The following is a 60948-nucleotide window of genomic DNA, read 5'->3' as shown; positions in this document are numbered from 1 at the left end:
TTGCCTAGTGTGGTTATTTTGCTACTTTTCATGTTTACATCATTTATTTATTCAGCATTTTATTTAAGAGAAGACTTTATCTCTCTCTCTCTCTCTCTCTCTCTCTCTCAAACACACAGATTTGTTTTTTCCCCAGAAACTAAAGCAAAAATGAGCATAGGGTTCATAATTACAGTCTCATCTGTAGTCTAATGTTAAAGGTTAAAGACAAAAAGATGTTCAAGCAGGGTCCTGTACCCCTTTCTGCAATTTTTTGTATTGTGTTCCGTTTTATCCATAATCATCAGGCCTTTCAAGACCTAATGTGGGTGTATTAGAACAAGTAATATACTACAAGATGCTCCAGGACTACAGTACTTGGTTGCTCACATTACTCTATTATTTATTTTAGTGTGTATTATTAGGTGTCATAGTTGTATCATTTCTATCACTTCCCTAAACAGCCATACAATTGCTTATAAGCCCAGCAAACAACAACATGAAAATCCAATACTTACAAAACATTATTTCTAGAAACCAGTGTTTGTAGCATAAACATTGGCATTCTGTCCAGGTATTACATTTAGTTGCACTTGTACTTAATACAATCTTGTATATGTTCTAGGTTTGGTGAACTTATCGAATAGATATGGGGTCAGTCTCACCCAGTATTGTTGCGAATTCATGCCACAAATATGCACACATTTAAGCATCTTTAAAATGCTTTCCTAGATCTAGAAACTAGCACAAGGTTAATTAAACAAAAAAGTTGACATTTGCTAGGGTCAATACTTGGTATTACCACCTCTGCCTGCAGTTACAGCTACAGGTCTTCTGAGTTCGGGATCCTGATACATTTACCCATTCATCTTGGTAAAACCGGCTTGTTCAAAGTTTGGGATAGCTCTGTGGCCTTCATGATGCTTCTTCTTTAGGAATATTCTCTAAAAAGCTCTGGGGCAATCCAGGAACAGGTGTATTTATATTGAGTTCATGTGACACTATAACAGCGCATCTACTGACTGCAGTCAACTAATTATGTGACCTCTGATGGTAACTGGTTGCACCAAAACTAATTTAGGAATTTCACAGCACTAGAGGTCAATACTTATAAAATTTAGGGTTAGTTGTACCATTGATGGTACCACCCCAGTGACAAGGAAACATATACTTTGGTATCCTTATTTCTGAGAGTGTATTGAATATCCTTTTAACATACTTACTTTTGTTTGACTTCATAGCATACTATTGTAGAAGAGCATTGATGTGAGCTCAGTGTAATCTATCCGGTGTCTCCCAATAGAGGATGGGTTCCATTTTGAGTCTGGTTTCTCAAGGTTTCTTCCTCATATTGTCTCAGGGAGTTCATTACTGATCTAAAGCGACATCCCGATTTCTGAAAGCTGCTTTGTGACGAAATCTATTCTTAAAAGTGCTATACAAACACAACTGAATAGAATAATCTTGCAGTGACACAAGCATTTATGTGATGTTGGGTGGGGATCCCATGATCACATTTAAATTTTCACATTCATTGGGGGCAGAATTAAACCTAATTAAATGTTTCCCACAATCCCTAATATGAATCGAGGTGAAATTTGGCAGAATGCATTAATGTGCTAATCTGTACTTGTATTTCTTATAATGAATTGGTTACTGAAAAAGCATGGTCACCATCAGCCAATCAGATTTCAAAAAGCATTTCACAGGGTTAGCACTGAGCTACCATCACAAAACTTACTGTATGTTTGTCTATGGTCTTTTTATTGTTCTATTTAACAACTGGGCACTGAGGGCACTATTTGCAGAAAGTGCTTGGACCCCCACAGATTGCCATTTGTGGTTATATTTTTTATTGCGTTCCTACAGGAATTTGCCATGTTTGACTGGTCACTTGAATTAAATTGCTTTAATCCAAACCTTAGTACTCAAAAACATGCTTCTCTATAAATAATATCAAAGTGGACTTAGGGTGTTCAGGAATAAAAGAAGCTCTATGGCTCAAAAGCTCAAATGTCAGAATTTTAAAATATACATTTATAAGTACAGTAAATCTATACTAAAGGGGTCTGTTGAATTGATTTTAAACTCTGGGGGCAAATATTTTGGGTACATGTTTCCATGAAAATGTTAAAGACAGACAAGCTAAAAGACAAGAAGCAGAAGAAGATGCAATGGTATTTATCTGTTTCCATTGAATTTTATTGGCTCTTTTACCAAATGCCGATGGCTGTATGTTTTTTCATGACAGCAGAATCTTTAGGAGCCTACTGGAGGCCAGAGCTTCTCAACTGAGCAACATCGAAATATTAAAATAGATATGTAGAAAGGCACATGTTTTGTCGAAATACAATCTTGGCATGCATTGGCTTAAAAATAATATTAATAAAACAGGAGCAATTAATAATAAAAAAACAACAACATGGTGGTAAACTGTCAAAAGCTTTGACCTTATAAAGCGCCTGTTCCTCTGAGAGCAGGACTCACAGTATAAACATTCCTCCTTCTCCTCCTCTTGGAAAATAAATGACAAAAAAAAAAATAAAAAAATCCCTACACCACCATTGGCACAGGACACAGGCTCTGTAATACATCACTTACACTCATAAATACTCGCTCGCTGAGAAACAGCAACAATGTCAATGACTGTTTGGTCCGACATACAGTAGCAGTGTGCTCAAGTACAGTGTTGATCTAAGCTTGTCCTGAGAGAAAGAGAAAGAGAGACACACACATACAGAGAGAGAGAGAGAGAGAGAGAGAGAGAGAGAGAGAGAGAGAGAGAGAGAGAAGTCCCAGTCCTCAACAGCGTAGCACTAGTAGCCATGCAGGAGAGGAGCTTCAGGTTTTGGCACGTTTGCATCTCTGTTGTGTCTAACAATGCAAGCGCTGTCCTGATTTTGCCGAGTGGCAGGAGTCACTGGTTAAAAGAGGGTGGAGCATACGTTAAAACTAATTAGCGTACTTGATCATGTGACGTCACTACTTCCTTTCTTCAGCATGACATAACCTAGCATACCAGTCTTGTTCAAATGTACAGCACAAACTGTGGACTGTGCAGCTTCCTCTAATGGCCCCGCCCCTTCTGCTACGTACAGCAGGCAGCAACTGTGAAAAGTGCTTCCACTCCACCTTCTCGCACAGAGGCACTAAACTAAAATTTGCAAAGGTCCAGTTACATATTATTCGATCCTTACAAAGCAACTAACATGACTGATTAACCACAACTTATGCTTGACCATTAGCGACTAATTTATTAGCTAGTAAATAAGACCATTTGAAGTGGTTATGTTAAAATAGTGCCACAGTCTATGAACACACGAAACATTTGTTAGTCTGTTACATTAGTCTGTTTTGAATTTTTGTTGCAGGGAGACTAACCGCATACTTCTCTGTCCAATCAGGATTGTAAACAATGTTGTCACATCACTAATCAGTCAGAGAGGGTAAACAAAATGAAAAATCTCTGAAAGTCAGTGAAAACTCTCCCATTTTTGAGCTTATGTCTCTAGCCCTATAGCTTGTCTCTGGTTTGATGAGCTGCCTTCAGCTAAATGATTTACATAAATGCTTGTGATTGGATAAACCGCAATAGAGGATTTGATACAGAAGCCGAGCTGGTTCATGTTTAGAAAATTGGGTCGCTGAACTACTTTTTTCCCCCTACATTTCAGCGTTTTCAGCTGATGATCCCTGATCTAGCACACCCTCCAGGTATTAACAGTACACTACACTTTGCTGAATTTTCCAGTGTAAACACTGTGCTTTCACTTCAAGCATGCAAAGCACACAATTTGCTAATACAACAGTTTACCTAACAAGCTTGCAAACCTGACTGCTGGCTTTAATTATGCAACATATTACCTAATGTTATCTAACTTGGCTGGCTTCCATCAGAAAGCTACAACTAGAGAAATAACTTTAAAGGAGCAGTTTGCCATTTTATAGCCCCCTGCTAACAAAGGGAAGTTAAAGGAGCAGTCTGTAATTTTAGAGCCCTTTAATAGAGGTAACATTAAAGGAGCGGTTTGTGATTTTTTTTTAGAGCCCTCTGCTGTCTGTGAGAAAAACTGCAATGATAACATTAGATGATAAGCCTATCTATTCCCTCAACCTGAGCCAAAACTCCTCTGCTTTTTTTTTTTTTTAAATGGAAAGCTTTGAGCAGTGGTGTTCAACCTGGGGGCGGAGCTGACAGCAAAATGTAAACAGAAACTTAAAGCAAACAAGCTAGCCACTGCAATAATACACATCACAGTCTTCCTAAGGTATTTTTAAACCATTATTATTATTATGCATCTAGCAGCACTTTCAAACATTACAAACTGCATCTTTAAGATTAAGTAGACAGGCAAGTGACTAGCAAAACTATCAAATATATTTCATGCTAAGTTGTAGGGTCAAGCTGAAAATGCGAAAAGAAATTCTGTCATATGATCAAGTTAGGATCTAGGTGATAAAAATGCAAACGTCGATCCAAGATTGGCCGTCACTTGGCAAAATCAGGACGTGCCTTTTTTTTGGTCGTGTCCTAAAAGCTGATGATTGGCCGTGCCCTCTGATGTCCAACACTGTCAGAGTATAAACTACAAGCTACAGTGGATACACATGGCTAAAGCGAAGAATAATATAAACTGGCAACCTTGTACTGGCTTATTTTGCGTTACGCTACAAGGTTAAAAAATAAAAATAAAAATAACGAAAACAGTGCACAAGAAAAAATGAGATCTAATTAAATATATGAAACAAAAGCACCCTGCATTTCCTCTCCATCCTGCTGTACTTCAAGTATGTACTTCAGGTAACATGTTACTTGAACCCCACGTCATAATACTGACATGAACATGCCATAAACACATCAGCACATAAGCTAATGCTGTCATAAGCTAATATTACAGTGACGGAATATTGCCATGTGTGATAAAACATATGCAAACAGTTAAAGTGGTTATTATATGACAGATATTTTGTCATATACTTGTGCTATTATAGGAAAACAATCAACGATGGTTTGGTGTGATACGGCCCAACATGAAACAAAGTTACTGTTATCACCCTGAAGTTGATTATTTTCCAATTACAGCACATCCTGAACTGTTTTGCCAAAACTACCAGTTCTTAAAATGCACTGACGTCATACGTTTTATTTATTTATAGTTACATGTAATGTTGTGGAATGTCGATAAAACCCAAGCTAGTTCCTGTTATCACTTAGCAGCTATAAACACGTGTTTCCTCACCAGCCTCTTTTTTTCTCTCTTGAAATAATAGAACAAAAAAAATGCAGCTTGTCATGTTACCAAGAAACCGCTAAGCACAAAGTCTTCTGTCCTGAGCACTCTCCCGTGATTCTTACAAAACTGCTGACACCAAAATATGTTAAATAAATTGTTCTGTAAACGAAGTCTTAAGCTAAGATTATGTGGCCATCGATATACGTCCACCATTCGGCTCCCTGTGAAGGAGTTGTGACTATAGTAACGATAACGTATTAGAGCGAACACATTAGTATTAACTTCTGATTTGCCCTAAATACTCAAAATGTGCACTAACTAGAGAGCATGTGATAGGCGATCATGCGATCCAACAATAATTACTGATAATTTTAACATGACACTGTTATATCATTAGATATACCATATAACTATGACTGGGTTTATGACTTGATCAGTCTCGTGACACTGAGTTCAAGTAATGTGTTACTGTTCTTGAGACCTGGAACGAGTGAAATCAGACCTGGCGTAAACGGAGGTCTAGAACTTCCTGATGTTTGTGTGCTGTTTAACTGAGGGTTGTGCTGCGGCTAGGTCTGTTCACCTTTGTGTGCAGGTTAATTTGGAGAACAGTAGTTTAGCCACCCAAGGGGTGAGAAAGACCACACACACACACACACACACACACACACACACAGTTGCAATGCGTTATGTCCGCGCAGAAACAGAAGAGCGTTCTTCCAGTTTATTCTGGGTAAAGAGATGGGCAGTGCTGCCACCTTGTGGTTTCAGTGAATAGTGGCGGGAGTGGCAGGCTCATCTGGAGAGCTTGCTGATGACACGAATGAGAGCAGCGTTCTCGTCTTTCAGCCTCTGGTTATCCGCACGCAGATCAACAAGAACCTGTGGAGAGAAGGCGGCCAGAGTAGGAGTGTGAGTGAGACAGAGAGAGAGAGAGAGAGAGAGAGAGAGGGATTTAATTCTTTGTTTTTAATAAAATGCCTTTTGGATAAGATCAGTCATCAAATTAACATGCATCACCTTGAGTTCATCTTCAAGCTCTGCTGCTTTCCTCTCAAGTGCTTTCTTCTCCTGTGACACCAAAACACGAAAAAAAAAACAAAAAAAACAACAACACATAATTACCATTACTTACAGATTAGCCTTTTTAAAAATCTTTCACTGTGTTCCCTTCCATGGATTCAGCCTAGCATTTCCCTAACAGTCATATAATCAGCCTTATACCACAGCACTGCTGTGTGCTCCATTCGGATTGGTCAGGAGGTGGTACAGCCCTGATAGTAGTCAGCAAGGCAAATAACAGGTTTATATTAATGCACTCATTCTAATAGGCTAGCGTTTCTATAGTAACTGCTTATCTAGTTACTTGTATGGTGGATGCTTCACATAAACAGATGTGTAGTTGTTGATATGATGAAGTTTTGGATAAACATAAACATATAATATTTTTATATATATGTATAATAATATAATATAAAAATATATATATAATAATTTTGGATAAACGTAAACACATAAACAAATGTGTAGTTGTTGATATGATGAAGTTTTTGGAAGGACTTTGTGCTTTAGAACAAAGGTAAAGCTGATCCTAGTTTTCCGACATTAGAAAGCCTTTTGGACGGAGGACTTTTTTCTCAGTAAAAAAACCAAACATGTTATTGGAAAATCATCAGCTTTGGGCTGGTGATACGGCCACGTCCACACCCTGTCATTAATTATTTTCCTATAACAGTACGCCCAAGTGTTTTATTCTTTACGAAAGCCTCTATCATTTTTATGCCTCCACCATTAGGTGGCAGGTTCTCTGTCCGTATGTCTGTCCGAGATTCTTGTTAGCGTGATATTTTCAAGAATGAATGGTTAAATGTTTTTATGGAATTATTATTGTAACCAGCAGATGAACTGGAATTTTGGAATTGATCCAAACAGGGCCAAGGACACAGCAAGGTCAAATGTCTGAAACAGTTTTTCTTCGATAGTTTCCTTCCTGTTTTAAATCTATTTTAAGGATGTGAGGCATACAAATTAATAACGAGAAGGACTATACAGCAAGTTCTGCTTGTTCTTCATGGATTCTTCTTTGATTTTCTAAGGCCTGTATCTACCGTATTTTCCAGACTCTAAATCAGTTCAGAGTGTAACCCTGTGTTCACACAGAGCTATATTTTCAAACATCACACATATGGCAGGTTTCTTGTCCTTTCCTTGTTTAAAAATTTGGGTACAAATCAGGGACCTTCTGGCTGCACTGCCATGTTACACTCAGTGTTAGATACATAGCGAAAAAAAAAATCTATATAAACTGCTTCGTCACACACATTAGTAACATCAATTTGACGTGTTTTTAGAATGACTGTACTGCCTCTAAAATAACTTCAGAGACCTCTATGGTGCAGTCAGTGCTTTATATTTCCTGTGCTGAACCCTTTGAGAGGTCTTGATCTTACTTCCTTCAAAAAGCCTGGAAATATCTGCCATCTCCACTAAGAAGTCCCTATGTGCCCTAGGTTTTGTCTTTTTGTCTGTTTGTCCATGTACTGTCAGTACAATGATGATAATTTCACACTTTTCACATCTATGGGATTTATCTTTATTCAAAGCTTCAAAGTTAGAGGCAAGATAATGGAATAGTTACCCTCTTAATAACTACTATATTAACCACTACTGTAAATACACTAACAGACAGGTATATTACAATTAGGCTAATGCAAAGGTTATAATGCATTCATTGCTTTGCTCAACACTGCAAATAAATAGAGCATAGCTTACAGGAACTTTTATCAGAGAAAAAAGGAAGTAAGTGAGAGAGTGTGATAAAAGAGAAAAGAAACAGATAATCGTATTGAAACTGTAGTGAAGCCAAAAACAGACTCACAAATCTCTCTAGTTCCAGTAGAGCAGGGCGGTCACAACCATTTTCCTGGCTCTGAGTGCAGAAACACACACAAACACACAGATATTATAGTGACGGTAAAAGAGGAATATATTGTCGTGTACTGTTGCAAGTTTACATGGTTATTTATGTAAGTGGATCTTTTAGGTGTATAACTGGTTGACAAAAAATGGTTCTTTAATCGTTCTATAGGAAACCATAATCATGAATGTGAGGCTATTTTGAACATGCAAATACACTGCAGGACACTAGGGGGTGGTAATCACTCTCAAAAAATATTTTCATGGGCGAAAGTAGTTTATTAAGATACAACTATGCTCTGTTGAATGGCTGAAACATTACTGGGATGCAAAATTTTGATGGTGTGGTTAAACTGCAAGATAGTTTGAATTTACTTATATTTAAAGGTGCATTAAAAGTGCTTCTGCTTGTTTTTATATGGACAAGGAAAGATTAGGTGCCCTAATGTAATTAAAAATATTGGTCTGCTTACTTGTTGACCGTATAAAACTATATTAGCCAACATTATCAGTTATCGATTTATTTCCCCTTTCGATTTATATATACATATATAATGCAGTGAGTGTACAGTAAAATGTAAGAAATCAAAATATTTTATAATTTCAAAAAATTTCAGTTTGTAAGATAAGACTAGCATGTAAAAAATGAATGATGGGGAAAACAACAACAAAAAAAGGCTGTTGCTGTAAAATGCTTTCTTTGCTGCCAGTGTATTATCATCTTGCACGGCTGCACACACTTGCACACACTCACACACACAGACCTGTCTGAGTCGCTCGAGCTCCACTTTGCATTCGCTGAGCTGCAGCTGTGTCTCCTGGAGCTTCTCTCTCAGTGTACTGTTCTCCTTCAACACGTCCACATACAGCTGCACAGACAGAGATGCGGAAAAAAGCAAGACATAACATTTCATTTCTTTCAACATCTTAGAAAATGTTTAAAATATACTTTAAAAAGGCAAATTAAATTGTACCTTTCTAAAATCCAGTGATAATGACGATTTTGCATCTCCTTGGTGGGTGTCACTACAGCAAAGCAACACAACAGTTAGTAAAAAGCACACTAAAAGCTGTAACTTAAAACTGTGAGACTGTGGAATAGGAAGAGACAGAAACCTTGAGGTGCCGTCTGCTCGTGTAGCCTCATGCGTATCCAAGTCCTCTGTCTGAAAAAACAAGCAGCAGTCATTTACACAGCATACTACTAAAAAAAAAAAAAAAAACGTGTTTTTTACGTCATGTATCAGACTTGAGTCAGAGATACAGAATTCAATTACAAACCCCAATTCCAGTGAAGTTGCGACGTTGTGTAAAACGTAAATAAAAACAGAATACAATGACCTGCAAATCCTTGTTGACCCATATTCAATTGAAAACACCACAAAGACAAGATATACAATGTTCAAACTGATAAACTTTATTGTCTCTTGCAAATATTCACTCATTTTGAATTTGATGCCTGCAACACGTACCAAAAGAGCTGGGACAGGGGTAGTTTCACCACTGTGTTACATCACCTTTCCTTTTAACAACACTCAATAAGCGTTTGAGGACACTAATTTTTGAAGCTTTGTAGGTAGAATTCTTTCCCATTCTTGCTTGAGGTATGACTTCAGTTGCTCACCAGGCTGGGGTCTGTTTATTTTGCGCTTCATAATGCGCCACACATTTTCAATGGGAGACAGGTCTGGACTGTCAGTGAAGCTCAGTCCCAGCTTCATTGGAATTGGGGTTTGTATATAAAAGTAGCATTTGACTAGTGGGACTGAGATAATAATAATAATAATAATAATAATAATAATAATAATAGAGATAGTAACAGAAGATGATCATATCATGTAAGCAGTGCTCTAGTGCTGATAACCCACAATGTGTTATTTTCTTAGCATATAATATGTCGTATGGCAGATGCTCCATGTAATCTAAGTGTAATAAATCGATTAAAAACATGTTGTACGTAACAAAATGTATATTTGTCGACATGGTGAAGCGTTCTTTATGGAGATGTGTTTGGAAGGAATTTCCAGTGTTAGTGTTTTCTTTAAGTTAAGTTAAGAACAGTAAGCTGTTCCTTTAAGTTTTCTGACACAAGAATGTCCTCAGGAGAGAGGATGCTGCGCAACATTAAATATAGCTATAAATGGGTCACGCTTTAATATATATAATTTTTTGCATTGAAAAAATTGCTGTGGTCTAAGAGGACGTTAGGTTCTAAGGGTGTTATGGGAAAATAATAAAACTTTGGGGTGGTAACAGTAACTCTGCTGTGTATCGAGGGCCTCTACCCCATATGCACGCACTGAATAACCTAATTACTGAGCTAAATCTGGATGTCTTTATTGCGATAATACGGTATATACGATATAAAATATCATAGTAGGCTGTTTGATTAAAAAATTCTGGTAATTGCCATTTTGAAAATAATCAGTTTAATCATGTGCCTGAAAGGCTTTCAGTGGCTCTCTGGATTTTATCTCACAATCGTCACTAGAACAAAACCTTAACAGATGAGATACCACTGCCCCAGACACTATTCTAGATGTGGTGACCAGTCCAGACTTTTCTAGAGATACTAGGTACAGGAAGAAAACTGTTATTTTTGAGCCACTTCTTTTGACATGAAATAGAGCTGTTTTTCTAGCTGTACTGCATCAGAGAGGTTACCTGCCCTTGTAGATCATTCAGTGAGAATAGGGTCATACGAGTCTTTTCCTGACCACAAACCTCATTTCCATTAAAACGTGTGCTGTCAAATCTCTGCAGATTGCAGAGCATATCAGTGATGTGTATGTGTGTGTTTTTTACTCACCTCTCCTATAAGTGTGGTGATGCCAGTGGATCGTCTCTCTCTCCTTGCTCTACGGCGATCTCTCACACCCAGTTTGGAGTCTCCCTCTGGGCTGGGGGCCTTCACAGGCTCTGTGTCTGCAGACGAGCACTCATGAATTAATGGCATGCTTAGTAATTAGCACTGCATTTCATTTAATATAGTAGGCTTAATACAGTCAGGCTCTAACATTATCTCACATCCAAAGTTTGCTGCTTTGGGCTGAAGCTGGAATCGCTTTCTTTCTGTGTCTGAAACTATGCCCTAGTTACTATATAGTGCACCATTTTCCAGGGTCTGCCATTTTGTAACAGTGTCCTAAAACACTGTGGAAAATATCTAGCGCACTCTTTCAATCCCACAATACACTGAGACAGGTGATATACCCTAGCAGCCACAAAATACCCATAATCCAGATCCCTTCATCCAGGAATTAAAGTCAGGCTCAAAAGTTGAAGCGGAATTAAGAAATTAGGCGCACAGGAGTTTATTGGGCACTCCTGAATTAAGAGAATGGAAATGAGGACACAAGACCACAGGACAATTTCTCAAAAAGATTGCTGAATCCACACCAGGTGCGTTTGACTAGTGGGGCTGAGATAATATTAACTGAAGATAAGCATTGCCTGAAGATAAAGAGGAAAAAAAAACCCTCTAGCAAGTTGCCAGTTTCTGTTTGCAAGGCCAAGCACCAGAGAGCAGCCGTTCTATTGAAATGTGAAGCCACAGCGTGCAGGGCTGTAACTGTCTGCACAGGCGTGAGAATGTACAGCTTGTATCGAATGACTTCTGCTTCTGTGCTATGCAAAAAAGCACAAGCATACTGAAACATTCTCTTGCTGCACCAATACTATTCATGTGTTTGCAGGAGTACGTCCCTCCTCCTCCTGCAAACACATGCAACATTGCTATGCAAGTTAAATTTGCCCAGATGCACAACCTTTTGACACTGTACAATAAGACGCTGCTATTAATGGATGTGATTATTTTTTGTCTGCGGCGCATTTAAAAACATTTTTAAGTGCAGATACTTGTGCCATGCTGCAAGTCTCCAGGACTGTAGCGCTTATTAATAGTCACTTACCTCTCTCCGCTGGCGTTACCGTGACAACTGGACTGACAGTCTGAAGACTGGGCTGAGGTTCAGACGTCCTATTAACGGTTCGCTCTGCCTCTTTAAGGTCAGTCAGGGTCACTCCCTGCCAATAAAAACACCAATGGAACACAATATTTACACAAATGGCAATATATAGTGTAGAATAAATACTAAAAAAAAAAAGAAGCAAAAAACAAAAAACGCAACAATGCTGAAAAAGGTTGAGTTGAAATTCTGAAATGTCTGTAGTGGCAATGAATTGAAAAGAATCCTCTGGAACCAAGGCCATTGAAAAAGTGGGTGATTTTATGATTTTGTGAATTAATACATTGGTCTAAAGTCAGTGCACTTCCAGTACCAGTCCCAAGCCTGGATAAAATTGGGGAGGGTTGTGGTAGGAAGACCATCCAGCGTAAAAACTGTGCCAAATCAAATATGTGGACGTGTGATCCACTGCGGTAGATCACAAGACATGGACACTTCCTTCAAAGTATTCAATTTGATGCTTCATCACTCACAAGCCCTAATAGTTTTAGTCAAATGTCACGGTTACACTCTCATGAGCTGAAGAAAGGAAAAACAGCAGCTGGAAATGGAAAACACTGATAATAGGTGTCCTTTACCTACTTTACTAGAATAATACCTGAGTGGAGCGTCGTGACTGGCGCATGAGACGAGAACGAGCTTTTCTCTGAGACTCTGACTCCTCATCCCGAACTGGAGCCTGGTACCTGGTGGTAGTTGATGAAGGAAGATAGACATAAATGCATCAATTCAGATATCTGGTATCAGGTAAATTATGGGTATACATCATACCAGTGTATGTCATCATGCTAATGAACAGACAACATAAACTGACAGCCATCTGAACGTATTTCATGATTAAATCAGCTGTAAATGATTATAAAGAGACCATGATGTGGTAGTTCAAAGCATGGTCAGTGTGCACAAAAGCCCATTGCTGCCAGGCAGCTGGTGTGTAGGTGGTGCTCTTACTTCTTGCCGTCAGTAGAGGGACCACTGGGGCTCTCTGGGGCTGAGTCGCCTCTTTGCAGAGTGGGAGGAACACGAGCAGTACGGCTCTCTCGCTCTTGCTCTCTCTCCTCCGCTTCCTTCTCTTCAGGGGTCTAAGGGAAAATCATACACATCCATCAGACGCCTGTGGTGTCAGTAAAAGCATATATACCATAATTAACCAGGAAATGTACTTTTGTATGACACCAACACACAGCAAAGAACACCTTGTGTAGTGAATGTAACACCTGACCTTGTCAGCAGGGCTGACCGTGGAGGTAGTGATGCTTTCTGAATCTGGACTCGACACCGTGGAAGTCTCTACACCCGAGGAAAAGATAAAAAAAATAAAATAAATAAAAAATGCTCTACTTCAGAGAATGAACTCCACACTGAATGCTCTACATGCTTACCCTGCCTTCACACTGTCAGATGACAAGTCGCTAATGTCACCCCCAGTTTGTCTCATGTGCGTTTTGCCAGTGACATGTCAGCAAAGATTAAAACCAATCACATTCTCTATCATCATGACATCACCACTAGTCTCAGGCTCAGACGCTCCGAGCATGACCTACATGCTACACTTAGCTGCTCATTATATTGGTTTGAGGTTCATGCCATCCTGCCTTTAAATAGTGGTAATGCTTTACACAAAGGTACATTAAGGTTACATTAATGTGTGTAATTGTTGATATGGTGGTTTTCTGTGAGGATATTTTATTTAGTATTTTAAGAATTCTTCAGTGCCAACACTTTGTTGCGGTCAGAGGTAAAGCTAGAACATTGCTTTCTCACACAGGAAATTTATTTTCTTATGACAGCTTGTCACACCTCGTTATTTTTATTCCTTACTAATTAGTTAACCTGAACAAACCATACACTTCAGCATAAAGTAACATTAACAAAGGAACATGTACTTCTGTACATTAATACTTTAATAATTAATTTATGCTTTTTCTAAGTAATGAATGTAGCAATACTTCAGTTCATGACATGATTTAATCGAGGCTGATGCTTGTAGCAATTGTGCTGGGGATGTAAACTGAGCTTTACCGGGACTGCTCTCTCTCTCCTCATTTAGCTCCAGGCCTCCAGAGACTCCTCGCTCCTTTGACTGATCCTGCACGCTCATCTTTTCTCGGCTGCTCATCCTACACACCGAGCTCCTGACAGAGACAACGACAGAGGGAGAGAAAGACCCGTGAATAAAAAGAATATACTGCAATTCAAACAGATACAAATAAACAGCTAATACAGTGTGAGGCGGCTTTCCAACCTGCGTATTTTGGCAGCGTTGCCGTTTGCAGACGCTTGTGCATTCTGTTTGTCCTTAATGGCCTGTTCAGTTCGCCACTGCAAAGCAATACACACAAACCACTTGTAAAGAAAATAATGATAAGTAGCCAACAGACATCACTTCCTGCACAGATTTATTTGAATGCGAATACAGTCCAACAATTCAATCCCTGCACAGATTTATTTGAATGCGAATACAGTCCAACAACATGACACCCAGCAAAAAATACATTATATTTATTCACTTATTTATTTATTTACTTACTTTAACAGAATGTCATGAAGCGTTTTATTCCTCTTATACCACAGCCGTTTACATACTATATAGCCAAAAGTTTGCCGCTGTAGTTAGTGGGCAAAAGTTATGCACTATATAGACACATGACCATCAAATCCATATGTGGTTCTTCCCTAAACTGTTGCCACAATAGTGGAAGCACACAATTGTCTAGAATGTCTTTGTATGTTGAAGCATTAGGATTTCCTTTCACTGGAACTAATGACAATGCCCCTGTGCACAAAGCTCCATGACATGGTTTGCCAAGGTTGGTGTGGAAGAACTTAAGTGTCCTGCACAGAGCCCTGACCTCAACCCCACTGAACACATTTCGGATGAACTAGAATGCTGACTGTACACCAGACCTCCTCACCCAACATCAGCGCCCGACCTCACTAATGCTCTTGTAGCTGAATGGGCAGAAATCCCCACAGCCACGCTCCAAAATCTAGTGGAAAGCCTTCCCAGAAGAGTGGAGTTTATTATAACAGCAAAGGGGGGATTAAATCTGGAATGGGATGTTCAACAAACACACATGGGTGTTCATATGCTTTTACTCATCTAGTGTAGTTATGTTTAATCGTGTGAACAGTCTGTGAAATGAGTTCCTGTTATCACTTACATAATAACTGCTAGACAGTAGTTCCCTCACCAACCAGAGAAAGGAAGAGTCCTTTCTCACTCTAAAAGTCTTTCCTCTGACTGAATGATAAATAAACATCTCCTCACAGAAAACGTTGCTATATGAACAATGACACAATTTTTACATATGTTGATGTGGATCTGTATGTTGATCATACACATGTGTACCTGTGTAAGTTGCCAGTGTAGAAATGAACAAATTAATTAAAGAAAAACTGTGATCTGAATTAGAGCAAAACTACTGTCAGAGCTGCTGTTATAAAGTTAATCAACACCTTCTGACCAATCAGAATCGAGAATTCAATAGTGCTGTGGTATAAACTGTGTTAAAATGCATATTTGAAACATTATCTTACTAACACTGATCACTTTGTCTACTTTCAATAAAGCTGACAATGCAAGTTAAAGCCATTTATGCAAGAAACGTAGTGAGACTGGAATACATTTATATCCATTCAAGAGGCCATCAATTAAGATAATAATTATAATGGAATACATTTATATCCATTCAAGTGGCCATCAATTAAGATAATAATTATAATGGAATACATTTATATCCATTCAAGTGGCCATCAATTAAGATAATAATATAATATAATATAATATAATCCAACTATAATGATAGTTGGATTATATTATATTATATTAGTATAATAGTAGATCTAATCTATCTAATCTCATTTTTTTGTTAAAAATAATAAAAGAAATTCTGTTGCATGTCATTTCTATTTTTTTTTTAGAAATGTTCTGTGTATAGAACCATTCATCTTGCCAGTGTGTGTGTGTGTATGTGTGGGTTGTCTTACACTAGCTTGTCTCTGCAGTAAATCCTCCAGCAAGGCCTCCACACTTTCATCAGCCACGTCAAATGGAGTCTGACCCTAAAATACACAATTTACAGTAACTGCCACACTCTGAGAAACACATACAATTACTCACAAAGACATGCAGATATAAGTATTGTCATACGTATTAATATTTGTATGTGTGTATTAAACAGACACATCAACAAGTGACCCAGAATATAAGTGTATTAACATTAGGGTGTTTTGTTGAAGGGTACAAGTGGTCTGAGGAAGAAATCATATAAAATGTCACACCCTGTTAAAATTGACTAGAGCCCCAGTCTCTGCTGAAGAGAAGCCGCCCCATAGCATGATGCTGCCACCACCATGCTTCACCATGGGTATGGTGGTGTTTGGGTGATAAGGTATCTTGTTCTTGTGCCAAACATACCTTGTAGAATTATGCCCAAAACGTTCTATCTTGGTCTCATCAGACCATCACACATGTTGCTGCATGGTTTGTGGTGATTTCGATGGACTTGGATGATTTATTTATTTTTTTTTTAATTTTGTGAGAAAGGGCTTCTGTCTAGCCATCCTATCTCATAGCCCAAACGTCAAGAATACGAGAGATTGTTGTTATATGCATGGCATGACAGCTATTTGTCAGATATTTCTGCAGCTCCTTTAATGCTGCCGTAGGTCAGCATATTCAACATGAAACTAATATCTGAGCAAGGGTCGATATGACACTAATCCGACATCAGCTTTCCTTACTGCATCTTTAAAAGGTCCTGCTTTGAATTTTTGCACTGCTAGTAAAATATGTTTTAAGCTAAACGTAGAGAATGTTATAAGATGTTATAAGATCCTTGGTTGTAATTTTTTATTCCATTTATGAGTATCGCCCACGTCTGATTATGTAACGGTTTGGCTCTTAAATCAGCAAAAACAGGGCACAAACACAGGCTTTTTTTTTGCGTTGATGGAAACGCAACATTAGAGATTCTGCTATTACCAAAAATTAAGACCTGCTCTTAGCTCAGACTCTAAACATTAGAAAACAGTATTTTGTCATTTAATCCTTAGGGAGGAATAAATTTGTTATTGTTCTGATCCTGATTTATGCTTGAAATGTATTAGATAAGTGTTATTGCATCATAAAATAAAAATAAACCAATAATGTACCAGAATTCAATTGAAGACTATGCAAAAGCAACCTACTAACAGAAAGGGGGTATAGGTTCACAGGCATTACCAATGTGTATATTTTTAATACGCATGGTCTGATACACAGTAGCCACACGCGCGCACACACTCACACACACACACACACACACACAAAAACCTCTCTTCCAGTTCCCATTCAAGTGGGTGCAGCTTACAAAGTGAAGTTTTGCGTGTGTGTGTGTGTGTGTGTGGGGGTGCAGCCTGCATTAGCATTAGTGTGGTGAGCACTCTAGCACAGAAGGGCACCAACACACATCCTACACACATCCTTTCTGCTGCACAGTTGCACAAGCTACAGTGTGTTAAAGTGCTCCCTTTAGCGAAGCTGACTAATATCGGCTTTGCTCTGAGGTGGAACTGCATGTTATTGCATGTTTTTTACTGGCTTAGAGGAACATTTTAGTATCCTTTTCCGTCTGGCTGCCTCTCTGTCTCCTTCCCTCCATTCTCGCTCTACCTCCTTATCTATCTTCGGCCTGGATGCCTCGTTCCCTTTCTTACCCACTTTTCTCCCTCTCTCTGTGTATTTATCCATGTCTCTTGTCCTCCTTCTGCTGGTCCAGACTACTCCTTGTTTCTTTATAGAGCTAGTGAATTCGCAGGCTTTCTCTCTGTTTCTCTGTATTAAGCTAAGTCTGTGCCGTCATTCTCTTGTTCAGTGTACAGCTCAATCCCTTATTCTACTACTGTATAGCTGTCCTTCTCTCGTTCTATGTAGCTGTCCATCTCTCCCGGCCCTTTTTATTTTTCTGTTCTACATTTGTGTCAGTCTCATTTTGTCTATACAATGTTATTTGAATGCCTCATTCTTTCTTGCTCTCTGTTTAGCTGTCAATATCTCTCGGCCTTTTCCTTCAGCTGCTATGCTGTTCTCTCTGTACATCTTTCACCACCCTTCATTCCTTTGGCTTGTATATCTGTCAGTCTGTCTATCCATTTCTCTTAGTCTCACGCTCTATCTATAGCGCTTTATCACTCTACCCACCTCTCATTCTCTCTGTCATTTACAGAGTTTCTCAATCATAGTTTAGCGTTCGTCCTCTAATAACCCCAGTTCAGGCCTTTAAAGCTACAGTATGTAAGATTTTTATGTTACAGCTGAAATAATTGACATAATCAAGTTAAGTAGATCAAATAAAGAAAACATTCTTTAAAAAACATAGCGGTCATGAACTGCTGCAAATCCTAACAAGCCTGTAATAGTTATTTGCCCAACTTAAGCTGCAGTCACACTGAATAAAAATCAACTGGCCACTCACTTGAAAGGAAGAGGACACAATATGACCGGATTTGCTTCCGGTAGCGGTTAATTTTACACTCGCCTCAGCCGTTTACATTTTTATGACAAGTCACAAGAATTAAAAAAAAAAATTCAAAAAAGTTCAAAAAGTTCAACCTGCCACAGGCGCAGATGACACAGTTTTACTCGGCTGTTATTGAGTCAGTTCTGTGCTCTTCTGTAACTGTCTGGTTTGGGTCAGCCAGCAAATCAGACATAAGAAGACTGCAACGGACTGTTAGGACAGCAGAAAGGATCATTGGTGTGCACCTGCCCAACCTTCAGGACTTGTACAACTCCAGAGTGAAGAAATGGGCAGGTAGCATCATCACAGACCCCTCTCACCCCGGCCACAACCTGTTTGCACTTCTTCCTTCAGGCAGACATTACAGATCTCTGTGCATAAAAACAGTTTTTTCCCCCATGCCATATCCAGCTTAAACGGCTAACACAGGAATCATTACCTGTGTTCTGTAATTCATTCCTGTAATTCATCCTCCATCTCTAATTACTGCCTCTTTCTCAAGTATTATGTTAATACATACGCATATCTCTTTATTTATAGAGCTGTATATAGAGTAAATAATGCACAAATCTGTACATAAATCTTCTGTTCCGGACTCATACACATTATTATTATTATTATTATTATTATTATTATCATTATTTATTTTTTATTGTTAAGTCTTACTATTTAAATGTTTTCTTTTCTCATGTCAGATATGTATGTATGTATGTATGCATGTATGTACCAAGGAGCACCTTAAAAACCACAACAAATTCCTTGTGTGTCTGTGCACACACTTGGCGAATAAAGCTAATTCTGATTCTGAAGAATTCCCCTCCTGATTTTTTCCTTAATTTGGCCATTTGCCAATTCCCATCCTCTAGCTAGCCCTCCTCTATCACACAACAGCTACCAACCACGGAAGTGTCTTCTCCGAGACAAGGAGTCTTCTCTGAGACATGGAAGCCAGTCAACCGCTGTATAACAGGGAAGCGTAACACATCTGAAGAAGAGTGCTATCCGCCCTCTTCCGCATACATGAGCTCACAGATGCCTGTGATTGGCTAGTGTCGCACTGATTGACAGGGGAGAGAGCAATGCTATCCCGTCCACCCAGAGAACACAGACATCCTGATCTCCCGACGATAGAGTGAACACCCAGTCTTGAGAATTCTGAGCCTTTAGATTGGGGTCACTAGCCAAAAAAAGAACCCCTGCTATACTCTCTGGATGCCTAAGATTTCTTTCACAATCCTTCCTAATACTGGTTTATGCCTCTCTTTCTATCCCTCTCTCACACAAGCTCTCACCTATTGCCCCCTTCACTCTCTCTTTCATTCTTTCTATTTAATGTTCACTTATTTTCTCTCTTCAATATTTGTCTCTTCAATATTAGTCTCTCAAACTATATAGCACAAGCGCTCTCTTGTGACGTTCTATCTATTGTCTGAATACCACATTCTTTCTCTTACCATTCCCTTTCTCTATTTAGCACAATCTTTCTCTCTGTCTGTGCAGCTATTCTTCTTTCTCTTTATGTTTTTTTTTCTGTTCCTGTTTTTTATTGATTGTAATCCCCTGGCTCAATAGAAAAAAGATAGAGTCTATCTAACCCTTCTTCATTCTACTGGCCTTTATTTCTCTGTCTGTTACTATATCTAGCGCTCTTTCTCTCTCTCTCTCTCTCTCTCTCTCACTCTCTCTCACCCCATTGCTGCGGGCCTCCATGTCACACAGTTGCTCTGCGAGGAGACAACAGGCCTCGCGCTGACCCCAGTGGGCTGCAGCGTGGAGCGGAGTCCAGCCGTCCCCATCTTTAGCAGACACATCCAGGCCACACTGACACAGCAACCTGAGACAGACAGAGAAAAAATACATTAACACATTTTCAGAGGTTTTAGAAATTACTGGAAACAAGTCTAAGCAAAAGAAACATCTAAGTCTAAACAGAGTATATATATATATATATTTTTCAACACTATTGTTTTATGTACTCAAGGGTCTATGCAGTGCAGCGCAGAGGGCAAGTGATCCCGGCCTTAGCAAGATCAGCTGGACGAATGTGGCCTGTTCCACAGGAAGTCTCTTGCATGAGACAGGAAATAAACATTAGCTATTCTTAGAGAGATCAGAGAGCTGTCTGATCACGTGCCCACCAGACCATTTCAGAGACACACCACCCAAGCAGCTGAATAAGCCACACAGTATTAACACATGCAATGATGTTAAAAATAAAAGAATGTCTCCGTTAGTGTTTATTCACACGTTAGCATCACTTACTTGATGGCCTCCAGGTAGCCCTTAGCAGCCGCAACATGGAGGGGTGTGGCTCTGGTCCTGGGGTGGTGCAGATCAGCAGGTACGCCCTCTGTAAGCCAACCACGGGCATCACGCATGATCATCTCCTCCTCCAACCGCTTAGCTGCCTCCACATCCACACCTGGACATTTTACACAGAGAACTGCATGATCGATCTGACCGTGAGACAACAAGTAATGATAAGCAGATAAAAATAAATTGGTCTTCGCTAAATAAAAAAAATTATCATTGGCGAATTGCTGTGGTATAAAAGGAATAAACCATTTCAGAATGTGCTGTTATTGGAAAATAATCAACTTTGCTACAGCACCACGTCGATGATTATTTTCTGATAACAGAATCCTTGCCGATTTTTTCACCATATTTTCTCACCAATTTGGTCCCAATCAGAGAGGATGGAGCTTAACACGTGCTTCCTCCAAGACACCTGAAGCCAGCCATCTTTTCCAACTGCTGCACCTGCTGCATCACATGGCAGCGTAACACACGGAGAGGAAAGCGCTATCTACCCTCTTCCGCATACAAGAGCTCACAGATGCCCATGACTGGTTAGTGTTGCTATGATTGATTTTTAATACATGAATTTTTGCTCATTTTCATGAAAGGTGACAATAACTCTGGAGGACACTGTTTATATAAAAGTAGTGAACCAAAGACAAGACATGCTAACAAATAACAAATGAAGGAAGGCTATCATTGTATTTTCATTATACACTTGCCTAAGGAGAGATGGAAACACCATCTGTACATACAAAAGCAAAATACATATTGTAAAAAGAAACAGATATTTAAATATGCAAATTAAATATCATCCACACATCCGACCCAAGTATGAAGTCTAGGTGCTGAGCAGGAAAGTAATTTTCAAGTGGCTAGATAACAGTGCATTTACTTCTGTTTTTAGCTTGTCCGTTTGTCTATTTTTATAGATAAAGTGTAACAGAGACAGAAACCACATAAGGTGGGTGTGTGATGATTTAGACATGCAGTTTGCATGATGTTAACCTCTGAGCTATAAGCTTGCCTTCAAATGCAAAAGTAAAGAAACATACTTCAGACACTAAACATGTCTAGGCAGATTGGTCTAAGGGGAAATTTGTGTAAATGTTATTTTTGGCTGTGTGATTTTTTAAATGTGACTTTTTGGATTGAGGATTGAAAGCAACGTTACAAACAGTATCTGTAAAACTCCAGTCACAGTCCTGCAATCACACTGACTAACAAACACATAAGTATTTGTGACGGCTGGACTTTGACGTCAGTGTCACTTTACCCCATTATTCACTGCATGACTGGGTGAGTGGGAGATGAGCTATTCATGGCAAAAAGAGCTTTCTGTCTTTCTCTCTTCCCGTCCATCTCCCTCTTGGACTCACCCTGTTTCAGAGTGTGCTCCTGCAGTAGTGCCTCCATGGCTTCGTCTTCGGCGATGTCTAATGGCACATCGCCATCACAGTTCACTGAGCTCAGAGATGCGCCCTGCTGCAGCAAGTATCTAACACACACACGCACACACAGAGAGAGAAGTACAAGCCAATAAAAATATATTCATCTATTCCAGTGCCACATCTGTGCTTAATTCATGATAATTCTAGCCTAATGTGCATTTGCGCATTACAGTATAAAGCTGTATAATGGCTTAGATGATAACTTTTATTATTTACAGAAATCATTAAAATTTATCACAATTATTCATTCGATTTAAGAACAAAATACTTTCATTGCACCATATTATTTTAAATCAAAAGAAATCAGACTTGCTCATGCAGCATCACAGGGCACCTAAACACACTTGGATGAAAGTGCTATCAACCCTCTTCCACATACACGAGCTCACAGACGCCCGTGATTGGCTAATGTCGCTGTGATTGACAGAGGAGATAGAGTATGCCACCCCTCCCACCCAGACAGCCTGGCCAGCTTTTCTCACAGCCACAGATGGCTCTGGCGTTGCCAGGATTCGAAGTTGCGATCTCTGAATGATAGGGCTTTAGAAATCAGACTTTTCTTTTACATTTGTTTATTATAAGCTTGCATTCCTTCAGGTTTGTACATTGTTGAACCAGAGACAGGGATTCAAGTTAGATTCAACACTTGTTATGTTACCGAGAAATCAGAAAGCACAAAGTCCTCTGTCCTGAAGTCTTTTCCTTGGTGGCAAACTTCCCGGCTAAACGTCTCCTCACAGAAAAGTTCACTGTATCACTGAATATATGTTTTCTTAGATCCCATGATCCCATATTCAGATAAACTGAATGTTTGAATTACAGCTGGTACTACTGTCATAGCTGGGCTGTGGAAAATTAATCAACCAATCAGATTCAAGAATTCAACAATGGCCAATCAGATTCAAGAATTCAACAATGGCCAATCAGATTCAAGAATTCAACAGTGGTGTAGGATGAATACAGTTACACTCCTGAAAACGCAACACTGTTGACAAGTACACTATATAAACAGGGGAGCTTATCATTTAACAGAAATTGACATCTAACATTAGCCAAAACAATCAGCAATATTGCAGCCAGTTACGTTTACTGAGGTTCACTGAAGGAGCCAAAAATAATAATCATCATTAAAGGCCAGCAGACTCTCACTGCTATGCCACACGATATAAAATACATACTCAGCGATTTCTATGTTCCCACAGGAAGCTGCTACGTGAAGCGGGGTCCAGCCCTCGTTGTCCACCTGGTTTACGTTAGCACCTCGAGACAAGAGGAAGGCCACCACCTCAATACTGCCATCGATGCAGGCCTGAGGGACATCACACAAACTCTGTATGAGTAGCTGCGTTAAAATGAATATATCTGATTAAAGAAACAGTTTTCAGACAAAAAACATTTTTTCAGAGCTTTCCCCATAACCCAAATGTAGTCAAATTGTTGCTAAGAAATGTAGCTAACACATAATGAAATAGCTACATATCTACACACCCGGTTCCACTTCTGTAATGTCACACAGACTTAATAATCTGGTTTGTGACAAAGTGTAACTTATTGTTATTTGAAAAAAATGGACAAAACTTCACAGTATAGCTGAATGCTATGTGTAACATTATTCTGGCAGACATCTTTGACAATGGAGAGTTGGAGTGGTGCTGTGTGCCTCACTTCACTGCTAGCAACTTCTATCTTCATACGCCATCATTGCTTACAATGATGCTAACTTAGCTAGCTAGCAAACGTTATGTTAACTAAAGTCTTCTCTCCACAAACGTAAAAAAAATAATATTCATTTCTACTATTGTTTACAAAAACAGATAAAATTGTAATGTTAAGAAACCACTAGCACATAGTTTATTAGCTGGCTTTGTAGCTAGCTAGTAGGTGTTTCGCTCCTCAGCCGCTGTGTCTAATGTTTAGCTGGCTGCTTATTTTAGTTAGCTAGCTACAAAAAAAGGTATGTAGGTAAGCTTTTTAAATGCTTTTTACTCAGATTAAATTAAATGAAGCCAGGCAACAAGTTAAAATGCTGTCTTTTTCAAATGAATACAAAAACTAAACATCAAGATAATGTCCTGATTTAATTTCAGAGTAAAAAAACAAAACAAAAAACCCTCAAGAGATTTTTCAGCTCAAAATGCTAAAAAAATCCTTCCATTCCTTACTCATTCATGACAAATGGGAGAGCTCGGGAGAACAAGAAACCTTCCCAATATTCTGACCTGAATGCGTTCAGACACTGCCATTTCATTCACTACATAAAAACGGAGTTTGTTGTTTTTTCTTGTTTTTTTTCTAACCTTTGCTAACATTAGCATATAGCTATGCTCATGCTAAACATTAAACATCTATAATGGAGCTGAAGCATGAGGTGAGTTGTAACTGATATATAAACTAAAATTCCTATTTTATGACTTTATTTGTAATCTCTGGACTACATGTGCATACACTTCACTTCAGGATTTAGTCGGAGAAACCAGGGCCGTCAGAAAGTTCCCAAAATTCTGATTTGGATTTTCCACTCTGAGGTTGATGTGAAGATTTTCCCCAAGTGGTAATTATGGTTTCCCCAATATGATATGATATGATGTGAATTCAGCATTAATGTTCACTGCCTGTCGCGTACAACCAATCACGATCCGTTCTGCCCTGAGAAGATTTTTTTTTTTTTTTGGGTCAAATGTGATAAAACACCAAAAATGATCAGGAAATGAGAAACGGTTATAGAACAGAGGTAAAGCCATTCAGTGCAGGTTGGTAGTGGCACATAATGCTCAGGAACAAAATGTCACACTGATGATTCTCGCACCTGGTGCAGTGCTGTGATTCCGTCGGCGTTGGAACAGTTGACCACATCCTCTCCACAAGTTTTGTCCCCATCGCTTATAACTTGCATCTCCTTCAGCATCTGCTTCGCCTCGTCTGTGTCGCCGCTGGCGCAGATGGCCAGGAACTCCGCCGTCCTCTCAAATCGCACACGCCTCCTGACACACACACAATGACAGCTCTATTAGTTTCTCAAGGTCCTCTTTCATTTTGGTGTATTATAGTGTAGTGACGGGCAACAATCAGTGTTTTCATACCATTTTTAGCCCAAATGTAGTGAATCAGCCAAGACATTAGGAGTGAGTGATACAACAGAAATATCACATCATGATCTTTAAAGATATTTCTAAGATACAAGATATACATCACAATATTTTGGGTTGCTAATAAACTGCCAGCAAAACAGTAGGAAACAGTAAAATAGTTTAAAAAAATTGGATATATTTATTTATTGCCTACAGAAGTAAATTATTTAACACTGAATAAGAAAAAAAATTAAATATTCTACAGTTACTTTTTTAACATTTTATACGTTTAAAGATTCAGCACAAGATTTAACATTCAACTGCTTCCAATCTGAGTTAGTGTTAAAAAATAAAAGAAGTATGTGAAAAACAAGAGGGTTTGAAGATGCCTTTTGTTAATATCTACAAAAAAATCTATAAAAAAATTAAAATCCTAAAAATGAAAAAAAAAAAAAAAAAAAGCTATAAAAAGGTATCATGATAACGAAAAGGGTATTTTTGACATCATTTATTTTGATTTCATATCATCATATCGCGCATGCCCAATATTAACAATGACACTGAGAATGACAACAAAGACAAGTGTAGTTATAGTCAGTTAACTATAATTATTAGGGATGCCACTGTAAAACACAAGGTGCTGTTTTTGAACATTTTCAGATGAAATTTTTCTCTCACTAATAAGAGAAAGGGGGAAAAAAAGGATAAAGATTATGACTCAAAAAGATTAAAGAAACATACAATGAAGTTTCAAATCTAGCACTTTACAAATAGTATTAATGGTGATGATCATTAGAAAGTAATTAAACCAAACCAAACATAAAGATGTTACATCCAGTAATTAATAAAAATCTGTAGCATCATTTTTAAAAACCACAGGTTCAATCACTCTTTTGCACAGCAGCAGAAAATTGGTGAAATGCCGGCCATGTGGAGAGACAACTGATTTTTAAAAGGATTGGATTGAAATGTACTGCTGTGTTTGTACTACTTTTTTGCCAGGTTAAGAGAAACTATCCTTGAGGTGTTTTAGTTTTGGGGAACAGTAACTGATAAACTGAAGTTAAGCAATTCAGACTTCTCACATTTTTACACTAACAAACCAGTGAATACCAGCTAACATCACATGTATGGTATACTGTAGAGTGTATACCTTAAACTGTCCCCTTTTTCATACAGAATCATTGATCCTGAGTCACCTAACAATTTTACAAAAATAAAGACTGTTCATTTATTATCATTTTTTAATAAGAACATTATTTAAAATTGAAATATGCTTGGCATGTATAAGAGTTTGGATGACAGACACTTCCATTACTATATTCGCCTTTTCGCTCCAGTGCAAAATTAAAGAAGTTATTAAAATTAAATGTCACGCACTAAACATGGATTGACTGATTCACTACATTTTTGTATGTGGAAAATTGTGTAAGTTTCACTGAAACAGATGTGACAGAGAGGTATGGAGGTGAAAAGAGAAAGAGCTGGAGAAAATCACACACAATGCCAAAGGAATGTTCGTTTGATAAGGTAAAAAAAAAAAAAAAAAAAAAAAAAAGGACAGGTATCGGATTTTAGCAAGACAGACACATCCGAATCGAGTAAATCATGATGCTCTCAGTCTGGATTCAGTGGTGCCATAGTGCAAACATTTGGACCAGTTTAAATCCGGGAATCTTTAGGAATTGATAGATAGGTGTGAAAAATATTGCCCTACTGTCCTAATACTAATTTCCTTAACAAAATGTAACATTTTTATCTTTAAAGCCATGATCAGGATAGTTAAAAGCTAAGGAAATGTATAACCCGTATAGCATAAGTCCTTTAACATTCATGCCTAATGCATGGTTTTTTTTCACTTTACTATCCCTGAAACACTGAAACCATGTCATTTTCTTTTCTTTGGGTTGTTCTTTATCTTTTCTGCTGCCTAATCTTGCATTAAGAGCCTGTTAAGGCTTGCTCTGTACATTTCTGAGTAGTAGACACCCCCCCAGCCCCTTCCTTCAGCAATTCAATTTGTTGTGGTAGTTATTCCAAGTGAAAAAGCATTTTATTTGTCATAGTAGCAGTGCCTGTCCAATCACCAAAATTACCCCAGATGTCACTGGTCAACCAAAACATTGGCTGTGCTTTTCACAAACACATGCCCAAATTTCCCTATTCCAGTTTGTGGACAGCTGACCATCACACCCATACGTGGTTCTTCCCCAAACTGTTGCCGCAAAGTTGGAAGCACAGAATTATCTAGAATGTCTTTGTAGTACGCTGTAGAATTACAGTTTCCCTGCACTGGAACTAAGAGACCCAAGCATGTTCCAGCATGACAGTACCCCTGTGGACAAAGCGAGCTCCATGAAGACATGGTTTGCCAAGGTTGGAGTAGAAGAACTCGAGTGTCCTGCACTGAGAACTGACCTCAACGCTTCTGAACATCTCTGGGACGAGCTGGAACGCTGACTGTACACCAGACCTCCTTGCCCAACAGCAGTGCCTGACCTCACTAATGCTCTTGTGGCTGAATGGGCAAATCCCCACAGCCACGCTCCAAAAATCCCAAAGCCTTCCCAGAAGAGTGGAGTTTATTATAACAGCAAAAGGGAGGAGGGCTAAATCTGGAATGGGATGTTTAACAAGCACATATGGGTGTGATGGTCTGGTGTCCACGAACGTTTGCCGATTTAGTTACTTCGTTCAAACAATACCATCCATCCATGCCCTCCTGTTTCATTTAGGTCAACATGAGGTGACACACAACCAAAATTCCCTTAGTCATTCACCAATTAGTTGACATTCAGAAATTAGGGACTGGCTATAAAAACAGCTATGTGCCTGAAAGTCCCCGTATCCATTGCTGGGGCAATAATTATGAAGCTTGAACCAACCAGAGCTGTAAAGAAACCTGCCTGGAAGATTACACAAGTGTATTCTTCCCCCATGCACACCGAGGAGGATAGTTAGAGAGGCAACAATGTCTCCAAGGATGACAGTTGGTGAGAGATTTTGGCGTCAGAGTCTCCGAATCTACAATTAGTCGCCAACAAACTATTTGGAAGGCGTTCCAGAAGAAAAACTTTGCTTTCATCTTACCACAAAAGTAAGCGCATGGAGTTTGACTGGAACCAGGTTCTATGGTCATCTGAGACAAAAGTATGGTGAAGCATCTGCGATATTGTGGGGGTGTACTTCCTCCAAACGCATGACACCATAGACTTCATGAAGTACCAGAAGATTTTCAAATGAAAATATGGCTGCCTCTGGCAAGAAGTTACAACTGACTCATGGTTGGATCTTCCAGAAAATGAAATGGTTCACTGACCACAGAAACCAAATTTTGACATGGCCACACCAGTCCCCCAACCTAAACCCCATTAGGGTGAGCTGAAGAGAGAACCTAGAACTCTGGAGAGATTGTAAGATGAAGAGTGAGCTCAGATTCCTTGCTCTTTATTTGTAGATTAATAATATTTTTATTTAATGTCTTAGAAAAATTGGACATTCCAAATACCTAAAAACACTGAAAATACAGGAACATAAAAACTGTTTACATAGTTGAGTTTAATATCATTTGGCTTGACTCTTGACTGCATTAATTTGTATTCATAGCGTTACACTTCATTTGAAAGCAGAGAAATATAGGCTAAATCTGAGCTGGCTAAATGGATGTGTCTTCGATTGCTGGCTAATTTAACAGTAGCTCCGACAATAGTGCCAGCTGCAAATCACAGGTTTAGATTAATGCACTTGCATATTAATGTTATTGTTTCTACAGTAACATACTCTTTCGCAGGGACTCGTATGGAGAACACATCACAACATACATAAGTGTTTTATTCTTTACATATAATATAGTGTGCTTTGTAATGATCTGCTTGAATACTGTTTGCTATAGTTCATCACGTCACACCACAGTCAGGGTTTTAAAACACTGATCCATGGGCCTCTTGTTAATGGCTTTTGATTCGACATGGTGATGCTTCCTTTTGAAACAGGAAGTGAGGACGTGTTGAAGTGTTTGACAGATTTACAGGACAGCCAGTTGCCGTCGAGATACACCTTGACAGAAGCTTAGTGAGCTAGCTAAACATGAAGAACAGTAAAGAGTTCAATGAGAGTGTTTTGCAACGTTAACAAGGACGACATGGTAGATGAGGAGATGTTGTGTGTTTTTGGAGTAACGTCGTACATGTCTTTACCCGAGGTCGACCGTCAGTGGTGTCGATGGTGACGAAGAGCTGCAGGGTCATCACCGGGAGACATCAGACTTATCCGAGTGATAGGCTTTTAGCTTAAGAGTTAGGGTTAGTTAAATATTACGTACTCTAAAACAATATTACTTCCTCTTTCTGATGCACAGTGCATAAAGACGGAATCACGATCTCGCTCAGCCTGAGGAAGCGACACCCTGGCACTGCTAAAACACTCCTCTGAAACATGTCTGTTATATAACCACCATCCTGCACAGATTCCTCCATCTTCAAAATGAATAAAATCCAACCATTTTTTTTTCTCAACCAAAAGGAATAATGTGAGGGAAAGACACACAGCCAAAAACACACTGCCAAATCATGTTTGCTGCTGATGAGCTCCTACTGTAGAGCAAGACACACACCTCAGGGTGGGACATAAATGTTCCAGAGAGCATTTAATTGGATTAGCACAAAACTAGAACAGGTCGAGTCATCAAAAGAAATTAGTCGTTTACCAGGAAGTGATGAATGAGAATATCTCCAAAACTAATTTCTGTATTGTTTACTAGATATACTATTGTATTAATGTAATAAGTATGGGTTACAAAAAGCTTTGCGATTTCACGGCCACTGTAACAACTGAAGTAGGGAAAAGACTAGGATCAGGGTTCTCCAGGACCAGGGTTCTCCAGGACCAGTTTTGTCCAGGATTAGGGTTCTCCAGGATTAGGTTTCTCCAGGATCAGGGTTCTCCAGGACCGGTTTTGTCCAGGATTAGGGTTCTCCAGGATTAGGTTTCTCCAGGATCAGGGTTCTCCAGGACCGGTTTTGTCCAGGATTAGGTTTCTCCAGGATCAGGGTTCTCCAGGACCGGTTTTGTCCAGGATTAGGGTTCTCCAGGATTAGGTTTCTCCAGGATCAGGGTTCTCCAGGACCGGTTTTGTCCAGGATTAGGTTTCTCCAGGATCAGGGTTCTCCAGGACCGGTTTTGTCCAGGATTAGGGTTCTCCAGGATTAGGTTTCTCCAGGATCAGGGTTGGGAACCTGTCACTTAACACCTTCTATGGTGGACATGATTGACAGCTGTCCATCTTTGTCCTAACACATGCTGAATTGAGTAAATCTGAGTTTATGAGAAGTCAGATAGAGTAGATAGAGTATTATAGATGATTAAGGTATAAAACAGAAGCAGAAGAGCAAATGAAACTGTCCCTGGTCTACCTGCTGCATTGCACTGGAGCTGCTTTATGACTTCCGACTGTGATGAGTAAGAAACGCAGCTATTGAGCAACACTGAAAAGGCGTGGTTGGTTTAAATAAAAGTGAAGAAAACCTTATTATTGTTGTTTCGTTATTTAGTTAATTAAATCACCTTCGTTTGACGTGTTGCCGGTCAGGTTGGTGTCCGTCCGCGTCCTGTGCTCTGTCTCCATCTTCCCGGCCATCCTCCTCTTCATCCCGCCAGCGTCTCCGCGGCGCGGCCGGCTGCTTGTCTGTCGAGGAGCCGCTCCAGCGCTTTAACTGCTCCCGACGCTGAACCTTCGCCGCGTCGCCCATTCTCCCCACAAAAAAAAAAAAAAAAAAAAAAAAAAAAAAACCTTAAAAAATATCAAGAACAAATATTCACTCCGACACACCCTCCATTTGAGATGTTTACATGTCGCGAGCTAGCTAGCTGGCTAACTGAGCTACTTCCTTATTCAAAATTACTGGGAGGAAGTTCAAGGCTAGCGCGCGAGCTTTCTCTCCACACGAGAGCGTTTAAACTGACTTCTTAATATCAGCCTAAAAACGTCTAATGTTGGATTAACGTTAAAATAACAAGTCGAGCGGAGAAAGATTTAGGAACAACGACTCGACATCGCGCCTGTCAAACACTGTCAAAAAAAAAAAAAAAAAAAAATCAAAATATGGCGTTCTCTTCCGCGCTGCTAGGCGGCGCTCGAGACAAGCACTTCCGGTGAACTACTTCCGGTTGGTTTGACAACAGAAATTAAGCGGCGGAGAGGAAGCTAGCAGGGTTACAGCGAAAGCGAGTTCTGAGTTTGTTGTTGTTCTAAAAGAAAAAACAAACGTCAAAATGTCGGACGACAGAGCTGAGAGGTCAGATGGGAAAATGGTGAAGATGGAAATAGACTACAGCGCTACTGTAGACCAGCGACTGCCCGAGTGCGAGAAAATGGCTAAAGTGAGTTGAATGGACGGAGATGTTGCGGCTGAGTCATGATGCAGCAGCACCGCTTCTTAGCTCAGCAAGCTAGCTCACTTTCCTCACTCATTCAACACCTTCCTTATTCGGTTTATTATAAATAATATCACAAATACTTACTACACTTCAATTACCCTATATTATCCCAGTTTTATGGTGGTATCATAGTTTATGCTAACATTAATGTGCTCGAGCTAGCTAAGCCTGCTTGTTAGCAAGCCGAGTAGACTCATGTCTGTAGTGTATCAGAGCAAATAAAGCCCGAATTTCTATCTGCTGGTTCTAAAATGATAACAAATGGAGCTCATAGCCAACAAAATCAAAATATTTGCTTACTAAAAGATGAACCAAACATTGGGTGGGGTGCTGTTACAGGAAAATAATCAACCACAGGGTAGTGTGATGAAGTTTCCCAATCTATTCATTAACTACATGTCATACATTTTACCGTTTATAGCTACATTAAATGTTGTGGGACAATTTAGTTCCTGTTATCACTTACATTATAGCAGCTATAAACAGTCGGTTCCTCACCTGCCTCTTTCTTTCTGTTTCTGGAAGTTAATAAGGCCAAAACAAACAAACAAAACCCACCAGATCCTCTGTTTGGATTTTTAAACTTCTTGTTTTGCAAACAACATGCTAACAATGGAGACTCCTTCCATAAATGTTAAATAAACATTACTTACAGAAAACTTCATAATCCATATCAGTGTTTCTACATGCTTGTTAAAATAACATGTTTTAGATTCCTTTATCATGTCGAGTGTCTGACATACAAGTCCCTGTGTACGTTGTTAGTATATAATACTATACTATATTGGGACGAGCACATTAATATAAACGTGTGATTTGAAATACAACCAGAACTACTGTACTGTCAGAGCTGCTGTTAGTTATAACTCACAACAGACTGTTTCTGTTATATAAAAATAATGCACACAGTGGTGGTGTGGGGTGGTGTGATCTGGCACAACGCACAAGCACATTATTTTCGTATAACAGCACAGTTTGGAGTGTGCTATTCCACTTATACCACAGCGATTTGCCAGAAATTAGACTGTTAATTGAATTAATACTTTTTAACAGTTTATAGTTAGATTTGAATGTTGTGGAATGTCCAAGAGACAAGTTGGTTCCTGTTCTCACCTATATTATAGTTGCGATAAACTTCACCAGATGACTGTTCTCTCTCGCTATCTCTCTCTCTCTCTCTCTCTCTCTTTCTTGGGGAAAAAAAACACAGTTTTTCATTTTACCAAGAAACTGGAGAGTGTAAACTCCATTGTCCTGAAGATCTCCTGAGCTGGGAAGCTTTGACCTTTACAAAACGCAATGATACATGATACTTTGTTAAATAACGACCCGTTTTTAAAATCCGTTTATTATTAGCCTTAGATTATGTGCAGCGTCTGCCTTACAAGTCCCTGCGCATGAGCTGTAACTATAGAAACGATAATGGATTAGAATGAGCACATTAATATTAACCTATCGTTCATGCTACAGTTGGAGCTACTTTCCGAGCTGTGCTGTTATAGGAAAATAAGGCACACCTTCTGACCAATCAGATTCGAGCATTTATCTGCACTGTGGTATGAAGAAAGTTAATCAACATCATCTGACCAATCAGAATTGAGAATAATGAGAGTATATTTGCACGTTATCTGCACAAAGATATCCTCAAGCCTGCATGACACTTCTCTGAGTATCCTCGTCAAACCACACCCAGTTCTTCAGTAAAGACTTTAGTTGAGAGAGAGGTCTGTTTAGCGGGCTGCAGTGTTACCTCGGGTCAAACTGGAACAAAAAAATAACACGTGTATAAACGTTTGTAGCATGCCTAATCTTACTTGAGCTATTCTCTGTAGTTTTGTGTGCAAAAATTACTGTTACACCTCTTACTTTAACCCTCTGTGTGAACTGTTTCTGTGTGCAGGAAGGGCGGCTTCAGGAAGCCGTCGAGAGCCTTCTGTCTCTGGAGAAGCAAACCAGGACGGTCAGTCTGACTATTCTGTAATTTCATGTACATAGCAGCTGAAACCAGATTTGATTGGCTCGTCTGATTTGTGCAATCTGCAAAAATAAGCCCTTTATTTGTACACGGATTTCTTTCCAGGCTTCGGACATGGTGTCCACATCCAGGATCTTGGTGGCCATCGTGCAAATGTGTTACGAGGCAAAAGACTGGGACGCGCTCAACGAGAACATCATGCTGTTATCGAAGAGGAGGAGTCAGTTGAAGCAGGTGAGATTATCCGTGTAGTGCTCTGTGTACACATTCACAACTGCTCAAGCTCGGTTAGCCTCACCCAGGAGAATTAATGAAGCTTAATTCTTTAAATGAATTATTTATTTATTTCCTTATTGTATCTTTGTTAATAAATTTAGGCACAAATGGTATTCCATAATACAAGTGGAAAGTATATCATTGCTAAACACTGTAAACAGAAATAAAAATAAGACGCTGTTTTGTACATGCTTATCTTATAACAGTTTGTGTATCTGTTCTGAAACGAGGAAGTGATTGAGTGATCGTGGTCTCTTTGCAGGCTGTGGCCAAGATGGTGCAGGAGTGTTACAAATACGTGGATGCTGTTAGTGACCTGACTATCAAACTGAGGCTCATCGACACTCTGAGAACCGTTACAGCCGGAAAGGTCAGTTCTCCAGCCAGGCTCCAGACTTCCTACATTTAAAAATGATCTTGATCTGTAATGATCTTCTGAGAAACTCAAGCTCCCATGATCAGAATCACTGTTGATCTGATAAAAGCTGTTGGTCTCGTTCACTAGCGAATGACTCTTCTACGTGTTGTCCCGTGCAGATTTATGTAGAGATTGAGCGTGCGAGACTCACTAAGACACTGGCCAACATTAAAGAGCAGAGCGGTGAGATTAAAGAGGCTGCGTCCATTCTGCAGGAGCTGCAGGTGAGTTTTCATTCTTTTTGTCATGGTGCTCATCTTGACAGTTCTTATAATCAAGCTTTATTAGTCAAGACTTAACCTCAACCAGCCAGCCTACAATCCATATCACTCAGAGACAACTTTGTTTTATGCCAACTGGACATTATTCAGTTCAAACCTCCGATTAGACCAGTTCCAATAGTTATTGTGTATGCTTAAAATTATTGGCACTACCCCTGAGTTTTATTCAGTGGGAGGAAGCATTTGTGCTAACAAGATAAAGTTTCTGGTGTAGATTTAGATCCCTAATGATCAAACCAGGAAAAAGAACATTCCTTGAGACAACATAAGGAAGAACTCTTGAGAAGAAGTTGTTTGTGGACAAAACCATTGCTAAGTAATAATCTTTTAGCAACCTAGTAAATTATGGTAGAGGGATGATGTCATCAAATGTCACAATAATTGCCTGCTCTTTTAATGCACACATGCCTACACATCCTAAACACATCCCATCCTAATGTATCCTTATGTAACATGTATGTGTCTTCTACTTGATAACATGAAGTTCATGAAGATGGCTGGACATTAAACCTTGTGTCTTGGACAGGATATTGGCATCTTTTATATTTTATACTGAATTCTATTAGCAGCGTATTTAATTTTTTTATTTTTTTTTTTAAGTTAGTCCAAGTGAGGTGAAGTAGTAGATTATGCACACTTTTATTTATAAAAACTGTTTCTATTGACTGGAAAGTAACTTTTTACCAATATAATTATTTACACCCTATAATTGTTAATCAGTTAACCATTAACATTCCCAATTGTCAGTATTTCCTATTGTTTTTTTGTACGCACGGGTCCAAGAGTGTTGATTTAGACACAACACCTTAACATAATTTTGTTTTAGTTAGGATATGGAATAGTCGAATGATGCAACTAACAAGGAATGGAGTTCCTCTTTAAGGAAATCTCAATATAAACACTTTCCCTCGTCCTGCAGGTGGAAACGTATGGCTCCATGGAGAAGAAAGAGAAGGTGGAGTTCATCTTGGAGCAGATGAGGCTGTGCATAGCCGTTAAAGACTACATCCGCACTCAGATCATCAGCAAGAAGATCAACACCAAGTTCTTTCAGGAGGAAGGCACCGAGGTGAGAGCCGAGGTTAAACTGGCAACCAGCCTGGAGGTTTGCGCTGTTCTTGATCTTTATTAGAACACCTGCGAGGTTACAGCAAGGCGTGAAAGTGAAGAGCACGTTGAAGGTGTGATGGTAACATGCTGATAATTATTTACCTATGCATCAGAATAGATCCAGTGATCGAATGAGTTGGATTTTTTTTTTTTTTATTTAAATTCATATATTTAAAAATATTCATTTCCAGAATTTCAATCAAAAAATATTATACAGTACTCTTATTTAGGTTAATTAAATATTAGGTCACTAATTCAATACAATATCCCTGAGATTTATGAGACGATATGTCATGGCATGAGAATATTAACGAGTACTTATGTCACTTTTTTTTTCCCCCCGCATATTACACACCCAAAATAACGTTTCATCCATTTTTCTGTATGGATCAGCGGTCTCGATTTTTGGGAGCGGGTCTTGCATGTAAAGTTCTGACCAGTCAAATTCAAAATAAAGACCAATATCCGCTGGCTGTCTTGCTCACTGAAATCCTCAAACACTAAATTCATTTTGCTCGCAGTTTGTGCGCATGCAAAGTGAATCATTTCCAGTGTGTGGAATTGACTCCAAAGCTTTGTGTTTGAATCTTTGTTTGTCATTCCTGGAATCAGTATCGTCCCCCCACTCCTTCCCCAGCAACTGCGATGTGAACCGAAAGCAGCAACTTTAAGACTTGACACACAACATAAATTTTCTTAATGTTTAGGGATTATTCATAGTGAACTGATACATTATTCATAATGAACCGAATGGATCTTAATGGATTCTTAATGGATTCAGATACAGAGATGAATAGGAGGTGCATGATTCGTCAGATATTTGGGGAAATTTTTTGAAAGAAGACAATATTTTTCTACCTTCACCAAAAGTTCAACAAGTACGGTTAGAATTTTAGTATTGGCACCCCTGCTGTAGCATCAGCATCATTTTGTGAATGTGAGTACACTGAATGCTCATAGTGTTGTTAGGTTGTTATATTGTGAATATTTGAATGCCGTTTCATCCCTTAATAACCATAATGTAACATATTTATTTGTGAGTTATTAATTGCTTTCTTTTTACTGTTTTATTGCATGTAATTAACATTAAATATTGTCATTTTTTTGGAAATGTGAGTACACTGAATGCACATAGTGTTAGGTTGTCATACTGTGAATATTTGAATGCCGTTTCATCCCTTAATAACCATAATGTAATATATTTCTTTACGAGTTATTAAATACTTTCTTTATGTCCTGTCTATTGTATTTTGTTCTGAACTGTCTCATTGTGCTGTACTTAGGAGTCTAAGCTGAAGTACTACAATCTGATGATTCAAGTGGACCAGCACGAAGGCTCTTACCTCTCCATATGCAAACACTACCGGGCCATTTACGACACTCCGTGCATCCTGGAGGACAGCTCCAAGTGGCAGCAGGTAATGCATTAAAGCTGCAATCAGGAGCTCTTTCAATCGAGTAGCACTGTGTTATGCTTGGCCGGAGGTCCAATTTCATAGACCAAAACGCAACATCTAGCATAATTTAACTGAAAAGTATGACAAGATAATCATGTGGATGAATACAGACTATGGAAAATAAGCAAGGGATAAGTTTATGTAGCTTTGGTCTTCATGACAATGTGTCTGGAGATTAAACATCATGCTCATGCACTCAATAAAAATGCAGCAAGGCTTTGTCTAACGTTTTGGCTATGAGCTGTGGTGTTCTCTGATCAGCTGCATTTGGATTACACTCAATCCTATATTGCATCCTATATTTGTCATTTCTGTGCTGAATATTTTGTATGGATTAGTTTTTCCACGTAAGCCACATAATCTTTCTTTTCTAATTTGTGTTGTGCTCCAGGCCCTGAAAAGTGTGGTTCTCTACGTGGTTCTGTCTCCGTATGACAACGAACAGTCTGATCTGGTTCATCGGATCAGCTCGGACAAGAAACTGGAAGAAATTCCTAAATACAAGTATGTGAGGCATTAGAGAGCTTCTGGGAAATGAGTCTCTTTCTCAAACATGGGGACTGCAGTATCCTCAATTTAGGCCTTGAGAATGATTAGGCAATCATTTCTGACAAAGCCTGTTCTGTCTTCTAATGCTGCATTTGACTAATGCTGCCTTTTTTTCCAGGGATCTCCTGAAACAGTTCACTACCATGGAGCTGATGCGCTGGTCCTCCCTGGTGGAGGATTATGGGAAGGAGCTGCGTGAGGGTTCTCCTGACAGCCCTGCTACTGACGTCTTCACCTACACCGAGGAGGGAGAGAAGAGATGGCAGGACCTGAAAAATAGAGTGGTAGAGCATGTAAGTTGTACACGTTGTCCACTACGTCCACTAAGATGAACTCAGGCTGATTTATTTTTTTATTTTTTTTATTATAATAAGATGAACATGCCTGTACCGTATTTTCTGGACTGTGGGTGCACTGTAAGCGTTTCAGCCTAAAATCAATATAGATGTCACTTTGTAGTAAAGTATCCATTTTTCTTTATTTATATATATATATATATATATATATATATATATATATATAATATTTATTTGCACTTAATTAATAAGGAATAAAACAGTTTAGGACATGATACGACACAATGGTGTGATGCCATTGCCACAGAAGTTGATTATTTTCCAAAAACAGCATTTCCCAAAGTGTTTTATTCCTGATATACAATAACAGTTACAATCTTTATTAATCAGAGACCTGGAGGAAATAAAACATGTCTTATAATCAGGAAAATATTATACTTTTCCTCATTCCACTAGTAAATATCTGCTGTTTTTGGCCTCCTGTAGAACATAAGAATTATGGCCAAGTATTACACGAGAATCACAATGAAGAGGATGGCTGGACTTCTCGACCTTTCCATTGATGTAAGTTCTGTTTTAGATTCCGTTTTTTTCCCCCTTGACTACAGTTGAAAGATGTTGGTCTTTATGTCCAAATGTGCTGTTTATTTTTATTCATTAAAAAAAACAATGAAAGGAGAAAAAATAGTAAAAATCTGTAGTCTGAACAGATTTTTAAAAATTAAGTACAAACTTTTAACATCAGGTCAGCTGCTTATTTAGAGTTTGTAACTATTAAAAAAAAACAGTAATAAAAAAGCTCATGATATCTACCATATCTCAGAAAAGAGTATTGTGACCTTTTAGACCTATCGCCTAGCCCTAGCTTGTTCTAATACATCATTGTTTATATAGTAACAGCTAATTCGCAGATGCCATACAATAAATCTAACAACAAAAGAATTTAATAAGTGTTGTTATTTAACAATGCAACACATAACTGTTGGTATGGTGACGTTTTCTGTAAGGAGATGTTTATTTTAAATTTTTGAAGGAGTCTCCAGTGTCAGTGCTTTGTAAAAATTAGAGATAAAGCTGTAAGTTTTCCACCATGAGAGAGTCTTCAGGACAGAGAGCTTTGTGGTTTCATGACAAGCTGCAAATTTTTATTTTTTTTTTTTGAGTTCTTCAAGGGAGGGAGAAAAAAAGAGGCTGGTGAGGGAACAACTGTTTATAACAGCTCATAACATTAAATGTAACTATAAACGGATGAAAAGTAAAATGTGTTGCTCTACAGTAATAAATATTTCTTAGTGAGCATAACACCAACCCGTCATTGATTATTTTCCTAAAACAGCACAGTGTGTGTGTGTGTGTGTGGGTGTGTGTGTGTGCTTTATTAGTGTGCTTTATTCCTCATATTCTGCAGCATTTTGCCAACAGTAAGATATTTTTTTATTTTAATTAATTTTTTTTTTATTTTAATTAATAATGCATTTTGCTTTTTATTCATTCATAGCTGTTTTAGTCCTTATAAATTTAAATGAGGAGGAAAAATATATATTCCCATGCTGCACTCGCTCTTCTCCTAAAAGCCCCATAACTACTAGACTAGAGCTCAAGCGGCACTTTCCTGTTCATACGCTCTCTTTAGGAGTCTGAGGAGTTCCTGTCCAACCTGGTGGTGAACAAGACCATCTACGCCAAAGTGGACCGGCTGGCAGGCATCATCAACTTCCAGAGGCCCAAAGACCCCAACGACCTGCTGAACGACTGGTCCCACAAACTCAACTCCCTCATGTCCCTCGTCAACAAAACCACACACCTCATCGCCAAGGAGGAGATGATCCACAACCTGCAGTAGCCACGGTCTTCAGCTCGGGATCGGATTACGCAGCTGGCTCAATTGGACAGAATTTCTTTTTGCAGTAAAAAAAAAATCTGTTTAGTTAGGAACCCTTGTCAGTAAAAACGAAGACGTCAGGGCTTCATTCACACTTCTTCTGGCTGTTGTTTAATTGATATTGGCTTTGTTGTTCAGATGGTCTGGACTCGTATTCACTGTAAACGTGCTGATGTGGACACAGCAGACAAGTCTGGTCTCAGACGGTTGGTTTTCCGAGTGCAGATTAAACCAGGTTCATGGCCGTGGTACAGGAATAATGTTCAGGTTGGAAAATGGCAAAAGTCTCCATTGCTGTATACAACTGTTGCTCCATGCCTCATAACATTTTTTGAGTGTTTTGCAAAGTACACATTAAATCTTTCTTTGGAAGACAACGTTTCTTTCATTTCTTAGTAACTTAACAAAAAAGATTTCTTGTTTATATAAATGTCTTGCATATTAACATTTGTAATTAACAGTTGAATCTTCAGTGGCGTCCAATGCTTATTTTTTTAAATGAAATTCTGAACATGATCTATTTTAACTTCAGTTAGCCGTTTCCTACATTACCCAAAATGCCACTTGTCTACCCACTGCTAGTGCGATTTTGCTTCGTCTCTACATGTAGAGAGCGATGCAGCGGCGCTTTAGCTTTTCATTCTGTCCAACTCTCTCACCTCCTCATGTGTACACTCTGCTCAAACTGCTAATACCATCATGCTAATACCACCATAATACCTCGCCATCTCATAGATCACTAACCACCCGAGCCAAGTCTCTGTCGTAACTCAGCGCACCTTTGTTGCATGTGTCGTATAGCTGAATTGCATTCTGGGTCCAAAGTTTACTGTCTCCAATAATTCTATGTTTCTCATTAATATGATGTCGGACGTAAGATTATATTCCAGAAAATTTGGTATATGGTACTCTTTGTGAATTCAGAAGAAATGGTCACTAGAGGGCGCTGAAATATCAGTATTCTCTTCTCATGCACTGAAAAATGTTTAGGTTTTTGGATACCCCCGACTGCAGAACGTATGGCAAGACACTGCAGGTAAAAATCCGTTTTTCACATTTTCAGTTTTTCACAATTCAGATTTTTTTGAGTAGGTTTCATCTATAACATGTGTACACTCCTGGGTTTAAAAAAATTGGGCCAAGCCCAAAATGGGAAAATATTAAGCTTTTAATGGTCTTAATAACAAATCACTGGTCAGGAAATTAGCAAGAATTAAACAAATAGATAAAGGAAGTTAGTATGGGATAACTTTTCAGTTTGATTTCTTTAAATGTATAAGCCCATGATGGGTTGCATTAGGTGTGTGGCAGATAACCAAATAATGATAATCTTTTAAGGAAAAAAAAACATTCCAGAAGCCATTTTTGGAAAATTTTTGTACATCTAGACATGTGTTAGTTTGAACTTTACATCAAACATTTTAATCATTATCATGATTTTACCTTTGTGTACAAGAAGACTGTATAAGTGAATTTCCCTGTTTCTAGGGTTAGAGTTAGGCTTTTCCCCAAACTGCAGCAAAAGTAAAAGAGCAAATGGTGGCACACGAGGTTTCAGGAGTGTGCATTTGTTTGATTCTTGCTAATTTTCTGACCAATGATTTGTTGTTAAGACCATTAAAAGCTTAATATTAGCCATTATGGGCTTAGGAGTGTATACACTATATGACCAGACCATCACACCCATATGTGCTTGTTGAACATCCCATTCCAGATTTTGTTCCCGCTGTGTTATTATAATAAGCTCCACTCTTCTGGGAAGGCTTTCCACTAGATTTTGGAGCGTGGCTGTGGGGATTTGTGATCATTCAGCTACAAGAGCATTAGTGAGGTCGGGCACTGATGTTGGTGAGGAGGTCTGGTGTACAGTCAGCGTTCCAGTTCATCCCAAAGGTGTTCAGTGGGGTTGAGGTCAGGGCTCTGTGCAGGACACTCGAGTTCTTCCACACCAACCTTCACACACCGTGTCTTCATGGAGCTCACTTTGTGCACAGGCGCATTCTCATGCTGGAACAGATTTGGGCCTCTTAGTTCCAGAAAAGGAAATTGTAATGCTACAGTATACAAAGACATTCTATACAACTGTGTGCTTCAAACTTTCTGAGAACCACATATGTGTGTGATTGTCAGGTGTCCGTATACTTTTGGCTACATAGTGTATTAAAGCTAAAGAGAAAAATGTAAAAACAACAACAAAAAAAAACACTGCATTATCTGAAACTTCGAAGAAGGCTTTAAGCTACACCCACTTCATAGTCACATTATGTCATGCTGTATATCCCTTATGCATATATCACACTTACTAGAGTGGAAACATGAAACAACCTTAACATTGTGTTTCTCAAAATCTTTATTTTCCTTGACACATCCTTCTTTATTAACTTCCTCTGCCACTCTTTTATTCCCTCAGGTCTGCTTTTCACTTTCGCTCAAACGGTCTCCAGTGATTCTGATTCTGCTGCTTCCTACAATTCTGTGTTAAGACAAAACCTTCCACAGTAAGCGATAAAAAAAACAAAAAACAAACGTGTTTAATTCACTCTATCTGTCTTTGTGAAGAATAACACCATGTCCGAGCCCTAAGGTGCTGCTGAAACGCTTTTGAGCTCTAAGCAGCTTTTATTGCACAATTTCAGTCACACTTTTCAACCAAACTGCTTCAATAAAGCAGAAAACCTAGAATCCTTGTTCTTCTACAAGAAACAGAAATTATATACACAATATGAGAGGTTTGCCACAGATTTGCATGTAATATGCTGGTTTGGTAATTGTTGTAGCAATATTTTACCGATATTGCAGGAGGGTGACGCGTGCAAATAAACACCTCGAAGCAATCGGTAAATGTTTTATTGTGTCCTGTGATCAGCTTTTTCAATCTCACATGCTCCAGATGAGTGTTTCGGTGTGACTGGGGGAATCGTAGCATTCACAAAGGAAGATATGTAAAAACAGAAACAAAGGAACAAAAAAAATTGTAAAATAGGCAAATAATAAACTGGCAGAAAGAATAAAAAAATAATAATAATGTAGAATAGAAAACTGTGGAAAAATAGAATATACATTAATTAAAATATTCTAAAAAAAATATGAAAAATGATGTCAAAGCATAACAAGAAATCATGATGAAGAGAAATGGCAAAAGATTTCTCTTAGGTTTGTTCCTGGCTTTTTTAAAGAATGATGAGTAAGCCATTTTGAACTGCTAGGTCTTTAATTATTGAATTAATTTCGTGCCAAATGTATTGAACCTTGAACTTTTTAAGAAATGAGCAAAAATGTACAATGAGAACGAAGAAAAACATTCTGAACCTGAAAAAAATGAACTCCGTGGCAAAAAATTAGCATGTTCTTTAAATAAGCAGCATTCTTTGTTAACAGTTTTCTAAGCTTCCACTTTCGCTAATCATGGTTTATGAATCCACTGCCAGAGTTTTCCTTTACGCTTTAAAAATTTTTGTTTACGCTTTAAAAATTTTCGTTTACGCTCTGTGAGTTTATGCTTGCAGTTCTGGCATGAAGCTCTCGTGTGGGCGGGGCTTAAGAGGAATTTACTCTCATTGGTTAGTGAGATTTGGATCGACAACTCCCTGACCTCGAAGTAGCGACTTCAGTGGCGTGAATTTTGGGGAGCGTTCTGGATGCAGTTCTCTGTATAATTATAGTGTTTGTAGTGGAAATTACTTACTTAATTCCCTACTTAGTTAGTATATTAGTTCGTAATTAATATTTGAGGTTTGAGTAGTCTCATATGACTATTTTTTCTAGATGAGCTCTCAGGAGGGTCTCTACTTCCAGATCAGGGAGCTGTCAATCCAAATCTCACTAACCAATGAGAATAAATCACCCTTAAGCCCCACCCACACGAGAGGTTTGTGCCAGAGTGGCGAACCTAAACTTGCGGCGTGTAAAGGAAAACTCTGGCAGTGGATTCATAAACCATGATTAGTGAAAGCGGAAGCTTAGAAAACTGTTAACAAAGAATACTGTTTATTTGAAGACCACATAACATTTTTGCCACTGAGTTCACTGTTTTCAGTTTGAGTGTTTTTCTTTGTTTTCATTGTATATTTGTGTTCGTTTCTTGAAAAAATTAGATTCAATACTTTTGGCACAAATTTAATTCCATATTTAATCTGGATTTAAAAACATTACCTGTATAAAACCTGTCGTCCTAATATCCCCTGGGACACAAGACCAGAGTTTCGGGGTGATATCCAAGGGCAGACTTGAACCATTGTTGAGGCTCTATACATACACCAAGACATGAATCTACAAATGGTCCATGTAGAAAAAAACACAGCTGCTATAACAAAAAATAGTAGCTACTATAAGATCATGATAATGGTGTTACAGCTAATGTTCTAACCATGTTCTAATCCTTTGCAACTGTACAACAACAACAAAAAAAGCTAATCAGTTTGTCTGTGTGTGCAATAGCTGCTTGGAATGGTTGGCATTTCATAACTCATATGAGGCAAGACGTTACTGAAATCAAGCAGTTGGTAATGTTACTTTTTTTTAAACACTTTTCTGATTTGCTGCCCTTTAGTGACGGTCCCTAACATTTCACAGACACTGAAACACTCAGTATTTCTGGAGAAAATGTTTGACTAACTCCCAATCAGTTGGTTCTCCTTTTGATGTCAAATTAAAAACATGTAATTTTACAATAGTTTGCAGTGCTGTTCCTCCATTATTGACTTGAATCAAACCTCTACATAGCTTTACGACACACTCTAATATGAATTGTTAACAGACAGCATTGTGACCCATCAAACAAAAGCCATGATAGTTGGTACTCTAACAGTAGATGACAGAAGTCCAAATAAAATCAGGAATTATTTGTAGCAAAGTCTCTGGTATATGACATTATGACTATTAACTAATATTAAAAGCCCATGTGAATGCACATGCATTCCCTCCTATTCTCAAAACTTAAACAAATAATCACAAGCCAAATGACTAATGTTCAAGGTAAACAATTCAAAGCATCTATTTCAACAAATTATTGAACTTTGATGATTCAGTGGCAATTATTTCTTTGAAAATATTACTATCGCTAAGTCCAGCCCTGGAAAAACATGCTAGGAATGAACAGTAACCCTGCCTCAGCTGTGTGAAGGGTTTTCCCAGGCCGCCACACATTTTACAAGGAATATTACAACTATAATAGAGAACAATACAGTTACAATATGTTTATGTGCAGATCCATCAGCTTTATCATACACACTATAAGGAAGTGGGGGTTGTTGCTTTGTTATTACTATGTAATAACTAATCTAGTAACTTTGCTTAAAGACCCAAGCTCCAAGTCTTTTTCTCAAATGAATATTGTTAGTCTTCCCAAACAACACTAGAGAATAGATGTCCAGTTATAACCGCTACAACCAGATGTAATGCAGGATACACAAATGTTAATACTGTTTTTGTACCTTTTTCACTGACAACGTATTTAGGAACACTTTATTTGAAGGGTACCTAAATAGTACTTTTATAACACATACCTAAGCATGGCAAAAATGTTTTTATAAAGCAATGCTGGAGAATTTTTGAAAATGCGTATGTCAAAACACCAACAATGATTTTGGAGGTTTTATGCAGCTTCATCTTTACATGAAAGAGAAAACAGCCATCAATTATCATTATTAGTTTTACTGATTGAGATATTGTGTTAATGTATTTTTTTATCCATATCTTGCAAGTTATTAGGTTATTTTTTAACAACAGCACTTTGAGAAAGTTGTAGAAGGTATGCAAGAGTGTTCTAAATGTAAATTAGATTAACAGTGCAGTTCGAGGGCGTTAAAAGCTGTCATTTGGCTGGCATATGGGCTTCATTAATAAATATTGGAATGTGGCTCCAGAATCATTTTAATACAAATTCAATGCATTCAGAACTTTTTATTCAGAACGTGCAATTCCATGCACCTATAAGACGTAGATTCAATAATAAAGTATTGTCAAAAATGTCTCGATCGGCCATGTTACCTTTTTTTGAAGTGTACTTACTGTTCTTAGCCTCATTTCATTACAGATTCTTATTTATCAGAATCAGAATCATTTTATCGTCATCGCCATATACATTTACATCTAAATGTGAGGAATTACATTCAACGATATATTCAACACAGTTTACAACACACACATCACAGACAACACAACATAACACAACACATTTACCATCCTATGAAGCCCATATGCCAGCCAAATGAATGATTTTACTGCAGTAACACAATATCTCAGTCAATTCATAATTATAAATAATGGATGGTTAATAATGTTGTTTTCTCTCCTATGTAAAGACAAAGTTGTATAAAACCTCAAATAAAATATCATCATTTACATTTTGTCATAAGCCATTCATTAATTCTCCAGCATTGCTTTATAAAATATTTATATAATGCTTATGAATGTGTTATAAAGGCACTATGTAGGTACCCTAACACAAATTAACATAAATAAATATTAACACTTAATAGTTTAAAGAACATGCACAACTTAACAGGTATTAAGATAGATTAAATAAATGAAAAATAAAAAGTCTTGATTTACAGAGAGAAACAAGATAGAGGGATGAAACAGATGAAAGGCAAAGAGAGACGTCTGTGACAAACTGAATGAAATGAAGGCTAAACCGGTCACCGGAGACGATAACTGTGAAATGCAGTAGTACAGTTTATTAGGTGTAATATTTTTACTGTTATGAATAACAATTTTGTTATTGGTTTATCTACCAATTCCTAAAGTGCTAGTACATAGTCTGTAAGAACATTAAATGTACAATGGAGGGTAAATAGACTGAATGTAATAAAAGCATTATTCATGTTACATTTAAGGAAAAAAACACAACATGGCATACTTTTGATCCATTTACAGTTATTTAACATTGTGGAACGCCTGCTGAACAAGTCGTTTCCTGTTATCGCTTATGTTTTAACAGCTATAAACAGTTGTTCCCTCACCAGCCTTTCTTTTTCTGTCTCTTGAAGTCAATATGACAAAAAAATGCAGCTTGTTATGTTATTGAGAAACCTCAAAACACAACATCGTCCATCATGAAGACTTTCCAGTGCCACAAAAGTCGCAGCTTTTCCTCTAGAGATTCCTTGCAAAAACACATCTCCAAAAATAAGGATCTCTTTACAGAAAATGTCATATCAACAATTACACATATTTTTAATATGCAGCATCTGTGTAAGTCTGTTACTATAGAAACGATAACGTATTAGAAGGAGTGCATCAATATCCAAAAAACTTGTAGCTGGAACTATTGTCAGAGCTGCTGTTATAGAAAATTAATCAACACCTACTGACCAGTCAGAATCGAGTATTCAAATGTGGTATAATATGTAATTATTATATTATTATTTCTTATCAATTCCCTTTTTCTTTCTCTCATGGTTTGTGTGAGTTGTGTGAGTGCCAGGCTGAGATAAAGGCAGAAAGAGAAGCTGAAGTGAGGATAAGCTTATCACTGCTTAATAATGCATAGTGTGGAGCTGACCTCGGGGGAAACGCCTGCAATGGAAATGTGTTTGAAAATTGAAATTTGTTTGTGATCTATAGGAGAGCTGAAACACCTGCTGCTTCCCAACCATGCCACTCTTTATCTCTCTCTGTAGTTCTGTGTATCACTCAGCCTCTCTTTCTCAAGTCACTGAGAGAGCCAGGGGATTGAAATCCAGCATTAATCCAGCAGTAATGATATGAATTCTTTCCTTTGTTTCCTTTGAATTCTTTTCTTTTTTATGTTTTCTGCTTTATATAGTATAAAAGGAAATGATGGAAGACATTTTTTTTAAAAATAAAATAATAAAAAATACAAAATCAATGTGAGATATAAAGTGGGTGTAGCTTTTTCGGGATTTATTTCCGCTAGCGGAGCAAAAGTAAACAAAAACATTCGGCCATATTGTGTCCGAAATGTCACTTACTCGATATTAATTTCTTTTTTTTATAGAACTGTTGTGTAAAAGCAACATTGCACTCACAGACACGCAGTTATACTGAATATTGGCACAGTTATGATTACCTACGGCACTCGCCTTGCGCCGAATCACGACACACACACTGTCATGTTGTATTTCATGTCATATGCCGTTTTTAATTTTTAATAATAGCAACATTCATGTTAAAGTATTTTCCATGTAGCAGCAGTATGAAATCATCAGTATTTGGGCACACGCGTTGGAAAGTGTCCTGATTATTATCTCTTCCTGCTTTCAAACCAATTTTGAATGTGATTTGTCACTCATGACCTCATCTGGATGGTTGTCACCTTGGCAGGCCACGGTAAGGCCCTAATCTTTATAGACAAGCACTAAAGGTTAATCCTGCTCTTTCTGGTTGGCTGTCTTAATCATCTTGAAGAAATTGAGGACCCAACCTTGAAATTTGTATCTGCTCTGGATTCTGACATCACGATGAAACAGCAGTTTGAAGGCTGTAACAGAGGACTGCAGCCACCTGTGGCCTTGGATATTGTTTCAAGGATTTTGCAGATATTATTTGTTATTACATGATAAATCATAAAATCAGTCATTTGGGGAACACACTTGTAACTACTGTGGCTTTCATCAGAATTGCAGCCTGGTTTGTATTGTTCTCTTTTCTGCTGAGATTTGAATCTCGCACAAACAGACAGTTACTCAGCGCAGACTGTCGGCCCAAAAGAGAGCCAGTGCTGACAGATCAGAAACAAATGGAGTATCTTACTGATGCTTTATGAAATCGTCTCTCCCTATGGGGTGAATTATAAACCGATCATAACACACTGCAGGGAGAAAAAACTTTCAAAAAAAGGTCCAAGTGAAATATTGTGAATGTTAAACAATATTGAAGTTGTACAGAAGTACAGAGTTTTTTTTTTTTTTGGAAAAAAGACTGACGGAAGGAATGATGGAGATTATCAACACATGATATTCCTCCAAAGCAATGAATCTTAATTTCTTATCTGCTACAGAAATGCGATCAATCCAAGCTTTAATAAATGTCCAATGTGTTTGTTTGGTTTAAAAGAAATCACAGGGCACCATGCTCACATCACACACTCACTGGCACATAGGGGAAATTATCATAGCTAATCCACCTACTGGCATGTTTTTCAGAGGTGGAAGGAAACCAGAGAACCCACATAGAGCTTGGGATCAGAACCAGGCAGGCAGCAACACGACCACCGACACCACCAGGATGCCTCGTCTTGCTATTCATCTTTCCTAATGACAAACAAACCAGAAAAATACTATATTTTAATTGCCATCACACCCCCAATAAGGGGCCATATTTCAGCACAACCCAATGTGTGGTGTTGGGACATAACAACATCATTCAACAGACTACAACACAAAGGCATTCACTATGAGCACATTATTACTGTATGTCATTCGTAGCATCATACTCTCAATTCAATTCAATTCATTTCAATTCAATTCAATTTTACTTATAAAGTGGTTTTAACAGTGGACATTGGCACAAAGCAGCAACATAGTGAAATGAAAACCATAATTCCTGTAAAAAAAAAAATCAACTCAATTCTAAATTATGTAATATGCACTTTTAAGGTTTACATTTGACTCATCCTCATACATAAGTCTAACTATTATGTGCAATTCTCCATTCTCTACACCACTAATGACCTCTAGTCATGAGTTTTTATCAATGATTGGCTTAAAGGCAACCTTGGAGGTGTGAACTACATGCAGCTGATTTGCATAATCTGAATGGCGCACCCAGAAAATCAATTTAAGCAGGTGCGTAACCCAGCTCTGAATACTCATAACTTTCCTAACCTGCATATATTGGCATAACATTAAGACTTAAGTCAGTGACATTGAATATGGCCCTAAATGTATACTCTTAGATTTTTTGCCATTTACCAACCCATACACATATTAAATCTTTGCTCTCAGCAGTCATACAGAATCTTTGTTTTACCTGGTCTCACAGAATAGTGCAGTTTCCTAAATAAATGTTCTATATTGATATGTTTTAGATGCTTATTGGAAACGGGTTTCATTTCTTGTCAGTCGTAATCACACAGACGCAGTACATTTGCAGTTATCAGCAGGTTTGTGTTTTGAAAAGGAAATATGACCCGTACAGTATATTCGGTTTCTGTATGTACAGAAACCTGTATTATTTAGGCTCAAATACAGTCTTTATTGGGTTTTTTTTAATCTATGAATTTACATTTGTATTTGGGCATCCCATGCTTTATGGGATTTTGGGTCCATAGTGAGAAAAAAAAGGCTTGTTGTTCCCCTAAGATATGAACAGCGTCAATGTACACTGTCTTACATGAGTCAGGTACACTACATTCACTTTTCCAGGTAAATAAAGTTACAAAAGACCTTGTCATATGACCCAGGAAAAATCATTTTACCAGTGAAAGATAGAGTTTTTCTCAGAGTGCATAGCTATCATTGTTCTGCTAATCTTAAACAGACAGTCCAATCTAATATTCCTCTCATAACTAATGGCTGATGTTTTGAGTCACTTCATATATTGGATTACACAGTAATAGCTCAAAAAGCAAATTCAATCAGAGGAAGAAATCAAACATAAATAATCATGATGAACCATGACAGCTTGCTAACTGGTGGGAAATGATAACATTCATCATAATTCTAATGACTGATCAGTTGGGTCAAAGTGGGACTAAGGTAACTTTTGTGGTACAAGTAGGTGGATGTAAATTTCATCATTACATTGTTGGAATTCATTTGCAGGCTTCTGTTATTTGGTTTGTAGGCTTTTTTGTTTGAAATGGCATCAGATCACAGTGCTTTCCGGATGAGTTCTGATCTTCCCATTTACAACTTGATCTCAACTTTCCTAGGAGCCATTTAACCAAATTCACTTCCAACGTTTCAGATGTGTACAGTTGAGGTCAAAAGTTTACATCCCCCTTTCAGAATCTGCAAAATGTTTATCATTTTACCAAAATAAGAGGGATCATACAAAATGCATGTTATTGTTTATTTAGTGCTGACCTGAATAAGATATTTCACATAAAAGATGTTTACATATAGTCCACAAGAGAAAATAATAGTTGAATTTATAAAAATGACCCTGTTCAAAAGTTTACATCCCCTTGATTCTTAATACTGTGTTGTTACCTGAATGATCCACAGCTGTGTTCTTTTGTTTACTGATAGTAGTTCCTGAGTCCCTTGTTTTGTCCTGAACAGTTAAACTGCCTGCTGTTCTTCAGAAAAATCCTTCAGGTCCCACAAATTCTTTGGTTTTCCAGCATTTTATGTGTATTTGAACTCATATGCAACTATTACAGAGGGTTCAAACGCTCACAGATGCTCAAAAGAAAACTTTTTGAATTTGAAGATCAGGGCAAATTTAACTTATTTTGTCTTAACTTATTATTTTTTCCTTCTGGAGCATCAGTGAGCGTTTGAACCTTCTGTAATAGTTGCATATGAGTCCCTCAGTTGTCCTCAGTGTGAAAAGATGGATCTCAAAATCATACAGTCATTGTTGGAAAGGGTTCAAATACACAAAAAATGCTGGAAAACCAAAGAATTTGTGGGACCTGAAGGATTTTTCTGAAGAACAGCAGGCAGTTTAACTGTTCAGGACAAACAAGGGACTCAGGAACAACTATCACTAAACAAAAAAACACAGCTGTGGATCATTCAGGTAACAACACAGTATTAAGAATCAAGGGGATGTAAACTTTTGAACGGGGTCATTTTTATAAATTCAACTATTATTTTCTCTTGTGGACTATATGTAAACATCTTTTATGTGAAATATCTTATTCAGGTCAGCACTAAATAAACAATAACATGCATTTTGTATGATCCCTCTTATTTTGGCAAAATAATGAAAATTTTGCAGATTCTGAAAGGGGGATGTAAACTTTTGACCTCAACTGTACTTATTTATGTTATTGGGTGGTCTTATTAAAAGCATATTAAAAACAGTGGATAACCTCAAATAATAAAATCAATGAAAAGTGAATCTTTTGTACCCAACACTTTTTTTTTCAATGAAATTATTATGCATTTCCAAACTTGGAGGCTTGGGAGTAACTAACAAGCAAGCAATATTAATATCTCATAAGAGTGAAGACTAGAAGTAAAGGACCACAGTTAAAAGGGATAGATGCTATAAGAATGAATTTCTCAATATGCTTTCATGCTCTGTTTCAAATTGGTATCTCACTTAAAGCTGATCGTATAACCAAATTAAGTATTATATAGAGTAGGGGTCGTCATCTGGCAGACCATTCTCTGGATGCAGACCCAGCATTTAAGTATTTCAATGGCCCGAACTTAGTACTTGAATAAATACTGTAGCAGAGAAACTTCCAGTGCAGCTTCTGTAACAGATCCTCATGTTGTGGTTTATCCAATCAGCAATAATATTTAGCTGAAGGCAGCTTATTGGGCTAGAGACTAGACATTTCATAGACATTTCACAAGTCTGAAAAGATGACATGTCTTGTTCAAGAACAATGAAAATATAATACTTATAGACGAATAGACAAAGATGTGTGTGTTTATTCTCCCTGCATGAAATAAAAAATGGATGTACCTTATTAGTTCAGAGACCATGCCACTAGTCTAAAGGGTTAATGCCACTATAAATCAAAGCATAGCCACTTCAAATGGTCTTATTTATAGCCATAAATGAATCACTGATCAGTGTTTAAGCACTAAAGGTAACTCTTGTTGCCATTCAGACATGCTAGCTGCTTGCCTTAGTGGATAATCTCACCTGGATACTGTAAATTTACTGTAGACTCTTATGATTTTATAGATGCAGCAGATGCAAGTGCAGATAATGTTTATTAAGCAAGGTGCTAGCTAAACCAACGACATGACAACAAAGACAATAAATATGAATGGAGAACATACAGCTATGAGCAATACTGCGGCATACACAGCAACACATTAACACAACAACAAAGGCTTGACAATTAAACACACAGAAACCAGAACTTAAATAAGGGTGCTTATTAGGAGTAACACAGAACAGGTGCGAGTGATCAGTGGGACATGTGACATGGTCATGTGACATGCTGGGTCTGATGGGTAATGCAGTTCAGCTCCCATTTGGCACTATCATGAGACAGGCTCCTTCAGGTTTATTGTATACTGTAGACTCCTTTATTTGTCCCAGTGAAAAACTCCTTAAAGGTTCTTTGTAGAACTCTACAACTCGAAAGATAAAAACCCTTAAATAATTAGTTTCAGGACACTAATTTGAAGCATGTACATTTACATATGTTCTGCTTTAGCAATATGATCACATGATTGCAAATAATTTGTGCTGGTGCTGAGCTGGTGTATAATACATGACAGTAAAAAAAAGAATAAGCTTTCAAGATGTTGAGTATGCAAAACTACAGCCTTTTAGAGTGTGTATTGTTCACTGAATGTAATTGAAATGTTTCTTCACTGTGGATGTATAGAGTATGGTGAAAAAGGTATATGGATGCAATATTAATTGCACTAGAAATGCTTTTTCCTCACACATGTATGTTAAATATTGAATGAAAAAAGACTTAAATAATTTATTTGTAAAAGCTGAAACGAGTAGCTGACAGTACCTATCGAGGTGTTTCAATTAAAATGGTTTATTTTTAAAGGAATTGGAGCACGAATATCAGCATGCATAATGTGAAGACTTTTAATACATTTATTGTATCTTTTTTCTTTCTCTTGAAGTTAGTAAGACAAAAAAAGGAAGCTTGTCATATCCGCGATACTGTGTTGTTTGAATATATTTTTTATTGTTATGAATAACTGCTACATCCTGGTATAGAAAGCTGTTTCCTTTTAAGTAGGTGAAGAACATGCGTACACTTTGGCAGTCTGTCATCTTTGTCATGTGATCAAGTGCAAATATTCACAGAAGATATGAGGTGATGGGATATGTGACAATCATCAGCCTTGGTTCTCTGACATCATCATCGATGTGTAATGTCTCTTAGATGAAATGGATCATCAAATGATTCAAATGAGTCAAATAATTTGATTACTTCAGTTGGTTCACCCGTTAGGTCAGTTGTTTCAGTTTCATCAGATCTTCAAACGTCCACCATGGAGAATTCCCCTCCAGACCACCAGAGGCCAACCTCCCTCATCGTCCGAATGTCTTCTTTGGTGGTTCCACTGATTTCCTGCACACACCTGTCTTGTGTTTCCCTTGATTTCTTCCCCTTTATAAGTTTTCTTCTTGCTTAATTGCTTGGTGTTTGTGTTGTGATGTGTTAATGTGATTCGTTATCTGATGTTGCGTTCTCCATGTTAGATTCTTGTTTCATACCCTTTTTTCTAGCCTTCTGAACCTTGCCTTGACTGTACGTTTAATAAGAAAGAAATCCTGCATCTGCCAGCTGAGTCGTTCCACTAATATGTCACAGTTCACAGTGAACATTTTGGATGTATTGTAAAAGTATGAGATTTCCTCTGGGAAAAAATGTTTACTGCGCCAGTGGGAGATGCCAGATGGATACCTCAGGGAAAACACACACACACACACAAATGGTGCACTAAATTACTAATGGTTAAAATCCCACATAATTTAAAGTTGACTTAAACTCAAAATCTTTAGAGCACTGTTTTTTTTTCCCTCTGTGTGCTGCAGTCACCCCAGTGGGCCATTAAGAAATATTTCTTTAACTGCAAAATAATTGTTACCAATTATATTAGCCAAATTTAAATACAATTTGAATGTGGTTATTCCAGTTTTATAAATACTTTTGTAAAATAGATTAATCATTGGTGTCAAAGATTTAAGAATTTCTGCTTTAGCTACTAGTTTTGTTTTGTGATAGCTGTATAAATCTCAGAAATCGTAAAAAGGTTCCATAAACAGGCTACTTTTTTTAAAGAGCTGACTGGAAAAGTCCTTTTCTAATCAACCAAAGACACACTGCATCTTTTCTCAAATTACCAACGTTGACTACTCTGCTGCAACTATAATCACATTTTTAATAGTGAATGTTTGTCCTATCCCAATTGCGGGACATTGTTGTGGTTGGTCTTGTGGACTGCAAATTGCAAAAATGTGCTACTTTCAAGCCTAACTTACTTTAGCTCTGTGAAAGAATATATATATATATATATATATATATATATATATATATATATATATATATATATATATATATATATATATAAAAACTTCAGAGTAATCAGTCATCCTGTACATATACTCAAAAACCTAATTTAAACTATAAACGTGGTTCTTGCTAATTAATATGTAAGGAACAAATCATGACAGAGCGTGTTATAAGAAAATAATCAACAGCAATATTGTGTGATGCTTTACCACCCCAAAGTTGATTATTTTCCTATAGCAGCATGTCCCGAAGTGATTTATTCCTCTTATACCTCAGTTTGCCAACTCTAACTATTATCATTTATCAAAGAATGACACTTCATATATTTTTTTAATGTATGTTATGTTTAATGTTTAACATCTGTGATACAAGTAAGTTCCTGTTATCACATGTTTTAGCAACTATAAACAGTTCTCACAACAGTCTCCAGTCTTTTTTTTCCACATAGCTTGTCCTGGAAAGCCATCCATCCTGAAGATTTTCCTCAAACTTTACCTCTGACTTTACAAAACACTGACACTGGAGACTTCTTCCAAAAATTATAAATAAACCTCAACTTACAAAAAACTTCAACATATCACCAATTACACATTTTTTAAATCCGTTCATGTGGAGCGTTTGCCATAATTCGAAGTGCTTGTGCATTAATATAAACCTGTGAATTGAATTACAGCTGGAACTGCTATCCGAGCTCCTGTTATAGGAAATTCACACACTTTTTGACCAATGAGAATGGAGAACTCAACAGCGCTGTGGTATAAAAGTGAGTAACTGTCTACCGTACCGCAGAATTCAGTTCCAGTAGTAATCCAATCAGCATGCAAACCTTAGGCTCAACTGTATTTTTTAAGGATAGCAACTTAAACTGTAAACTCTGTATGGAAGCTGATCATCAGGGGTAGGAGTAGATTCCACTTCTACATGGTATGCTCATTCTGTTCACGACAGCTAATGACACATGCAGGCTTTCTTCCAATTTAGAGATGCCCCATGCTGCCAAGAAACCATGCAGATGCCAGATTGACTGGAATGTTTCATTATCCGCAGGGAGACATTTTGCCACTGATCCATGGTGCTTCATCAGTTTAACTGAATGGTGGAGAAATACACTAGCATTTAAACTTCTCAGCGAAGTGCTTAAACTGACGGGTGCCAAAAGTTTTCTAGATTATAAAACAATTCTAGTCATCTTGACTTACTAATGCTAGACATTTCAGACCATCTTTTTGACTGAAAATCTTCATAGGACAATGAAGAAGGAAGTCTTTTAGATAAGATAAGAACAGAATGACCATACGTGTTTTTTCTTTTAAACATACTCATATTCTATTCTCTAGTCTACAGCACTTTGGTCAACTTTGGTTGCTTTAAATCTGCTTTATAAATAGAATTTACTTACTTACTTACTAAGAGGACCCTAAGAGGCAATGGAGTTAATGGTACAGTTATAAACTTGAAAGAATAATGAATAGAATAAAGAGAAGATCCTTACCTGGGTGATTCAGTGCATGTGGAAAATATTCTATCTAACCAACAACTCTTTATGGAAGTGGTCTGATGTTGGTAATGATGGAAAAATATCTCGAATCTAACAGTAAAATCATATCACTGGAATAATCTGCATCTGTTATAATGCCACAGCTGAACATATCCCCTATAAAGGTGTTTTATCAGCTACAGAATGAAAGGAAAATTATGTTTTCTTTTCTAACATGACCCATTCATTCATTCATTCATTCATTCAGACCTTGTTCATTTAATTCATTAATATCCTTCCTGCAGGATGCCCAATATTTGCTAAATTGTTTTTAAATACATTTTCTATTGAAGTGCTCTTTAGCTTTTTTTGACAACATTTTGATTTTTTTTCGTTTCTCTGTTTGAAATGGCTACTAGTCCAATAGTGATTGTTTCAGTGATGAATGCACATGAAAGCACCATACGAGGCAAAGAAAAAAAACCCACACCATACCTGATAGGAGACAGAAAGAAAGGAGAATGAATATTCACGCGTGCCATAACGGCAAACTCCCAGTGCTAAAATAAAAACTGACATTGCTCATATGTTTACAGCTGGATGTAAATGACCCCTGAAATGGAACAATTAAACACTGTACGTACGCTCTTTTTGCTCTGCAGTCATGGAAATAGATTTTGTCATTACTTTGCTAATTCAATCACCATGGGTGTCATTTGGGGTGGGCAGTCAGTGCTAAAAAAACCCTGAAGGCTTAACACTTTGGCTAATTTGATTGGACGTAAGCCAGTTTCCCCCCACTTTTACCCAATTGCAAATTTCATGGCCAGAAATGCCCACGTTGACGTGAATGGAGCAGTGGACCAGGGGATGTGGTTTTTTAAAATCCCAAAACGGTTCTTGTTTAGGAGGACCTAGTATCGCTCCCTGAGGCACACCTTTCTTACCGTGGTTGTTTCCTCACCTTTTGAAAAGAAAAGTAAATGTGGCATGATCTTTGCATTATACATAGATCACATATTCATAAGACCAAGTAGGAGGAGGGCAGGAAAACACTTTATGTGCTGCAGCCTTGAATTGCTTGCATAGTGAGAATTTTCTACTAGGTATATGTAGTTCTGAAGACTGAAATACAGTATGTTTCTCTTTTGCACATATCTCAACCATAAAGTTATAGAATTCTGCTTACACCCAAATTACATTTAAAGATTTCATTGCAATTCCACTGAAATATTCCCCACCTACCTCTACATATATAACCCAATCTACTTATGGAAAAGCAACATTACTGACCAAAAATTGTAAAGAATCATAAGGCTATAATGGGAAATGAACTATATGTGATTATCAGCATCATCCATATCAGTTTCTGCCTCACCTGAGGTAAAAAAAAATGCAGGGTGGAATTACTTCCTGTTATTACTTGTAAATACAGCCAAAAAGAGCATTTAAAATGAATGCGTGTGGATGGGACAAACAACAGTGATCAGTGATTGGTCATCGGGAACATCGGCTTGTCCAAACACAATTCAGTTTTAAACCCTGGTGTTGAGTCGACCAAAACTGCTCTATCAACTTGTATAAACAGCAGCTGCGATGTGAGCTGGAGAACCGTATAAAGGGTATCAAGGACGTCAGTTAATATCGGAGAGTTCAAAACACCTGCATAATTATCAATCATTCCAGATTTAGACTATGTCAACTGACTCATCTGTCATTATTAATGGGTTCATCTGCAGTATTTTAAATTAAAATATTTGTATTTTTTGCTGTATTTTTGAGTGATAACTTATACTGTAGCTGTGTACTCATGTCAAAATGCAAAGATACTGAGCAATACGTGTAAACCATGACATACCTACAGAGTGTGTAAGCTCTCTTATCTTTTGACAATGTTTTGGCAGTTTTTAAACTGGCTTAACCAGTGTGATCTTCATAGATAGCTTGGGCAGGATTTGAAAGTAACTACAAACATTTCCAATTGTTGGTCAAAGAAAAACCTGAGTTTTCATCAGTTGTGTTTTTTTTTTTTTTTGCCAGAATTCAGCCACGGTGACATCCAATGGGATTTCCCAGATGCCCACACATACAGTATATGCTTTGGTTTATTTATCCATTTATCCTGCATTTCCCAGTCAGGAGACTGGATGTTCACTGAAGTTTAAATTTACCCTTTTTTCTAACCATTACAGCTCTGCTAGCGACATTGCAGGTAATCAGAGCATGTAAGTTTTCCATGTGACTGAGGAACTGATATCATTACACTTACATACATATTGAAAAACTGAATCAGCGGTCCAATCACAGTGTAGTTCTCAAACACACATTTTCCTCAACTTAAATTGTGTTAAATGCAATACACCTTTAAATCAAGCAGTGTGAAAGTGATGCTGTACTTTTCCTCCTGTTTATTTGCTAACAGTTGTGAGCCTAATCATCCTTTGATCAAGCTGAAACTTTCCCCCATGCCTCTCGTAGCAGGAGAGCAGGACGCCCCATCGGGGAAGAGCTCATTTCAGCCAAATAAAAAGACGGCAAAAACAAAACAATTTGTCAGCATGTGTTAATAACTGGCTTTAATGTGTCGACGGAGAGGTTTGTCTGTTGCTTAGGAACGCCATCTGTTTCTCTAACGCACTTTACATCGCTAGGTCCTCTTTCATCCCCTTACTCTCCTTTGATGAAAATCAGATTTAAACAAGGCTTTGGGGAGGGCCTTGTAAAAAAAAAAGAACCACATTGTTTAACAGGCTCACTGAGCTACTCACAGTCTTGTTTTGATGTTATTTTTTATTATATGTGATGATTTTATTATTGATTGGTAGTAAATAGCTTCTGTGATTCCAAGCCTCGCTTATGTTTCCTCCAAGTATTTTCCAAACCGTTATGCAAATAACTGGCACCAGGTATGGAACAGATACAACTGGATACTCATTGGATACTCAAGTGATCCTAGTATATATCCCTGATGCACACCTCACTCACTGGGGCTGTTTCTGTTTGTGTAATGTACAAGACTAGGAAGATGTGTGAGGATCCATGCACAGGTTATACACAGATTATTCAATATTTAAAAAGCAAGTGCAAATCCAAAGAGTAGCCAAATAAAAAAACAGCAAGGATCAAACACAATTAGACAAACTCAGAGCAACGGCTAAGAACCTACATGAATAAGGATAATTGGCAAGACTTCGCAATATGGCATTGTGTCTGTGAGCTTTACGTAGTCCATAGACAGGAAATGAATGTGACAAACAAGAAAGAGTCCTAGAATTCAGGGTGGGGAGCTCTCTGGTGTCATGGTGGAGAATTGTCTCTGCTGGATGGAACAACAAGGTGCACTATTTTTTTTTTTTATTGTAGAAAAGCTTATCAGAAAGGTTCACATCTAATTGAGTCAATATGTGTGAATCAGGACTGAGATCCCATGGATCACAACAAAAAAAGTCTCACAGCACAAATAAAGGCCATGTTCCTTAACATGAACATGCAGTATTCATTTTTTCAGCCTTAGTAACTGCCTGGTCAGGGTCTCAGGGGTTTCCAAGCTACTAGTTTGTTTATATGTTGGGAAATAGAGCTAACAAAATTTGAGACCAAATATGAACTTGAGTGATGTAGCTGAAGTTGAGGAACTGTCAGAGCCAGAATTCACACACCATGCTGACAGTGCTGGCGTTTCTACCACAGTGTTTTCCTGTGTTTCATGGATATATATATATATATATATATATATATATATATATATATAGATAGATAGATAGATAGATAGATATCACATATTCATAAGAGCAAATGGAAGGAAACTGAGGAAATACTTTGAAGTTTAGATGTTGTGGATAAACATAGTGAGGAACATGGTTGAAAATTAATTATTGATCAATGCGCAGAGCAACTGAATCCCATGATGTCTTTCCTCCTTGAATCCTACAAGTGAATTCCTGCAGTTTGTCAAGCTTTCACAGGGTGGAATATAATTTTCTATAAGGCTTTTAAAAACTATAACACTATAACACCATATAAAGCTATTTATGTGTCATCAGTGCTATAAACATGTATTTCCCATGAATAACTCTTTCCCGAATATGGAAGGAGCATCAGATTTGATCAGTTTCACTCTCGAATGCTTTTTAAGTCATTTTTAGCTTTTATTGATGCAGAACTCACACTGTGGTTGATTTTTTTTCTCCTTTTTTCTTTTTCCTTTTTTTTTTTTACACCTCGGCTTCCAGCTTGTGTGCACATTGCTCATGCCCTTTCATCCTTCCAATGTTCAGTGCAGTGTTT

General features: G+C 37.9%; 2 protein-coding genes across 2 annotated transcripts; one reads left to right on the top strand and one right to left on the bottom strand.

Annotated features, from left to right (window-relative positions):
- Window positions 1-2159: 2159 nt before the first annotated feature.
- Window positions 2160-31489, bottom strand: ppp1r12c (protein phosphatase 1, regulatory subunit 12C). The gene is made up of 20 exons (XM_026933306.3): window positions 30980-31489; window positions 25156-25330; window positions 23528-23658; window positions 22278-22396; window positions 20863-21022; window positions 20290-20434; window positions 16088-16162; window positions 14343-14419; window positions 14120-14232; window positions 13320-13387; window positions 13049-13179; window positions 12696-12783; window positions 12041-12155; window positions 10939-11054; window positions 9246-9295; window positions 9104-9155; window positions 8894-8998; window positions 8092-8142; window positions 6234-6284; window positions 2160-6095 (listed from the first exon to the last, which is right to left on the bottom strand). Exons 1-20 carry the CDS (start codon window positions 31162-31164, stop codon window positions 6009-6011), a joined length of 2094 nt encoding a protein of 697 aa, XP_026789107.3. The 5' UTR covers window positions 31165-31489; the 3' UTR covers window positions 2160-6008.
- An 84-nt stretch (window positions 31490-31573) lies between these two features.
- psmd12 (proteasome 26S subunit, non-ATPase 12) lies at window positions 31574-40473 on the top strand. Its single transcript, XM_026933641.3, has 11 exons — window positions 31574-31795; window positions 33753-33812; window positions 33933-34061; window positions 34366-34473; window positions 34641-34745; window positions 35722-35871; window positions 37196-37330; window positions 37761-37873; window positions 38037-38211; window positions 38701-38778; window positions 39848-40473. Exons 1-11 carry the CDS (start codon window positions 31688-31690, stop codon window positions 40055-40057), a joined length of 1371 nt encoding a protein of 456 aa, XP_026789442.1. The 5' UTR covers window positions 31574-31687; the 3' UTR covers window positions 40058-40473.
- The last annotated feature ends 20475 nt before the right edge of the window (window positions 40474-60948 follow it).

The sequence above is a fragment of the Pangasianodon hypophthalmus genome, chromosome 2 (assembly GCF_027358585.1).
Source record: "Pangasianodon hypophthalmus isolate fPanHyp1 chromosome 2, fPanHyp1.pri, whole genome shotgun sequence".
NCBI lineage: Eukaryota > Metazoa > Chordata > Actinopteri > Siluriformes > Pangasiidae > Pangasianodon > Pangasianodon hypophthalmus.
This window is presented reverse-complemented; position numbering and strand designations above follow the sequence as displayed.

Excerpts from the sequence above, each read along its gene's own strand:
- ppp1r12c (XM_026933306.3), bottom strand. The coding sequence starts at position 31,164 with ATGGGCGACGCGGCGAAGGTTCAGCGTCGGGAGCAGTTAAAGCGCTGG. Across the intron at positions 16,163-20,289 it reads TGGAGGCCCGCAGCAATGGG|GGTCAGACTCCATTTGACGT; the intron begins GTGAGAGAGAGT and ends TGTGTATTTTAG. Across the intron at positions 14,233-14,342 it reads AACGCTGCCAAAATACGCAG|GAGCTCGGTGTGTAGGATGA; the intron begins GTTGGAAAGCCG and ends TGTCTCTGTCAG.
- psmd12 (XM_026933641.3), top strand. The coding sequence starts at position 31,688 with ATGTCGGACGACAGAGCTGAGAGGTCAGATGGGAAAATGGTGAAGATG. Across the intron at positions 31,796-33,752 it reads AGTGCGAGAAAATGGCTAAA|GAAGGGCGGCTTCAGGAAGC; the intron begins GTGAGTTGAATG and ends TTCTGTGTGCAG. Across the intron at positions 37,331-37,760 it reads ACAGCTCCAAGTGGCAGCAG|GCCCTGAAAAGTGTGGTTCT; the intron begins GTAATGCATTAA and ends GTTGTGCTCCAG.